The 69,682-nt window shown below is 33.0% G+C and overlaps 9 protein-coding genes and 2 non-coding genes across 15 annotated transcripts in view; 6 read left to right on the top strand and 5 right to left on the bottom strand.

The window, feature by feature from the left end:
• LOC103503872 (gibberellin-regulated protein 11-like) overlaps positions 1-731 on the bottom strand; it is a 1,017-nt gene extending 286 nt beyond the window's left edge. Inside the window, exons 1-3 of the mRNA XM_008468256.3 lie at positions 428-731; positions 291-333; positions 1-174 (exon numbers count right to left, since the gene is read on the bottom strand). The exon at positions 1-174 is cut by the window's left edge and continues 286 nt beyond it. Of these exons, the coding sequence (XP_008466478.2) occupies positions 1-174; positions 291-333; positions 428-709 (499 nt within the window). The 5' untranslated portion in view covers positions 710-731. The remainder of the gene's footprint in view (positions 175-290; positions 334-427) is intronic.
• Positions 732-3,760: 3,029 nt separating this feature from the next.
• Positions 3,761-6,970, bottom strand: LOC103503873 (uncharacterized). The gene is made up of 6 exons (XM_008468258.3): positions 6,589-6,970; positions 6,002-6,201; positions 4,803-4,943; positions 4,544-4,624; positions 4,322-4,446; positions 3,761-4,235 (listed from the first exon to the last, which is right to left on the bottom strand). The coding sequence occupies exons 1-6, from the start codon at positions 6,809-6,811 to the stop codon at positions 4,187-4,189; spliced, it is 819 nt and encodes a 272-aa protein (XP_008466480.1). The 5' UTR covers positions 6,812-6,970; the 3' UTR covers positions 3,761-4,186.
• A 2,903-nt stretch (positions 6,971-9,873) lies between these two features.
• On the top strand, positions 9,874-12,253 carry LOC103503874 (uncharacterized). The gene is made up of 5 exons (XM_008468260.3): positions 9,874-10,253; positions 10,375-10,486; positions 11,064-11,140; positions 11,217-11,810; positions 12,001-12,253. The coding sequence occupies exons 1-5, from the start codon at positions 10,050-10,052 to the stop codon at positions 12,106-12,108; spliced, it is 1,095 nt and encodes a 364-aa protein (XP_008466482.2). The 5' UTR covers positions 9,874-10,049; the 3' UTR covers positions 12,109-12,253.
• A 2,891-nt stretch (positions 12,254-15,144) lies between these two features.
• LOC103503875 (uncharacterized) lies at positions 15,145-17,849 on the top strand. Its single transcript, XM_008468261.3, has 4 exons — positions 15,145-15,676; positions 15,984-16,118; positions 16,219-16,289; positions 17,412-17,849. The coding sequence occupies exons 1-4, from the start codon at positions 15,368-15,370 to the stop codon at positions 17,725-17,727; spliced, it is 831 nt and encodes a 276-aa protein (XP_008466483.1). The 5' UTR covers positions 15,145-15,367; the 3' UTR covers positions 17,728-17,849.
• A 3,812-nt stretch (positions 17,850-21,661) lies between these two features.
• Positions 21,662-26,731, bottom strand: LOC103503876 (uncharacterized). Its single transcript, XM_008468262.3, has 13 exons — positions 26,486-26,731; positions 26,102-26,192; positions 25,792-25,984; positions 25,609-25,699; positions 25,188-25,223; positions 24,964-25,062; positions 24,752-24,882; positions 24,606-24,654; positions 24,407-24,496; positions 24,224-24,277; positions 22,769-22,834; positions 22,243-22,340; positions 21,662-22,154 (listed from the first exon to the last, which is right to left on the bottom strand). Exons 1-13 carry the CDS (start codon positions 26,561-26,563, stop codon positions 22,091-22,093), a joined length of 1,140 nt encoding a protein of 379 aa, XP_008466484.1. The 5' UTR covers positions 26,564-26,731; the 3' UTR covers positions 21,662-22,090.
• Positions 26,732-27,141: 410 nt separating this feature from the next.
• On the top strand, positions 27,142-27,238 carry LOC127149145 (small nucleolar RNA Z161/Z228). Its single transcript, XR_007820550.1, has one exon. It is a non-coding gene; the product is annotated as a small nucleolar RNA Z161/Z228 (small nucleolar RNA).
• An 87-nt stretch (positions 27,239-27,325) lies between these two features.
• Positions 27,326-27,395, top strand: LOC127149137 (small nucleolar RNA Z105). The gene has a single exon (XR_007820542.1). It is a non-coding gene; the product is annotated as a small nucleolar RNA Z105 (small nucleolar RNA).
• A 746-nt stretch (positions 27,396-28,141) lies between these two features.
• On the bottom strand, positions 28,142-36,024 carry LOC103503871 (putative E3 ubiquitin-protein ligase LIN-1). Of its 5 annotated transcripts, XM_008468255.3 has the most exons (17): positions 35,476-36,019; positions 33,912-34,957; positions 33,737-33,797; positions 33,226-33,600; positions 33,007-33,086; positions 31,656-32,921; positions 31,018-31,162; positions 30,679-30,936; positions 30,288-30,594; positions 30,089-30,213; positions 29,879-29,998; positions 29,653-29,784; positions 29,340-29,462; positions 29,140-29,250; positions 28,850-28,993; positions 28,489-28,749; positions 28,142-28,398 (listed from the first exon to the last, which is right to left on the bottom strand). In XM_008468255.3, the coding sequence occupies exons 2-17, from the start codon at positions 34,850-34,852 to the stop codon at positions 28,381-28,383; spliced, it is 4,467 nt and encodes a 1,488-aa protein (XP_008466477.2). In that variant the 5' UTR covers positions 34,853-34,957; positions 35,476-36,019; the 3' UTR covers positions 28,142-28,380. The 5 variants fall into 5 exon arrangements, 4 of the variants coding, with proteins under 4 accessions (XP_008466477.2, XP_050939642.1, XP_050939644.1 ...); XM_051083685.1 differs by lacking the exon at positions 28,142-28,398 and having other exon boundaries at positions 28,416-28,749; positions 35,476-36,020; XM_051083687.1 differs by lacking the exon at positions 28,142-28,398 and having other exon boundaries at positions 28,416-28,749; positions 33,033-33,082; positions 35,476-36,020.
• An 8,121-nt stretch (positions 36,025-44,145) lies between these two features.
• LOC103503870 (uncharacterized) lies at positions 44,146-47,877 on the top strand. The gene is made up of 7 exons (XM_051083684.1): positions 44,146-44,530; positions 44,674-44,722; positions 44,827-44,878; positions 45,673-45,833; positions 46,098-46,202; positions 46,728-46,888; positions 47,610-47,877. Coding segments are annotated over exons 1-7 (891 nt in total). The 5' UTR covers positions 44,146-44,168; the 3' UTR covers positions 47,611-47,877.
• Positions 47,878-56,356: 8,479 nt separating this feature from the next.
• On the top strand, positions 56,357-58,498 carry LOC103503868 (pathogenesis-related thaumatin-like protein 3.5). Its single transcript, XM_008468253.3, has 3 exons — positions 56,357-56,653; positions 56,752-57,445; positions 57,885-58,498. The coding sequence occupies exons 1-3, from the start codon at positions 56,596-56,598 to the stop codon at positions 58,060-58,062; spliced, it is 930 nt and encodes a 309-aa protein (XP_008466475.1). The 5' UTR covers positions 56,357-56,595; the 3' UTR covers positions 58,063-58,498.
• Positions 58,499-59,344: 846 nt separating this feature from the next.
• LOC103503867 (uncharacterized) lies at positions 59,345-64,852 on the bottom strand. The gene is made up of 2 exons (XM_017048059.2): positions 64,609-64,852; positions 59,345-63,050 (listed from the first exon to the last, which is right to left on the bottom strand). Exon 2 carries the CDS (start codon positions 62,962-62,964, stop codon positions 59,866-59,868), a length of 3,099 nt encoding a protein of 1,032 aa, XP_016903548.2. The 5' UTR covers positions 62,965-63,050; positions 64,609-64,852; the 3' UTR covers positions 59,345-59,865.
• Between the last annotated feature and the right edge of the window lie 4,830 nt (positions 64,853-69,682).

The following is a 69,682-nucleotide window of genomic DNA, read 5'->3' as shown; positions in this document are numbered from 1 at the left end:
ACTTTCGCCGGCCGCCGTGAGTGGTCAGTTTCGCGTAGCAAGGGCAAGCCCCATAGTTTCCGGAAGTGCCCGGCGGCACGCAGCTGCAACGTGCACAGCACGTGCCACATGCCCTCTTGCACAAGTTCGGCCTTGAAGATAGTTTGCACCTCGATGCACAAGCTCCTCCACAATCTAACATATATGTATATATATATATAATTAATAATCTTCAACAAATTTCACGATCTTTGTATATTATCAAAACACTTCAAATAACAAATAAATAAACCCAAATAACATTAACTTACTAATATTTTGAGTCAAAGTGGGACTAGCTGCAACACCAACAACCTGAAACCCAAATCGGATACGAGAATGATTTCTGTAGCAGGTGGATTAAAAACAGGTTTAAACGAGAATAATATATGAAGCTAAAAAAGTTTACCATGTCATCAGCTTCAACAAAACAAAGAACGAGAAGAGACATCGCAACAAGACAAGGGATGATTTTAGGAATTGCCATGGTATGAAGATGAAGAGAGAAAGGGTTAGAAAATGAATGTAAATGAGAAAGGAAGTGTTGATATTTATAGTAAATATAAAAGGCGGGGAGGGGAGGGGAGGGGAGGGGAGGGGAGGGGAGGGGAGGTGTTAGGTGAGTGACAAAGTAGGGGACTTTTTCTTTTTTAATTTTTGAAAAATTTCGTGGCGGAAGGGAATAATCCATTTTTTGGTGGGGGAAAATATAAAGAAATAAAAATGAAATGAGTCAGTTCCTTTTCGTCTCTTTCTTTTCAATTAATTGCAAAGTGGGGTCTATACTTTCATAGATTTCCACTTCGGATAATACCCTATAATTTTGAGACATCTTTTCAAGAATGCTGTTTAATACTCTAATTAATTTCATTTCTTTTGTTACTGCATAACTAATTAAGGAATCAAACTATTTAGCTACCTGTGATGTCATCTTAATTATCCATCCATTATCATCAAACTAAGTTTAGTTCTAATTCTACATATCCACATTTTTTGTATTTTCTTTTCAAAAACTGTTCATGAGTTAAAGTTAACTCGAACTATAAAGCATAATTTAATCCATATTTGAGAGTAAATCATCACGTTGAAAATCACTCTTAGATATATTTTTAGTAATTCAAAATTATTTCGATGTGTAATTTTTCATATTATCAAAATTATTTTGAATAATTAAGAACATACTTTAAAGTAATTTTTTTATAAAAAGATTTTTTTTTCATATATATAACGAGATAAACAAAAATATTTACAAATACATCGAAATATATATATATATATATATATATCAATATTTTTATTAGTTTCGTAGTTAGAAAATAATAAAAATGATTTTTAACTCTTCAAAGTCATTTTCAACCATATTCTTCATTTATCAACTTCCTTACTTTTGAAGCTACTAACTACTCGAATCTTTATGTTTGGTAAGCTATTTTTAAAATCTCAACCTTGTGTGTTAACCTTTTAACCTATTCAAAAATTAGATATATAATTTAATTTTATGTCCAATAAATGTATCATTTTTTTATTTAGACACAAAAAGTGTAACAAATCATTTTCATAGGACTAATGTAGTAAGTTATTGGATAAAATTGAATAAAAAGTTAATGTGTATTAAAATATAATCCAGAAGAGAAGCATGGATGGCAGAAGAGTTACAAACCTAGAGGGAAGAAATATTATGCCAATAATGGTCAATAAACTTTGTATTATATTTTCTTTTTAGTCATTAAACTTTTAAAAGCGTTTATTTTAGTCCTCAAACTAGAAAAAGAAAAAAAGAAAAAAGAATTTACTTTGATCTCTGGTATTAAGATTTCGTTAACATTTTAACTAAATGATGATATTACTTCTATATTCGGACCTTGAAACTCTAGATTCATCATACTATTAAGTTTGACAAATAACCAAGAAATCTTACTAATTTATTCTATAAATATTTTATGCCAACACAAAAACATAATCAACCCATTTATCAAATAAACCCAAAAACTAATTTGGTTCTTTTTTCTCCATCAAATCTCTCACAACCCCTCTCGTCCCCCATCTTTTACTTTTTTTTCTTTAATTGAAATTCTTAAGCAAATCAGAATTACATTGAGTAGAATAGAACATAATTAACATATTGATGATAAAATTCATAGTAAGGTAAAATAAACGACTAAATAAATAAAAATAAGTACATCTCAAGTATAAAATAGACCTAAAATTATTTCAAACTTAAGGTACTAAAAAATTTACATGTGGACGAAATTGTATCTAGCATGAACTGAGAAAGTAAAGATTAAAAATGTCGATGTGTTAAAACGGTAACGATCAAAATCTTGATGATAAAATATAACTTGTAATTAAAAATTAAAACCATGAATGATTATGATATTTGAAGGAGCAAGATATAATTAAACCTTAAATGATATTAATAATTAATAAATACAAAAGAACTTTAGTTGAGCTGGAAATTAAGTAGAAAGCAAACCACAATTGCTGTACAGCTGTACACTCGGTTTAGGGAAAAGCAAATGTGTTTAAACTAAGATTGATTAAAGTGTATCCATAATATCTATATATTTTGCCAACTCTATCAATTATGACTGCCACCCTTCATTAGGATAACCTTATATAATTTTTATATACACACATTATATAGATATAATCTTATTATATAATTACATAATGTCGTTTTTTTCTTTCCTATTTTTAGAAAAGCTTGGATTATAATTTATAATTATGAGATTATAATTATAGCAAGTTGTTTTGGTTGATATACAACCTTTAATGTGAACTTGTAAAGGTGGCGAAGATTAAAAAGATTATTTTCGCATTTTGTTTTGGTAATGATCAAACAAAACGAAGAATATATATGAATTGATTTAAAAGAAAAACTGTTTTAAAAATTATTCTAATTTATTTTAAATGACTTAATTTTTAAATTAAACACTTAGAAATTTTATTTCACAGAAACAATCATTATTTAAAATATTGTTATATTATTTTGGTTTTTATCAGCTAATTTAACTTTTTTTTTCAGATTTACTTACAACAATCAAAACTGTGAATAATGTTTAGAATTTTAAGTTGTTATTGTTCCTTTAGAAATCAAACACCATAATTCAAATCCTGATCTGACTTTGTTTACTTAATATAAATTAATGCTATCTCAAAATATACATGCCTTAATATAATTTCTAAGAAAAAATGTCTTCTTAATCTCTAAATTTTTGATATAGTTTCTACTGGTTTCTATTTGATCAGTTTAGTTTATGTTTCATGACGTTCTTCTAAGATTTTGAGTATTGCTTGAATTCAATCTTTTAGTTTCAAAATTCACACTTGTGAATTTTCACTAAACACTCGAGTTTCACCTTTAGTGTTAATCTCTACCAACCAACTTAAATGGAGTATAGTTAATTAAGTTTCTATCATTTTTCATTACTGTTAAACTTAAAATTTCAAGTAAACAGACAATCACACAAACAGCTGAGACCAGATTAGATACAAGCCTTTCTTTGGTCACAACTATGATTTAGTTTAAACTCGATAACAAAGGAAATATGAAGAAAAATGGATAAATCCAGGCTTTTATTCTTTCTTCTGCTTTAAACGTTTTACGGATTTGATAATCTATTGTATTTTCTTTGATGCAAAACTAAACACCCTTTTACTCGCTTCAGCTTATCTATTCCAATGAGATGTTTTTATTAATTACAATAAATAAAGACTGAGGGAAGACGTTAGAGTTTGGGTATGATACCTAGAGAAAGATTCTTCCATTGGATATAAATATTTCCACTACAGCTTTCTTAAATGCAAAAATGGACAAGACAGGCCATATGCACTGCACGTTAGGCTTAACTATGGTTTCATCTTCAACAGGAAGCAACAAAACCCCGTGATACATATTATTTTCCATCTTAAAACCATACCTTTTTGAGAGAATATGGTGGTGAAAATCTAGAGTAATAAGACCATGTTATAAGAAAAAAAAAACAAGAAAACAAAAAACTGCTACAGACCATATCCTATGTCTTGAAAACTTGTGCATCCTTCACATTTCATGTATAAGTATTAATCCAACAACTGAGACCATATCCTACCTTCACAATTAGAGCCTAAGATGAGCAAGACGGTCTCTCTCATTTCCTGTCATGTGGCATACATCGTTTTGTTGAAGTTACACCACTCCAGAAGGAAGGCGTAGAACGAGCTGTCCACCAACAAGACTGCAACCAGAATGGCATGTTATGTTAAGCTCATCTAGGAGTTGTCTAGAAATATTAAGATTCCGATATCAATCTATACTACCCACCTCTTGACATAATAATAACAGAAATCAGCAAGAATGAAAGTCTGAACGATCTCTGATAGGAGAACCATGGATGGCCATAATCCATAACCCAATGCTGTTAACAAACGTCCACGAGTATCCAAGACCTGTAGTAATTAAGGAAACATACGAGTGTGAGGTATTGAAGTAAAATGTCTATACGAATCAAAGTAGAATATGAGTCTCAGGGTTTTATTAACTTACCTGTAGGACCCAATGCGCACAACTCAAGAACCTTGCAACTCCTAAGGCAAACACATAATGTGCAGTAAACGGTTCAACGATCTAGGAGAGAGAATAACAGTGAAAACAAGTTATTGAAAGCTTATGAAAAGTATTAGGGAGGAAAACAACAGAATAAACTTGAAATACCAAAGATGCCAATATTACTTGAGCAAGGCAACCTGCCAAATCCAGTCTACAATCTTTAGATCCGGTGAAACACAGGAAACATTTCCCATACCTTTGTATTTTGCATGACGCGCAGCTGAGGTAATACTGAAACAGCTTCAAGATAAACACAAAATGCCCATGCTATTCTATTAATTATGTTATGCACAGTTGTTGGATGGATCACAAAAGATAGCAGAGCACAGGGTACCGCCTAAATCAAGAAATAAGAGAGGGAAAAAAAAAAGGTCAGAAACAGCAACTTCAAAATCCAAACTTCATATCTCAAAGTTTTACCAAATCATTATATTTTTCCATGTTCACCGGGATTAAAATATACAACTTTAATTTATTCTACAATATATGCTTCAAAGAGATAACAGATTAATGACTTATACTAACACTACAATACAGTTCTAATCACTTTATGTAGTGTCATGGTTGAGATACACTTATCAGTTAATGATTTTGAATCAATGGCAGAATGAGAAAGTACTGCTACCTATCCAAATATCCAAACATATGGCTATGTAATTTAAAAACCAGATTGAACATAACAGTCCCACTTCCAGCTCCAATCTGCTAGCAGGAAATCTGAGCAATTGGAGCAAATAAACATTGAATTGTTGACTAGGCCAAGAGGAATCTACTTGTGGCTCAGCTAATTTAGACAGAGCCCACTCTTGTTCAAGTGAAATAATAGGCTTCTAACTTGACTCGGAAGTGACCTTGATTTGATTTATTCAACATTGCAGTAAAAGGTCAAAATGTAAACAGTGTACCTTTCTTCTCTTCCTTTTTTTTTTTTTTTTCTTTTTTCCTTTGTTTGGGTGAGAATAGATGTGACGATGAACATTCATAAAAAAATCCAATTTCCCAATCAAATCGCACCCAATGTATTTCACATTGCAATAAAATCAAAGTGCGTGCTATAATGTTTTTAAGGACCTTACGGTTCAGCTTTAAGTTGATCATCCAATTGTTTAATTGTAGAACACAGAGTTTCAGGTTTACCTTTAAAAAAATCCAAACAAGCAGCAAGGTTATCAGATGTCATTATTTGGTTACTCAATAGCTGAAAAGATCTCCCACAACATCCACTTTCAAAAATGATCAAACAATATTAAGCAGAAGATCAATATCGATCCAACTGTCAGTTCTTTTGAACTCGACTCCCATAAAGCAAATTCCATATTTTTGAGTTTGTGTTTAAGAAAATGCAAAACAAATGGTTGAGGAATTAAAACTAAGAAACTTTTGCAGTGAACTCACCACATAGTAAATGGGGAAATTATCTTTGTCCTCCATATAGCTGGATCTAAGCTTAAACCGAATCATATAAATAACCCAAAGAGTCGTTACCAGAGTTGCTGTATCCAGTAGTGTATGTATATCATATTCCATAACAAAACTACAATAGAGTCTAACAGCTAGAAAAAGTGCCGTTAGTTCCTGAGATTTCAGTGAAAGTCCTGCAACCAAAAATGAGTACGACAAGAATCATTACAAACAAAAACAATCACAAACGCGGCAAGATCCAACAAAACAATAAATCAGAACTGAATTTGTTTATTATGCAGAGGAAACAAAAAAAAATCTAAAAATCCTATTTCACAATTGTCTATCAAAATTTGCAGATTCAATGAGCAAGAAAGAGGAATTGTTAATGGAAAAAATAATATTTATATAATCAGAAAATAACAAAACAACAATGGAGATTGCATAATACCACAATAAACAACAACAAATTAAAACCCTAAAAGGAATTCCGCATTTGAACACGATGAACAAAAGAGTCAAACAACAATGATTAAACAAAAAAAACAATAATAGAAGAATACAAAAGGCCACGGCCAGACCTGCACAAGTCCTCTCTTTCATGAGTTTGTAAATGAGGACGGAGATTCCGATGGCGTGAACAGCCTCGGCAGCGACGAAAAGATTGTCGTGGTCATGAACCACAAAGCGCAAGAAAACAAGAGCAGCCATTCCAGAGACGACGGCCAGAAAGGCCTTGATCTTGGGGGGTTGACGGCGAACCCATGTGGCTACGGCCTGAATTGGCCTCTTGGTTGCCTTCATTACGTGATTGAGACTCTCTGTGTCTCGGCGAGAAGAGGGATGAGGAAGAGTCGGGTGAGAATGGTTCGGTTTCTACGGCTGTGGGTTTGATGGACTTTGTTTGCCTTTTTGTGAAGGAACGTTATAGATCCGGACCCATGGGTCGGATCCATTGCCATGCCCCCAGGATCCCGATGGTAATTCTTCCCATTCATTTATTGTGACACGTGTGATGTTGGTGAGCGGGATTTAGTTGCGCTTGCCCCTTTATTAAGTTAGGTTACTTGTTTTGGTGTTTTTTCTTTTCTATTCAATTGTAATTTTAATTCCTCTACTTTTTTTTTTTTGTTTAATATTATGTGTTTCTTAAGCATCTAAATTTAGCTTTCTGTACTTGCTAATAAATTGTAAAATTAGTTTATACTATTTTTCTTTTTAAAAAACAAAATTAGTCCTATCAACTTTTTACCATACAAATTTTTAAAATACGTTCACGGTAAAGATAGGAATTTTACCCGGTTGAAACTTCAAAGTCCACAAACTTAAATAAAACTTGGAAGAGGTGTAGAGGTCGGAGTCTAGGTTGATTATTTGAGTGAATAAATATATGTCAATCGAAAAATAATCAAGTTGTGTTTCATCTTACATACAACATCTTCTAGTACTGAAAATAACACTAACATCGCTAAAGTTACACCATCGTAGGCGATTGTTAGAAGAAATGCATTGTAAATAGACATGCTTTGACAATCTGAAGAGTGAATAATTTTTAAAGGAGAGGTTTAACATTATCTCTCGTTGTTTTAGCTGAACTAACTTAGACATCAAAGTGTGGTAGACTCGACACTACACTAATATAAAAATTTCTTATGTAAGTGATCTCGATAATCAAGATCTAACCAAGAGAAGTGGGTTAGAGATTAGACCCACAAAGACATGTGATATTCGAGCACCAACAGAGTTCATATTATTTGAAAAATTAAAAAGTTTTAGATAATTGGTTATGATACGAAACCTTTTAAAGGGATTTCACTTGTTTTGAAATATATGTGCAATATCAATAGTATAAAGTAGGGGTGACCCTCTCAACTTATTGTTTTTGCATTTTTATTTTAAATGGTAAGTACTTTCTAAAATATATACTTACTGTTTTTGTATTTTTAATTTAAATAGTAAGTACTTTCTAAAAATATATTGATGTTAAAGTACTGGTCGTGGTTCAATTTCTTCTTATTCTTATTCTTCTTTTTCTTACTTTTTTTAAATTAAATTTATTTTAAAGTCGAATTCTTAAAAGAAAAAGGATAATAATTAAAAATTTGAGGTTTATCTTTTTAGAAAGAAAAAATGACTTAATTTCTCTAGTCGTCTAAGTTAATAAAAAATTAAAAGAAGAAAAGCCCCTTAGCAATTTCTGTTTTATTTTACCAATTTTTATTGCTTATAATTTCAAATACACGCCTTTGACTTATGAATCAGAAAAACTAAATCATAATAGACAGCTTGCAAGAATAGTAAAATAAAATTTATGGTAATAAAGTTCATGTCACTGTATTTTTTAAAATGCAAAAATAACAAATTAAAAGCGAGTAACCTTTTGATAGTCTCTCGATAGCCCTATGATATTATTAATTATTTGTTATTTTTATTATATTCGCAATATGCAAAAAAAAGTACTATGAATCGTTTTTGTCTAAATTTTTTACCATTTGATACAAATTTTCCATTATAATTTTATTTTTTATTCATGTTTATATTTAAATATATATATATATATATATATATATATTTATTTATTTATTTATTTTACTTGTACTAAATTAAGTAACTATTTTGATTATTTGTTTTTACTTTTGGAAAATTAAGGTAAGGGGTTTAAGAATAACCCGATAATTCGGACTAATAAATATGAGTTAGGTTGATTGAAATTTTTTATCTTTTTCGGGTTGGGTTAGTTTAAAATATGAGTTTGGTTGAATTTTTTTTTTTTTTGTTTGGATTGGGTCTCGGGTTGGAGGGTTAATAAATTCGGGTCAACCCAATCCAACCCGAATTAATATATATATATATTTATTTATTTATTTAGAGAAACTTTCCTAAATATAACAAACCAACAAAGCTTAAATTTAACACTTTTTTAAATATTTCAAATTTTTCCTTCCATCATTTTCTCGATTTTTATACTTTTCTTCTTTTTTTTACATTTGGCTAACCAAATCTATTTCTATTTCGTTCTTTTTTTTTCATTCACTATGTGCATTTGTATCGTGTACAAACAATCTTAAAAAAATTGGTTTAACATTTAAATTAAATTAGAGTAACCAAATTAAAAGATGGTCTATATACTGAAAAAAAAATCGTTTATACCAAATTAAATCTAAACGATTGCATACCCACCAAATCAGTTACCAAATATATTAAGTGCATTATTGACGGATAATTTTTTGTACTTTACACGATGGGTCTTTGAACTTTTTCCATTTTCGGAATTGTTCTATAATGTAAATACTTTGTCGCTTTTTTTTATATTTTTTAAAAGATCCATTTACTTATTTATTTATATTATATATATATATATAATATATATATATATATATATATATATATATTTGAAAATTTGAATTAATGGATCTTTTAGATGTTGAAGAACAATTTTAAACTTTATAAATGAGAATTTAGAAAGAAAAAAAAAACTACAATCCAATCCAACCCAATCAGAAAAATATAGGGATTTAAAATATCTTTCGAATTCAACCCATTTTCACTTATAAGTTATTTTACTTGGTTATTTATTACACGATTAATGTAAAATTGCATTTAATTAAATTACTACAAGTTTAATCCTTGTTTCAATTGTAAGATTAGTACTTTAGTAAGTTTATTTAGAATTTCTATTAAATAACTTGTTTTTGGTTTGAATGGTGAGTAAGAAAATAGGAACCGTACATAAAGAAAACAAAATCACAATTTTCTTGGGGGAAAAAGAATCAAAATCCAACAGAAACTGAAAGAAACAAAATTATATTTTTGTGAAGAACCACTTTTTCTTTTAATAAGATTCTAAAAAATCTATTAGTTTGGCCATTTATTCGGCAAATATAAAATGGCAATTTTAAACATTCTTCAACCATAGGGCGAAAAATCGACCGTTGCAAATCGTAGTCGTGGGAAAGCAATTTCTCCCGTTCATTCAACGGTCACTTTACTCATCGTCCAACGCTGTCTCTCGTTCTCTTGTTTCCTGTTCTGTGGGTCGTAAATGGGAAAAACCGATAGATCTAAAGCTTCGATTGAACGGCAAAATTGGGGCAAAATCTTCAATGGCCTCACGCAAATGCTACGGACGCAACAAAATCAGCTCGAAACACTCGTCACTGAGCGAAAACTTCTCGAAGACCGCGTTAAAATGCAGCACGAACGATGGGTCGCTGATATTCGTCTTTACGAGGACCATATCTCTCAGGTACCTTTTTATATCTCTTCAATTTTGTGGAATTCTTCATCTAATTATGGAATTGGAACTTCGACCTTTCCTCTGAAAATTAGGGTTTCTGATGATTTTTTGGAAATTGCTTCTTGTGCAGTTGAGGGATGAGTTGTTATTACTAGATATGGAACGCTCACTTCAAGCCTCGAAATCAGATCTGCTCTCTGGAATGAAGCAGACGGAGCTCTATGTCTGCCGATTGAAAATAGGTTTTTGTTTATTTTTCCCCTTTTGATCTTTTGAAGTTATGAATTGTCAAAGCATTGAAAGGATAAAATTCATGATGTTTTATAGGCGCAATCTCGCTTAACTTGGTATTTTAGTCAATTTTGAGGAATGCAAATCGAAATGCGACACTAGGAAGCAAGTTCAAGGACGCTTGTATACACATTAGATTAGCTACAAAGTCAGTGTGAGAATGAATTTCATTCATCTTCATGATGCAACTTCCCTTGAGAAAAGAAAACTCTAATTGGAATGCTTTAGGAACATGAGTAGTATAGGGTGTCTTTGTTCCACATTAGTTAGAATGGAATGACCAATGTTATACTTAAGTGGCCTGGCTCTTCCACACCAATAACTGGATTTTGGAGTGTGATTCTCTAAAGTACTTTAAGTACCTAATAAAATATGCTTCAAAATACCTCGAGGAACTCTCGTTTGTATTTTCTGTATTGTAATTTGTGTTATTACAATAGGAAGAGTTGTACAAACATCGATATCTTTGGCAATGTTGGGATTCTCAGATCTGACAATGCTATACTGGCTTGTGTTTTCCTAATGCAGAACAATCAGAAGCTGAGTTTGAGGATTTCAAATCTGTCTTTGACGATTTCATCGCTCATAAGAACTCCAATCTACAAGTATGGTTCATGGACTTCTTTATAGTTCCAGTTAAGAGTAGCGGGACAAGATCTAATCTTCTGTCTCTGGTTGCAGGAATCATTTTTAAGAAGTGCATCAGAACCAGCTGAGGCAAATGGTGGAAGGGAAGGTGTTGTGTCCACATTTGGAAATACAGATGAAGTGAGACGTTCTAAGGCATTGGAAAAAGAAGTAAGGAGGTTGAGGAGTGAGTACGAAAAGCTCGCCTCAGAAAAGAGTTCGGAAGTGTCTGCGCTGGTGACCGAGAAAAAGTTTGTATGGCATCAATATAATGTTATAGAAGCTGATTACTCTAGTAAATTGAAGAATAAGCAGTCAGAGCTTGAACATGCACGTCTAAAGGTAGAGGAACTTCTAGCCACATTGGAACAATTACAAAACTCAAACGATGAGAAGGATGATGTTATTGCAACTTTACAAAACCAAGTCGGGAAGATGGAAACTGACTCATGTAAATTAAAAGACGAAATTTCGAGACTCTCAAACGACTTAGAAGTGCAAAGGAAGTCTGTGAATCCAACTGCCACACCTGTTTTGAAACCATGCAAGGCTACTAGGTCATCTGGTTTGGGAGTCAAAAATGTCTCGAAGAGCCGAAGTAATGTCACTGTCAACAAAGATGTATCTTCTGCACAACCTTCTCATTCGGTAAGTAGACTTTGATAATATGTAAATTATTTATGCAGATAATGGTCTTGATTCTGAACATTTTTACTTTTTGTGGTCCACTTTGTGTGTTCATATGGAAAGTTGAATACCTTGGGTAATTGTCAATTTAGGCTGGTACTGGTAGTTTATTTAAGATTCTGACTCAAATTCTACTTTTCACTGTGGATAGGGAAACCAAAAGAAGAGAGGCGCTGATGATATTTCAGATCCAGGGACTCCTAGGTTGTTTACCTCTAGTTTCAAGGTCCCTAAACTGAAGAACGAAATCAATTTGTAGATTTGCTAAGCGTGTGTATGATATCAAATTATCAATTACCATTGGCTTTTGATTATATTTTGTTTACTTGTAGCTGTGTGATCAATAGTAATGTATTATTGCTGTTGCTGAAAAATAAAATAGTTGCCGGTCATTATTTATCTAACGTATGATGAATTCTTCATTATTTATCTAATGTATATTGAATTATTCATTATTTATCTAATGTAACTTATCTAAATTATCAATCAGAATGTCTGTTTTACGAAACTTTTCAACGTAGAATAGTAGTATTGTGGGCATATTGATAATATGTCGTCAGCCTCTATAGAGTAGACAACTTCCGCAAAACTTTTTATATCTAACAAAAAACTGCAACTACATTTTACATCATACTTGCGAATCTTTTCAAAGTATTCCTCCTATATCCTATTTGTTATGCAGCCATTAAGTAGGTTTCACATCGGTGCTGGACAGTTAGGACGGAGGTGACCACTTGGACCTAAAGTAAGGACGATTCCACAGCAATATCAGCAGCAGAAATAGCAACACCGCGGCGCCCCAAGGTGAGGTCCTCTCGGCCTCCTGAGCCGACCTGCTCTTAGTTCTCATGGCAGCAGAACCAACTGTACCAGACACAGCTACAGAATTTGCAAAAAAGATAATCAAAAATGGCAAAGCCAAAAGTAATAGCTTGAAATCCAACACCATCTGCTGAGACTGCAAAGAAAGCAAAAGAACGACGACGCCGAGGAATGCGAGCAGCGGCATAGGCGGGAGAGACATGGAAGCCATTTTTCTCTCAGTCCATCCATACTTCCACTCGGGACCTCTTTCCTCCACCACCCAACTCATGGTCTTTTCAGGTTAGAAGCTTTTCTTTTACTTCTTGGTGTAACAATATGCAAAATAGACACAGAATCTGATACGCAAATGGTGAAATATTGAAGAGGGAGACTTGGCTTTTTTATAAGTAAACTCCCAACCGACCTTCCTCGAAGCACAGGGATGTTCTTGGGAGATTTGATCTCAATCTTTCCAGACAGCAATAGATAAATATGAGAATGCGGCTGTTTGGTTTTGTTTTTGGTTTGTTGTTTTGCATTTAAAAATGAACACTTGGAGGCCATGCAATGGACTTGACAAAGGCCTGTCATTTTTATATACATATAAAAAAAATAATTACCTTTGGTTTACACCACTATATCATCAATAGATATTGTATTTGTGATTCTTTAATCATGTCAGCCTTAATTTGATTTTTTTTAGAGTTAATAAACTAATCTAAGTTTTTTTTCTGATGATATTGTATCTTTGGATGTTTTTTCTACTAATGAATGATACTTTTGGTCAAATGTAGAGGGTTTTTTGGGTTGTTGATTATGTGTTATCTTTGCCCTACATACAACAATTATATTTGTAGAGTGTAATCTCTCGGTTGTTCTTGTTCTTGAAGTTGATGCTCCCTTTACCAATATTTAGAAGTAATCCGGTTTTTTCATATACTTCATAACTTTTTAATTAATGAATAATAACATTTTGTAAACCTTTTTAAACAAATAGCATGTTTGGATTGACTTAGAAAAAAAAACAGTTTTTCATTTAAACTCGATAAAAGTTGTTTAAATGAACTCAAAATTCTATTTTTAGTGGTTGTTAAATACCCTAACTTTTTTGCAAATGATTTTTTAAAAAATTAAACACTTAAGAATGTATTTTTAAGGCACAATAAATCTTTGGGTAATTAGAATGGATAGTAATTGTTAGAATAATTATTAATTATATAGCAACATTTTAAAAAAATTACAAATATAGCAAAATTTATCGGTGATAGACTTCTATCGGTGATAGACTTCTATCGTTGATAGACTCATATCGTTTACCAGTGATAGTCTATCGATGATAGACTCCTATCATTGATAGATTTTGACAAATTTTGCTATATTTGCAATTTTTTAAAAATGTTGCTATATACTTAATTATTTTGAATATAATTGCTACATTTGCAACCATCCCTTTTTTTTTAAATGCTTACCTTTTTTTTTTATCACTTTTTGGTCAAAGATAGTTTTTACCTTATAAATCAGAACATGATAAGTGAAAAGACAACATGCAAGTTAAGTAATATATGAAACCGAGTTTTTGGAGAAGAAGTTTTACCTTTTGGCAATGGAGGGAAAACTTTGAAATAGTGCTTGAAGATAGTAGAAAATTCGTTATTCAAACTGTGTTTTTCAATTGTATAGTTTGAAAGCTTGTTTTGTTCTTCAAAATTGCAGAAATAAAAAAGAAAGGGAAGTTGGAGTTTTGGTCAAGTGAATATCTATGTGTTTCCAATTCATAGAAAACCCCAAATCTATTTTGGAGAGGTGTGTTTATTTTCTTTTTAAATTATATTGTATAATTGTTTGGTCGTTATTCTAAAAAAAAAATATTACCCAAACTATCTAAATTTTAGTAATAGTTATTAAGAGAAAGTTTCGAGTGCAATGCATAACTAAATATACCAATATATCACGAGTGTCACGTTTCACTCATTCATTAGAAGATGTATGAAAAATTTACATACAACATTAACAATAGAAAATTTTGATATTTATCGTTATTCAAATTTACATTTCGAATACAATAAGTTTTTTGAGCTTCTTGACCTCTACTTACACCATTCAAAATACCAACAAATCAAGCATGTTTCTTCTTCGTTTTCTCCATACAAGATGAACATATAACAAAGCTGGAGAAATCGAATATATGTAGCTTTCTCGATACTTGATCAATGAGCTTCGATTCTCATGTGATGTTTATCTTTGTCTCCTTCTCTCTAAAATACACAATAAAATTTGTGAAAATAAGATTGGTAGGAGATCCAAACAAAACTTCCAATTAATTGGAGGAAAAAATTTGATGGGGTATATAAAACAAAATATATTAATGTGAGAATTAATATAAATTCCATTATCATAACCTAAGAATTAAAAAGTAATAGCAATAATTTTGGGACTAAGTTTAAGAAAAAAAACGTAGAAAATTTATAATTGGTTGAAACAAAAACAAAGCAATATAGGAAGCAGTAGGGCACTCTAATTCCCCAAAAATCAAAGCCTCTGGCGGGTTTCTTAGTTTTCATCCCAAATTTTTTCAAAACGCATTTTTCTCCTCTCCTTTCCTTTCCTAATTCCCATTGTTCTTCCTTCCAACTCCTAAACTCCACAACACTCAAACACTTCACCACCATAGATTTCTTCTAACGAACCCTTTGATTTGTGTTTCTGTTCCTAGAATGTCTTCTCAAGATCAAAAGCCGCTGAAGAAAGCCAAACCGGAGCTAGACGATTCGGATGACGGAATGAGCCTCGGTGCCCTTTTACAAGAAAAGAGGAAGAAACTCTTAAATGTGGGTTCTAAACTTCTCTCAAAGCCGAAGAAGGAAGAACTTCTGGGAGTTGATGGGTTGGGAAAATCTCCCAAAATAGATTCTGGGTCTGCTCCAAAGGGCTCCAAGGTTAAGAAAGAAGAGCGTTTCAACTCTGTTAATGATGATTTTGACGAAAAGCCTGCTAAAAAGAGCTCTGCTGCCAAACGTGATACGGTTCATATATCTTTCTATTTAGTTTTTCTTTCGCATTTTGCTTCTGTTATTGTTTGGATTAGTGAGTGTTTGAAAGTAGAGATATTGATGTAGAAGACAATAATAGGGAGTTTTATTAGTATGGTTCTGGAGACTTTTAGCAATGTGTATCTCTAGCATGTGGAATTTGAACGATTGTTAAAAACCCCCCATTTTTTTTCTTCTAAGTGTCTAGTGCAGAATTTTGGGTTCATGTTGTTATATTTTCCTTTTTATGTACAATGAAAGTTACTAACTTGTATGCGTTTCGAATGGGCTGGGGGAACAGGAATTGAAGAAAAAGAAGAAAGTGAAGGAGGAGGAGAAGAGCAAGAGCTCAAAGGAGTTGGAGAGCCTGAAAAAAGAGAGAAAGCAAAAGAAGGTATATGATTTGCCTGGTCAGAAGCGAGATCCTCCAGAAGAGGTATTATACATTGTTTATATTCCATTCTAGTTTTGGTGGCATCAATATTCTGTTCGAGAATTCTTTAGCTGATGCTCTTCATGTGCTCTTGGTTATTCAGAGAGACCCGCTGAGAATTTTCTATGAATCACTCCACAAGCAACTTCCCCACAGTGAAATGGCACAGTTTTGGTAAGAAAATTGCCTCTAATTGTTTTTTCTATGATATAATCAACTATGTGATTGTGTTGGGTTGCATTAGTAAGTTGGCAAGAGTAGTTTTGATTCCTCGATAATGTTCTGTTTTGATTGAAATTATGGATTGCTTATTGAGTTATAAGAACAAAGATGTTTGTTTATGGGCTAAGGTTTCTAAGAACACTCTAGTAGACTATTTGTACTGATGAGTTTCTTACTTCCCAATAGAGTTTATCCCGTCATGTATATGTTTCCAAGTTTTCATGGATGGAACTAATTTGATGGCTACATCATGAAAGATGCATAATTAGTTGTCTTCATGTTACTTCATACCTAGTACCTAGTTACAATGGAGCAACTCATATTTATTTGGATGGTCGGATGGTTTCTGTTACCCAACATAAATTTTTTAGCATTCTGTATACTGCAAAGTAGACATTGATTTAATTAATGCACATTGTCTTTATCAACCAGAAACTAGCAGTGCCAAATTTGGATGATCTATACTATGTACATAACCATCTCATATATCAAACACGGGGAGTTGCACACGACACAACACATTGAGTTTTTTCTTATCCCATCAACTTCTGTTTTACGTGTGAAGTGTTGTTTTTGTCATATAGCTTTAAATTTTAATTATATAGATAAAAAGGAAGAATGGATGAAGATCCTGAAATGTACACATTTGTTAACTAAAACTGAGGAGTTGTATCTTTATATTTTCTGTAGTTGCCAATGTTGGCCTCAGCTCGACACAACATAATGAGCAGTTTACTCTTATCTTCCACCTTGGAAGTTTTCTTTTGGTATTCTGCATGAACTAAGAACTAAAAAGGGGAAATTACCCTATTGACTCACTATCTCATCTGTTACATCTTTAGTGAGTCTCTGCAGATATTGTCAATCCTAAGCTTTCAATACACTAAAGTCTAAACAAATACTTTGCAGTGTCTGATCATATTGAATCTGTTTTTCTTCTTCAAACAAAATGGTAATGAAATGGGATTCAGTTTGTAATGGTTGTACATGAGATTACAGTTTGTCTGATCCATAAATTCAGTTTGTTCATTAATGCTTATCACTGTGGTCTTATGTGGATGGATGAGTTTACAGGATGATGGAGTCTGGTTTGTTATCCAAAGAAGAAGCAAAGGAAGTTTTTGAAAAGAAGCAGAAAAAGGCACCATTGCAAAAACTGAGTTCCCCAATGAAGACTGTGAGTGCTGTAAAGAGCGTTACCAAGACCGCCGTTGTCAAGAAAACTGTCCAATCTTCTCCGCTCTCTTCAAATAGAACGACGAAAGTGGACTCTAAAGTCGTTATGAAATCGTCGAAGAAGCGCAAGTCCAAAGATGACAGTTCTGAAGATGATTCAGACGACGACTTTTTTATCAGTCAAAGTATAAAAAAGAAGGCAAGAGCAGCCTAATTCAAGTGTAAATGGACAATCCCTTCTATTCAGAAGCTTATTTTTAATTTCTGATTAGTTCCAAAACATTGCATCAACGTTTTAATGATATTGACACTCATCTGGTCATTTTTCTCCCCCAATGTATGTGTGTACATATAACTTCATAACTATTTACTTTCTTGTGCCTACTAGACCTCACTTGCTAGTCGAGCAATTAGAAATAGAAGATTTTTATTAGGTTGAAATTGTAACAACCCAATTTTTCAAATGTAAGCTAAGGTCATTATTTTAATATTTTTAAAATTTAAAACAAAACAAAGATCATGATTATGTAAAAGAAACTACTAAGAAAAACTAATTCGAATCTTATCTAGTTTTAAAGAAAATATAAAGTAGAGTGTTCATCAAATTTTTTTCTAAAGTATCTAGATGAAAATAATGGAAGGAAGAACATAGAGTCTCCAAATGGGAGAGCTACAGGTCCTTTTTGTTGCTCGCCAACTTGCCTTTAAATGTATTTGGAAACCCATTATTGATTTTGCTAGGTGAACATATCATTCTTGTGATCCTATAAGAAAGGTGGGGATCCCAATGTAGAGTACACTAGCCTCGTGATCTCAAGGGACACTATTCATGCAAAGTACACTAGGCGGTAAGTAGCGATTGAGAAGGCAATGACGGCATAAACAGAAGAGATCGGTTGGACGTCGTCGAAGGTTGCGGGCGGCAACTAGAATAACTTGAAGAAGATGAGTAGTTTCTCAAATTTCTTCTTTATCCTTTTTTTTTAAATTCACAGATTCCCATAAGCCTTAACCATTTATAAACAATAACAATAATAATATCATTTTATTATTATTATCCATTTTTTATGTTATGTTATATATATATATTCCATCTCCTTTCTCTTCATTAAATTTTCTTTATTTCTCCCCACCAATCAAGATCAACTCTCCACTTTTAACCCGTAATATCTTAACAATTATAATTATATTTAAACATATAATTAGGAAAATTTTCATAAATGTAACAAAACACAAAATTATTTATGGCAAAGTCCACGAAGATAGCCACTTTTAAAATATTTTAGATTTGTCATTTCATTTTTTTCTCCTCGTTGCAATTTCTTTCGTTGTCTTTCCTCTTTTTTTCGTTGCGATTTCTTTCCATGTCTTTCTTATTTTCTTCTTCTTTTTTTACATTGTTTAGATTTGGTTAAATCTAAATGATCGTGTAGAAAAAATAGCAAAATCTAAAGGATGGTGTATAACGAATCTTGAAAAAAGCCAAACGATCGTGTAAAAAAAAACTCGTGTAGACAAATTTAACAAACAAATTTTAAAAATCGTTTAGGTAAATATAAACGATTGTGTACCAAATATTGAAAAAAAAAATTGTAGCCAAATCTAAATGAGTACCAAACAATGTCTAAATCTAACCGATCATGATATTTTTGTTATATTTTTTAAGAGACCTTCATATAATTATCTTTATTTTATACAAAAATTATAGGGAAACTTACATAAATGTAACTCTAAACTATTTACGGCCCGTGTAACAAAGAATATAAGGTTGGACATTTTTTAAATATTCCAGATTTGCCATTACATCTTATCCAACATCCTCATAAAAGATAATATATCATCCATTTAGTCTAATATAAACAACCTAATAATTAATTCAAATATATTTCATAAATTTTGTGACTTTTAGAATACTTGAATCTCAATATCAACATTGATATTCGAGTCCTTGCTTAACATTGAGATTAATCACCATGAAAATAACAAAAGGAGAGAAAGGATAGAGAAAGGATTGAATAGTAGTGGAGCTGATTGCAAGAAATAATGAGTATGAGATTCACTGAGAATGTAGAGTATGAATGCTGAAATGGACAATATCATTTTCACAAAAATGGTTGGATTTTTGAGTTGGGCTTGGGCTTGGGCTTTCACTGGGCCGGTCCATGGCGTGAAAACCTAGAACCTTCTTTTCACTCTTATATAATGAGTTTACGGCTTCTCGAAAGGATCAGCTAATTACTCCATTTTCTTCTTTCTGTGTTTTTTGTATTATTACTATTAAACTGCAAGTGGGCAAAAAAGCGGCGAACAGATGATGGATTAATCATCGAAAGAGAAGCTTGCGATTAATTAATTCAATTTGTTTTTTGTTTTAATTCTGCAAGCAATGCTCATTCTCGTACTTCCATGACTCTGATGTTCCAAAGCTTTTAATTGCCTCTTTCCCTTTTTCTTTCTTTCTTTTTGATTCCTCCTTCTCTCATCATTGATTTCGTACCCTCATCTTTTTTCTTTTTCCTTTACCTGATCATAGTTTTTGTGAATCGCGAACTTTGATCGTACTATGCATGTTCTTTTTTATTCTTTCCATGCGAAATTATTTTTCGATCATTTCCTCGTAGATCATAGTTGTGGAGATCTGTTTTGTTATTCAAACCCAATTAATTCCATGAATTTGTATTGGCTTTTTGCTATGCATAGATCGTATGGAGGGAAATTTAAGAAAGATGCGATACCGTTGTGTAAAGCAGGGGTGGAGCGTTGCCGTTGAAAGTAAGCCAATTGATCTGCCACAAATAGTGATGCATTTGGGTGAGTTTAAAATTAGTTTAAATTGACTTTAGAACCAATCGATAACAATATTGATAATACTAAATATTATGTTCAAAATCCATATTATTTGATTATTTTGCCTGAGAAAATCATAATGTGCAATTTCTTTTTCTTATCTGAAACATAATATTGAATAGATTCTAAATGTATATTAGCAAATACAATTGTCAGAAAGAAAGAGGAAGGAGTGTAGTTTTGAGTCTGAATGTATCAAAAGGTTAAACGATTATTAATGGGTATGGAATATACAAAGATGTTACTAGAAATCGACCCTCTTTCATGGGTAATGGTTAGAAAGAAACAGCTTTCATGGGTAATAGTCTTGTCTTTTAAAAAAAAATCGCACCTCTCTTTTAAAATCGTTCATTATTCACCTTGGGACTATCGAAAATTTGAAAAAAAAAAGTTATTATGAGTTTTTCATTCCGATCAAAATTGAAACGTAGTTTTAAATTTTCCAAATCAACTAAATCTTCTACTCAAGATTTTTATTATAATCATCAAAATCATTTTTTTATATAAAATTATAAATAGAATTTATATTGTAATCTTGTAAAGAATTAGAATAAAAGATTCTGAAAATTGTACAACTCAGAGAAAATGAGTCAAGATTCAAATTTGAAAAATTGGGCATAAATCTCGGTTTTCAAATTTTATGAGATAAAAAATTAGTTGAACTTTTGGAAAGATTTGAAAAATTGTTAGCAATCTCATTAGTTGTGAAGTTTGGAAAGATTTGAAAAATTGTTAGCAATATTAATATACTGAAATTTAATTTATTTATGATAAAATATCATTTTATTTAGAAGATAAAACATCAAGGTTTTGCTATAAATTTACGAGATCACTATTTTACTAATAAGTACAAAGAAATAAATGGTTACAACATAGAGGCAAATACTACGTGCATACTATAATTTCTATAATATTCAATATATTTATATTTTAATAATTGATGTTAAAAAGTGGAATAAGAATAAAAGGTAAAAAGGTAAAAAAAGAGAAACGATGGAATAAGATTTTAGAAAAGAAAAGGTGATTGCCAAGCAAAGCACATGTTAGGAGGAGCTTCCTTGAGGCGCTTGGAAACTTCTTTGGATTAAAAACTCCATTAGTGTAATCTTTTTACCCAAAGAAGTTTACTTTGATTGTCATCACGGATTATCTACTTTGGGTTTTTCATCCTGAATTTTCTTTAAGACCCAAATAGCGGGATAGTCGAAGGGAGCAGGATATAAAAAAAGAAACTATACCAGTAGTTCAAAAGTAAATGAAAAAGCTAGGGGATCATTTGGTTCTGGTAAACAAACATGACCTAATCAAAACTCAGTCTCAATCAAGCAGCAATGAATTGGAGAGGTCATTTTCCTCTGTTCAACAATTTGATCATTTGTTACTGGGCTCTATGAAATATGACTAAAACAAAATGCCAAATCACGGTCGTTCAAGATCAATGCCCATGCCCAGTCCCGTTGAGGATCGTCCAATGTTTCTGGAATCGAATCCTTTACCAAATACAATGATCCTTAAAATTGAAAACTCACATCAGTTCTCGATCCAAATACAACGTAATCTTTATCAAGGAAGCACTAGGCAGACAAACCCCCAAGGGGATGGCAAAATCAATCTAAAAACCAAAAATTAGGAACACCACTACTCTACTCAAACAGCTACTATACATAAACTGTACTGACGTATGGTGGGAATATTGACTCACGTTGACCAGAGTTTTCATAGAACCATCATCATTGAAGTTGAGCCTCATTGCAGTACCTCTTGAAACTCAAAGCCTCGTCAGCAAGAAACTCGCTGTTAATGTTGAATTGAATCCGTGATTGATTCGTGAATGTATATGCAAACGAAAAAAACGAGAGGGAGAGAGGGAAAGATGACTTACAAAATCCGCTCAGCCATTTGCAATGGCTCCCATCTAGGACTCCAAGGATAGTCGGTAATAAGCTGCGACTTGATGGGTGCACCTTGAGAGTTGAAATGCTAAATAATATAGAAAGAGTGGATATTTATAATAAACAAGTTGGCCCATCAAATATTAATAAGCAAGAGACAATCTCAACAACAACATTCGTACTCAGAACGAACAGAAAAATCCTTGGAAACTAAAGTTGCACATATTGCAGCACCTATCATGTAATTTGATCTCTAGACGCAACCTTATAAAATTTAGTTTACCAAAGATTCTTTGTAAAATAGAATATTTATGATATTTAATCATAATGTACAGAGATGTTGAGAAAAATGTAAATGAGAACAAAGTTTGTGTGAATTCCGCCAAAACTATGAAGTGGAGTTTGGACGACCAAAGGAGAGAAATGTACAAGCATGTTTATGGCATTAGTCATATCTAACAACAAACAAAAGCCGATATACACGAGTTTTCAAGATTCAAGGCAAAATTACATTACCTGAGAACTTTGCAGCACCAGAGAAGGCTGTTTCTTTGGAAATTGGGTTGAAATGAGGATGTGGACCTACCATTAACAAGAAATTCCCACAAACATAAGGAAAGGAAAATGCAGAAAAGAAACCTTTCCATATATACATCATTTAAAAGACTGCAAAAGATTTAAAAGAAATTGGTGATAATTGCTAGCTAACACGTTCTACCAAGTCCACATTCAACCACGTTGATCAAAGAACACGAACAGCATTTCTTCACCTATCTTATCGGATACACTACCTTAGTCAAAGTTAAACCCTAAAGGATTTTTACGGAACAAATGGCATTTACCACTAATTGAGAATGCTTTGTGCATTTGTGCGTGTGTGATAAACCATTCGCCAACAAGAGATTTGCGTCCAGCATATGTTCTGTTTCCTGTAAACTATTGTGCACGTGTGATAACAAAGGAAAGATTTGTGTGAAATCATGTCAAGAAAATGTCGTGAAGAAACTTGACAGAAAAGAGAAACCATTTGAGAGGATAAATAGATGTAAAATGTCTTGGCTATCACCCAATTCAACGAGAGAACCCATTTCTTCATCTCAAAAAAAAAAAAAAATAAAAAAATAAAATAAAATAAAATAAAATAAAATTGGAGTCTTCAGTCAACATAATCAAATTTGACGTCATGGACTTGTCAGAGGTTCACCTATGGTTCAGGGTCTAGGTAGTGTATCTTACACAGAAGGGCATTGGAAGAATTAAATAATGATTCATGAAGATGCCACTTTGTGGGGAAGATTTAGGGAGAAATCTCAGTGATTAGTGAATAACCCAAGTACAGGATGTTGGGATGGATATGTCAGAACTTGAAAGCTTCTCTAGCAGACTGCAGACAGTGTTCATTATTAATGGCATCATCAGATTAGTGAGAGATAGCAAACTGCAAACAATTGAACCTTCAAGAATGTAGAAAGGTCTCAAGAGGGGAAGTTTAGAGCGAGTGTTGCTCTCTTCAATGCCTCTCTTTAGATGCTCTATAAAACTCTAAACCACTGTATTGTTTTTGTTGTGGAGGGATATTTGGTTTCAGAAATCTCTGTTTTTTTTCCTTTGCTTTTTGGATAAGAAAGAATGAACTCTTTAGAAAAGGAAAAATTGAGGCCTGATGGCTATCTTTGGCATCAATGGATCTGGAGATTGTACGAACCAGATGCAAGGTGGTGATCATCTCCAAAGTTAATATTATTACATCGGATTCTCTACAGACCGAGGTATAAATTCCAAATAGGGAAGATTTTGATAAGAATTCAAGAAGGAGAAATAATGGTGGAGTGTTAAAGAAACCTATCAAAAGCACTCACCAGAGTTAACCAATCAATCTTTTTCATAGTAAATAATTGGAAAAATTCCATATAACATGATTTGTGATAGTGATGGAATGCCATATTAAGGATAGAGAAAGTCACTTAATACCAGGAATGTGAACACCCCAGACGCAGTGATAACTGTAGCTGTTCGACAAAACACCTAGAAAACAAAGAAATTTATGGCATCAGTTTACTACCCCTCTCCCCACCCATTCACACTTAAGCTAAGATTTAAGTAATGACTTTAAAAAGATCAATAAGATGGACAAAAAATTTGTAAGAATCCTACCGGGTCAGCTTCTAAAGGCCTTCCAAAGAAATTGTCCAATGCCTCTATAAAGCCTCTCCTAACATCAATCAAAGAAACAGCCTCCAGAACCTTCATCAGAATGATAAAAGTACAAATGTTTTACTTTAGGCAACTTCCAAAATTAAAATCATAGTTAACCAACCCAAAATAGCCATCGGACAAAAAAAATGTAACCAACCTGTTTCTCAAGACTCTCTTCTAGATGGGGAAGATATTCAGCCATGCACCTTGAAGCCAGTTAAAAAAATGAAATCACTTTTAGCATCCAACACTGAGAGCCACAGAAATAGAAAGGACATATGAGAGAGAGAGAGAGAGTAATACATTCCATCTATCCAGGAAGGAAGTTTGATGTCCTCGATGGATAACAGAGCCTTCAGCTCAGAGGTAGAAACCAACTTCAGACGTGGCGCAGAAGGAGTAGTTGCATATTTTCTCACCACCGGATATAAAACCTATGAAAACATGATATGAGAATGGGAAAAATAAAGGAGAGGGAAGACCAGAAGTTCGAAGACAGAAAAGTAAAAGGCAACCTGCAAGAATATCTTCTGTGGATGCCTCCACGGGCATCCGGGTATCATCTTATTAATATTAATGTCTACCAGCGGCACTGCAAATTTGACCTCCTCTGGCTATGCTAAAGTTCAAAGGCATAGAAGCCACATGTATGAGAATAAAGAGAAAGAGTAGAGTCCTTAGTATTCAACTATTTTACCAATATTCAAGGAAAGTATATCCATATACTTTAAACTATTACCTTCTCAACACCTGAACTCAAATGCATTTCAATTCCCTGCAGAAAGGTATAATGAATTACTTTTGGTTTTAGTTAACCATTGAAAATCAAAAAATTCTTAAGGCACGACAACAGATAACTGTATAAAGGGCAGCCTGGCTAACCACACATATACATAGTTATAAACGAAAAAAAACATAGTGAAGATGGTTAACCTTACTATTATTTTTCATGTGTGGAAGATCCAGCAACAATTGTCTCATTCAAGTTCTAATTTCCAAGGATGAAAATATATAGTTTTACACGTCTTGATAGACAACCAGCAAGAACATATTATCAAGAAACTGAGCCCAAAACATCGCCCCTCAAATTCATAAACTCATGTGATTGATCCCCAATACATAGTTAGCAGTCTATCAAATGTTATAATGAAGAACATTACCTCCCTTGATAACATAGTACAAAGTTCAAACTTCAATCTTTCATCATCAACACCTTCAACACGTTTCCTTTGGTATGACACATATCGATCCCTTGAAGAAAGTAAATTTGCCCTTAATTTCAAGTTGAGTTATACTAAAGGCATTAGAAAAGAAAGCATTATCAAAGGAAAGCCTTGAAAAACCTCAGTTCTTGAAGGAGGCTAGTGAGCCGAGATGGATCTTTGCTGTTCCAGTCACGTAAACTGTTCTGTAATGAATTATGATCTCCTTCTCCTTCATCAACCTTGCTACTGAATGGATGGAAATTTTCATCTTCTGGTCCAAACATAATATCAGGAGCAGAAAACGGTGATTCAGCATTGTACATGATGTCCCCTAGAACATGTAGCAGCAACCAAACAGCTAGCTATGGTAAATCTATCAACCATTCGGTACAGGGAACGGAAAAAGAATTGAAAGCACAGCATGATAACAACGGAAAACAGGTCTTACATTTGACGAATTCAAGGCAGTAAGGCATGACTAAGGTGAACCTATCCATAATTCCAGGGTAGTGTCTACTGCCAGACCACATGTGCTCAATCTGAATACCGAAAAAGTAAGAATAAGTGATCCGTTCAACACAATAATCCGTTCGCTTTCAATTGCCATATGAAAATGACATTAACTACTATCCTCTTGGTGGAGAAAAGCACAAAAAATAAAGAAAGAAAAAACTTCCAATACCATCCATTTCCGATGAATTCAGTGAACTGATCTAATTCCAAATCACTATAAACAGTTACCATGAATTTCAAAAGCTAAAAAATCTAGAAACCGAAATGAACTTTGTTATCGCTAAATTCTCGAGGAAGAGATAGGAATTCGAAATGTTACCTTAACAGGGAGGGGAAAGTGGTTGAGCAGGTAATTAATATGGGCAGCAATGAGAGGAGGAACAGTGTCAGCGGACATGGCCGTAGCAGCTGAACAATGGAGCTATAAGGTTTATCGCCGTGAATCGATCTGGAGAACCACCGTCAAGTTCAACTGAAACAACAATGAACTCCTGATTCGTCTCAAGAAATTCACACCACTACCTTCTTTGCTGCAGAGACACCTCGATTTTCGATCAAAGAACACCTCGATTTTCGATCAAAGAACACCTCGACAAACTAGAAAACGCTGCCTTTATCCACGACTTTACTGAACCGCAATTCTAAACTGCGATTTCGGTATAGTCCAACCGCCAAATGGGCTTCATTTAACTTTGGGCCTTGTACAAACGCAACATATCAATGGGCCTGGAAAAAATTTCTGGCCCAACAAGTAAGGGTAAAATCGTCAATGGTCAACGGAGATGAAACCCTAAAATGACGTGCCGAATCTCCTTTAAATAGTACACAGCATATTGATTCGTTAATTCATTTTATTCATCGTTTTCGTTCTTTAGGGCCTTCTTCCACGGCGAAAGCTTCGTGTTCGTATCTCTTTCTCGTGGCTTCTTCTTCTTCATGTACTGTGTTTCTTTTGTTTTAGTTTGTGCTGATTATGAACCATATGACGAATCTGGATTCAAATTCTCACGACGGTCGTCTGAGACGCATTACGTGTCGCAACTGATGCAATGATCCATTTTTTCTGATGGTCTACGACGATGTCTTCTGTTTTTGGAATTTTTCTTCTCTTACAAACTTATTACAATTTCGATTTTCTTACGGTTTGTGATTGTTGCAAGCATAGTGATGATGATTTAAACATGTCCGATCAATTTATGACTGGAATATCAACCTCCTACTCATACTGAATGCTTGCTTTGTTTTTCTTAAACCATTTCTTCATAGTTCTTTTTTCGCCTTTCAAAATTTTGGTTTTTCTTTTGGCTATTTAGATTGATCTCTGGTTTCGCTTGCGATGGCACCATGAGGGAACACTCGTATTTTGCATCAGATGAAATTGAAATATATGAATTGTACAGCATCTCTCTGAGAGTCAAAATGTAAGTTTAGGGTCGTCCAACATGCTGAGGAATAATTTATTTGGTTTAATTTTATAAGAAACATTGATTTTATGTTTAGTCGTTTGATGTGGCCAAGTAAAGTTTTGAAAATCGATTTGAGGGTTTTCTTAGAACTTGAATGATGAGAGGTTTGAATGTACAGTGAATGTTTATAAATTGTAACCCCTTTTTACGCAGAGAAAGTAAAAAAATGCATTTAAAAGAAATCGATAATTGTTAGTCTTTTATAGTTTTTATCATGCACGATCATTGGGAGAGTATTTTTATTATTTATACGATCATTTTTTCCATCATTTAAACTCTTTGGTTTCTTGTATGTGAAAACATGGCTAAATAAATCAGAGAAGAAATATAAAGCTAATATTCCGAAGTATTCGAACTATTTTGAAAAACCTGGAGTGATTTATAGCATAGTACAAGCATAACTCGGTGCCATTATGGGTTCAGCCTTACCACACTGTATGGAAATACATTGATGAATGTTTCCGAGTTATAGTAGGCTTCGTTGGACTTCACATCATATGAAATGGAAATTGAAGATATGAAAAGAAGTCCTGTATTCCATTTCTTAAAATACAATTTAATCTGACTAGGATTTAATTAAATTTAACTAAGTCTAGTACAATCTTTATTAGTGAGGTTTTGGTATTTTATTTATTAATGTTGAATGAAATTTACAAATTACCATACAATGACAATGCACCAATTGGAGGTATAATCGTATCTGTATTGTAAAAGTTGAAGAATGGAGTGATGTTCCACGTGGTCATGGTCAATCAAGAGCCCAAACCTGAATTCATAAAGAAAATGATAAGTTCAGCTATGTGAACAAAATTTGCTTTTGTGGGGTAAAATTAAGGAAGAGAAGTTTAGAAGAAACCTGTATCTTTCCATCGGAAGTACCAACAAGGAGCAGTCCTCCGTCGTCCGTAGTTAGGGAAGTTATCTTTGTGTGGCTACCACTAGCACTGCTACCTAATTTAACAGAACCAATTTTTGTGTGTTTTTCTTTCGTCCAAATCTCTATTAACATCCCCAATCTGGAGGCTGTAAACAAGAAATCGGTGCTTGCGACCATGTGATGGACGTCAACTCCAGTTGAAAAGGATCCTACTGTTGTCTTGTTCGACAGCGAAAACGTCTTTTGCATTGGAAAATACATTTAGGAAACAAGTTACTTCAACGAATGATTATCATCACAAGTCTATTTGATTCGATTATTTGGTTGATTTGGTATTTACCTTCCCTGCTGTTCCATCCACAGCCGAACCGGCAGCAGATAGTAGGTCACCGTGGAGGTGTAAGGAGTAGATGTTTTGTTTCCAAAGCAACTTTCTTACGCCGGCGTAGAATGTGCTTATGGTATTTTTGGACAAATCCACCTCCTGCCAATTCAAAGTTTGTCCTTATCATTTTGGTGCATATAAAGATGTTGCATTGAATTGGAAATTATTATTAATGCCCTCTATTCTACTAAAATCGTTACCACTAATCAAGCAAAAGAAAGTAGATCTTCAAGACTTGGGCGTACCATTATGCTGTCACCAGAGCAACCGCAATAGAGTTTATCTTCTGACAGTGCCAGGCACTTGACGTATTTGTTGAAATTTACATGCTTGGGAACCCCAGAGAAGTTGAACACCTGTAATATCCAATCTAGTACACATTAGCAAGGGTATTGATTTCAATGGATGTTGGCTTTTCAAATCTTGTAGCTTAAACCACGGTTACCTTAACTCCAGTTCCTTGAGAAATAAAGCATGCGAATTTGCCATTGACTTTCAAGTCATAGACTGGCTCCTTCACTTCGTGGACTTGAACGCACTGTATTTCTTCAGATTTGATGCTCCATACCTGTAAAAGTGGTGTAGTGAGAAAGGGAAGGCCAATTTGCTAACATCCTCTTAGAGCATAAAAATGCAGTAGAACCAGATTGAATCTTGTCCTTTTGAATGCTAATAATTGGTCTGACTATTGTTAGAAGAATCCAGTAAATAGTTTCTCTTTTATAGAAAACTCGCATAACATGATTAAAGAAGTTTACCCGAATTGTTTTGTCCAAGGAACCACTGTATACTGTGTCGTACGAAGAGGAAACACAAAGGCATGTTACAGCTTTTGAGTGCTTGCGAGCTTCTTGGATCAACCTTAGTACTTTATTTCCAGCACCCCAAACCTAAAAGCAAGATATTGAGAGTATAGGTTGTAAGAGAACATAGTACACGTGATGTTAACAGAGGCCAGGATTTGATCTTTTTTGTTTAGATTACCTTGATGGTTCCATCTGAGTGACCACTTAAAACCCGCCCTTCCAAATGAAGCAGAGACAAAACCTCTCCATTTGAGCTGGAATCTATTGCACCAACTTCAGTGTAACTCCAGAGCTCTGTCTAATGGACAAAAGATAGAACAGTAATAAAACCATGAATCCATTTTTAGTACGAACTAAGAATTGAACCATGTCCCCCAACCGGACTTACTGTGTCAACAGATGGCAAGTTCATCAAGGCTTTCATTATAGCATTGACCACCGATGAGCTTCTCCTAAGCTTTCTCAACGTTTTGTTGATGGATCTTGCATAAAGCCCTAGTTCCTCAAGTGCAGCTTCATAATTGGTAATCAAGTTAGTCCGATTTCAACAAAATGTACATACTGTCAGCATTGCAAACAAATCTCACCAGGATCGCTAATGAAGGTTTTTAAAGCAAGACATGCCAAAATCTTGTCCTCCTGGCTATTAGAAGATTGTAGAACGTTTACAAGTTCATCAAGCAAGAATCTGCGAGCAGTCTCTTGTACCCCAGTATCTGGGAGCATCGAAGCCATGTGGCACAGCCAGGAAACGATGACAAGACAGAACCTTGCCATCTCTAAGGATTTACTCTTCAGGCATTCTTTCATAACTTTAAAAATGTACCCCTTTTCATGGTTACAAATAACCAGAGCTACCCTTTTTTCCCATACACTGATTGCCTTCTCTTCCTCCTGTAGCATATATTTAGATTTAGAAACGAAGGATGTATAATGAAATAAGTTCCACAGAAATTATGAAGTCTTATAGATGCAAACCTCTCTCTCTGACAATTCGCTGTCAGGCTTCCTCAGTCCCTCGTCCTTCATCAAAGCATTGTAAGGTTGATCAAATCCTGCAAGTTTGAGCAACCACGATTTTGCATAGCACTTTCCTGAGGATGTCAATCGCCCAGATAGATGTAATAAAGCATCTGCAGCTGCAGTTTGAACGTTATAGTTGTCCTTTCTACAAAATGCTTCAAACAGTGCATCTATAGATTCTTCTCGGTAAATGCTCATTTTTCGTGGTTCAACCTGACACGAAGCAGAATTGCCTATTAGTTTACACGAGGAAAATGATTTTCGCATGCCAGCTATCATGGGATCTAGTCTAACCAGGAGATCCAGCTGGAGAAGAAGGGAAGCAATGCTCGGTTGTTGCTCAATTGTAGCCTTTTGAAGATGTGTAAGAAGTGTATGCATCGTACTGAATGCTCCTTCATTTTTAATTTTCTGCAAAATTTGATTGCATTGTGTCCTTCTGTAATTTATCAACAATGACAAGGAATTGAACTTGAGTTATGATGCAGAATTAACCAGATGCAGATATTAAATAAACACAGGAATGTATAAATGTCACATACCGTACAGGCCATACCAGTAATTTCTAGAAAACTGGTTAATAATGCTTTGTTGCTATTTTAATTTAAGAAAACCGGTTGAAATGTAGTGTGTGGTGACCGACATTACTCATACAACAAAAGTTTAATTTTGACCCATTACCATAATACATTCAGGAGAAAATAAATTTTTTCAAAAAAAAAAAAAAAAAAGGAAAAGCAATTTCAAGATCAGTTGATTTTCAGCCTTCAAACCTTTACCCACACTGTAATGATTATGAATAACAAAACCTTCATTTTCTATTATTTGTTTATGAAATAGAAGTCCACCATACAGGGAACTTAACAAGAGAAGTAATTTTTAAAACTGATTGCACACGAGAACTTTTGTTTTCAAGCGATGTATTATTGTACCTGTTCATTTGAACCAGCTCTGACAGAAAAGCCACACAAAGGCCTCTGTCGTCCTCATTTCCAGTATAAAGTAACTCAAGAACCGGAGCAAGCTCAATCTTCTCTACGATCGAGTCCTTGCAACCTTTGTTGACTCGCATACAACATAAAAGCATAGAAAGTATTGGCCTCCTCACTTCTGCCCCATCCAAAAACTTGACTAATGCAGGGCATCCTTCTGCGGATATAAGACTCTCAACATTCCGGGATTGGCTATCTTCATCCGCTCCCATCAAAATCTGTTCAAGCATTGCGATAGCAGCATCTTTTGGCTCTATTACAAATGGCAGATCATCGAAATCTTCATTTTTCTTCTGGAGCAGCTGGACAAGGGAAGGTATAAGGTCATGAGCTGACAACTGAGTAAATGTGGGCCTTAGCAGGCACATAAGAACAGAAGCCTCTGACAACCCACTCGTCAGCAAAGAAGCTAGGCAATCAAAATCTGAATCTAGACTATTAAGGGACTCTCCAACACTTCCATCTGCACAAATAAGCTCAGAAAGAACGTAAATTGAGGTTCTGAGGACTTCTCTTTCCCGGGAATTTAACAGTATTTCCATAAAGCCGTTCACTACAGCCAATTCGGATAAGTAGGAATGGACTGCTGGATCACCTTTTGAGTCCTTCCAGAACCCTGCTATAGTGATTACAGCAGTCTCGCATTGTTTCAAGTTCTCAAAATTACAAAGACAAGAGACAAAAGGTTTTAAACTGTTGATGATTTTCTCGACAGTGGCTTGAGATATTACACTGGTGGGTGATAAGGACACTGCTTCTTGCATTAATTTTTTTCCTTTTTGGTTAAGAGACTCGTAAGTCCTGTTAAGAGAACCATGAAATGGTTGGCAAGGAGTAGTTGCCAGAGAGCTCCTCCTTTTGAAGGTAGAACCGACAGTACTTACCGATGTACCAGTCCACGAATAATCCTGAGCAAGATCAGGATGCTGTTCCTGCCAAGACGTTGTCAGTCTTTTCAAGACATAATTCGTTTTAGGCATTACAGTTGAAGACAATGGCTGCCGCGTAATGGGGCAAGTTGTATTTCCTCTTTTCAACCATTCCTGAATAGCTCTTCTTTCATAAGTCTGCCCAGTTTCGAGAGTAACAGGATCACTGAAAATCTGACCTGTTATGGGGCATACGAAATCTTTAGGGGGTCGTACCATATGTGTTACATTCTCAGACGAGCGGCTTCTACTTTCCTCCTCAAGTTTATCTATTGAACTGTTAAAAGTTTAAGAAGTTTCAAGGTACTTTTACTATATGAAAACAACAGATCATGTTAGTGGAACTGAAATATTGTAATTACCAATTCTCGAAGTCTTGGCTACTCACGTTGTCATAGGTTGTATTGTGCGTCGGCTTACATATTCTTCTGTGGCCATCTTTCTTCAAGTAAAAAATTAAAGAGCAGTTGCAATTAAAATACGCTTTTCCAAGTGCAGTTGTGCAAAGGAAAAAAAATGGAACAAAAAACCATCGAAAAGAAGGATTAAGAAAGCAAGATTAACACAAGACAAACACTTACTTCACCATCAGACTCTACCGAACTGAAGCTGTAATCACTTCTTGTAGCTGGTGATCCAAGGGCGGAGGTAGCAACACGTTGTTCGCCACGACTGGATAACAGTCGCAATGTACGCGATTCACTTTTCCTCTCATTCACGGTTGGAGATAGCACTCTCGGTGAAGGGACTGAAGGAGATGCAATTGGAGAAAAAATGGTGGGAGAATGTTTTCGACTCCCCATTTTCGACACCTCCTCATTAGGTCCTATTTGCTCATCCTCCGACGTCCTTGTGCTACTCGGCGATAGTAATTTATAAGTCGCGGTATCGCTGAGATCGTAAGAATCGTAAGGTTCCTGATCAGGATCATCCTCATTCTCCTCTAGCAAATCGCTCTAGAAAGATAAATCAAAACAGAGCTTATATTATTACTGAATTACAACTCAAACCAGCAGAGTTCCTTCTGGCGTATATATGTAGACCTTTCTAGCAATTGAAATGACGAGAATGAAATTTGAACTCGAGAAAAACCTGACAATATCGCCCTACAAATTTCTCTGTGTTGTTGGTGGGACTGGAAGCCCCCTTTGGCCTGTTAGGAAACCAAATATTTGGTTAGAAAAAGGGAGGTATAGTAAGAAATTGGAAGTAATTCCAGCAGTTGCTCGTTTTTAGAGGAGGCGTCCTCAGAATTTTAGAATCTTACCTACTTGCTTCTGTCGTACCATCTTTAGATTTTGGTTTGATGGACGAAAACCCGGCACTTTTGGGTAAAATAGGTCCAAATTTTATGTAATCGGGAATTGAGCGGCTCACTTCATGAAGAGGAGTCATAGGTGGCTCTGCGATTGGCAACATTGGGGCAACCTTCTTGGTGGAGCTTGAATCAGAATTCATACAATCTTTGAAGTATTTAGCAAAGAGCCTCGTATTCTCATCCAAAGATGCTCCATAAAGCTGCTCCAACTTCTGCAATTTCTCAGCATGATCAGGCCTCAGCGAAAATATCAAAGATTCGTTGAAGAATTGATCTAAATCAGCTGTGAAGGATAAATCGGAAGAATCAGGAATCACTTCGATCACAAGTCTATGCCTCTCCTCTGAATACCACCCAACAATTGAGCTCATGTGTGGAAGAAAGAGTTCTTTCCAGAGTTCAGGAGCAAAATCATTGCGTGAAAAGAAGGGATCCACAATAAACATCTCAAGAATATGGAGGACTGAGTTGTGAGCATTTCCTCGCAATTTCCAGAGATATGAAAGATTTAGGTGAGCCCAAGCAGCAAGGTAGAAATTGGGAACTCCAGCAGTTTTCTCATTAGAGTTCAACAAGGCACACACTTGAAGCATCTTCTCTGCATGGTCAAGTCGTGCCAGCTTAGTCTCCATATTGGATGTGTTTAAAGCCTCCTCAAGGGCTTCAATACCCCAATCCAAATTAGCCAGCACTGCTTGATCCGAGTACCTAACCTCTGTATCTTTGTCATTACTTCCACCTTCTGCTGCCAATCTCTCAGCACACTGCTCTTTGTGAAGGTTTCTCTGCTCTTTATTGATCAAACGACCTCGGATGAAATCATCAATGGTGGCCACCAAAATCCTCACGATGTCCTTTTGGTCCATTGAGAACCTATATTCACCAGCCATCCTTCCGCACAGTTCTCCTCTCCACTTCTCTCTTCCCTTGTGTTATAACCTAAGACGTAAAATCATTGCTTCTGATAGCCTTTTCTTCAGTTGCTGCAAAACTATCTGGAAGGAGAAGAAACTGAATAAACTAAAATTGTTTGTGCGTTCATGTATTCACAAACCAAACGGGCCTAGTTTCTTTATCAAAAGTACGAACACGTCAATTTCACTGGCATTTCTTCATATACCAACAATTAAATCAACTGATCAAAATCGTGTCACGAAACAAACAACACAGTCTATAATGGATTGTAAGGACAGAATTCTACTAAAACAATGACAGAACAGATGGATAACTGCTAGAGATTACACAAAGTGAAAATATCAACGAAGATTAATTTCAGAAACAATTATGGACAAGAAGCAATTAACAGACTTCCAATAGAAGTTCATCCTGGACTTTTCTTCACCGAATCAACTTCATTCTGTCGTATGAATCACTGACCAAACTACAGAGAGAGGGCGAGTGACTACGAGGGATTAGGACATGGTTCGACTAAAAACAATGACAGAACTATATCTGCAAACGGTTACACGTAGAGCAAAAGCATGAACAAAATTCAGTTTCAGAGTGAACTGACCTACCAATCGAAGTCGAAGTTGATCCAGAACTCCTCTTCATCGAAGCAACTTCATTGTCGTGAAAACCAATCAGCAAGGTCTTCTTGCACGCAGAGAGATAGAAAATGACTGACGGCCGGCCGCTGAATAGTGGAAGATTTAGCTGCCGGCTTCCGTTCCGAGAGAAATAATCAAACCGAAGACTTGCCATCATTTCTTAATTAATAACAATCGCTTTCAGCATTAGAATTAAAAAATTAATTAGGAATTGGAAGTCGTCGTTTAGCGACTTAGAAAATTAGTAGAAAACCTAGAAATCTTCATTAACTTTGTTATCTCTAAATTTTCGAGGAAGAGAAGAATTCTAAATTTTACTTTAACGGGGAGGGAAAAGTGGTTGAGCAGGTAATTGAGAGGAGGTACAGTGTCAGAGGACATGGTTGTAGCAGCTGAATAACGGAGCTATTAGGTTTATCGCCGGCGATCGCTCTGAAGAACCACCGTCAAGTTCAACTGAAACAACAATTCTACCGAAACGATTAAATTAGCGACCGTGAAAAACTGTAGGCCATCGTCGCCGTTTTATTAATTATCTTCAAATTTCCGAATGACCAAAACGCCCAGCTTTTGGCGGGAGATTAACCTTCCCCCTAAAAACTAATTGTGATGTTTCGTTTTGATCGATGGTTATTTTGGAATTTCGTATTTTAAATCGTACGTACCACTATTATTTATTGGAATTTATAAAAATACAAAGATATTGATAAATATTAAGATGTTACTATGCACTAAATGAAATATTATTTTAATTATAATTCCTAGGCTTATCGAATCTTTCTTTCAGGACAAGCAATAAAAGAATATTGTATTTTTTACCCTCCATCATAAAGATGATTATCGTTTTGGTGTAATATTTTGCTTATTAGTATATTAAAGTGTTTATTTCTAGTAAAAAATCTAAATAAAACAGTCACGGCTAAAAAGTATTCACTCCAAAAAGAATATATATATAAATAAATAAATATATATATATATATATATATATATATATATATATTTATATTTATAATATTGTCTTACCCCATATTGTTAAATTGGTATCGAAAGTTAAATATTCCAAAATGAAAAAAAGAGAAAGGGAAATTGTCAAAACTTATAAATTTAACGTAATATTTATAACATATAGCAAAATTTTATATTCTATCGATGATATACATTGGTATACACTGATGTACTTCTATCAATCATATTGATAAATATTAATAACAATTCCATCATTGATAGAATCTTGATGCCAAAAAACTATAGCAAAATTCTAACCTATAGAAAATTTTTATTATATGTTGTAAATATTTTATTTTATTTTACCGCATTTAAAAATGTCCCAAAGAAAAAACTAAGTTACAAGATGTAAAATTATTCTAGGTTGATTTATACGTTTTTATTTATCTATTTTAGGCTAAGGATGAGAATTAAAATATTTTACTTTCAAAATAAATGTGGTTGATGCCAGAAAAATTGATAAACCGTAAAATTTTGTTTTATGGGAGAGACTTGTCTGAGTGACTGCAAGACAAATGAGGGCAAGTATGCATGGGGTTTTATGTCCTAAAACTCGTAGATAGTAAATATAATTCATTGACCGTTATTAGTAAAGTGTTATTACTATAATTTCAATTATTTTAAACAGAATGTAGAGACATACAAAGATCAGTATTCGAGATCAGCTTAAAGGGTTTATAGTATAAGGATAAGGTTGGGTACCTTATCTTGGTAACACTATGCATACGACTCATTTTGTATTTTATATAAATGCAATAATCCAACGAGTTCGTGTAGGTGACATGCGAGTGAGGGTATCCTATGCAATGAGTTTGCATAAGACCGGATTGCAAAATAGTAACCACTAAATGTAACTCCATTAACTAGTTAGGTTTCAATTTCATTAAGATAACATAAGTAACTTAGTCTTAATCCTGAGTGTATTATGAAATCCTATTTGCGAGAGATTGTCTTTTGATTTGTACAAGTGAGAATAGCCAGATTGTCGACTCAATATACTTATCATTTTGAGGACAAGACTGTAACGCCCCAAAAATTAAGATAATTTATTGGGCGTTATTTTGAATCCATTTAATGAGAATTATTTGTTTTAGGTGGGAATCGAAATTAATTAAATATTTCTTGGATGAATATTTAATTAATTAGAGGTTTTGGCACGTGGTGTTTGTTAAGTTTTTGTTTAAATGGTAGGTTAAGAGAATTAAGTAAAGTTGTGGATTTTTAGTGTTGTTGAAGTTGAATTTAATTAAATAATTATGGATGTTATTTAATTAAATTGTGGGATGGAAAGTTTGTTGGAGATTGAATAATTATATGTATATGTGGAAATATATATATAATTATTATGTTAAAGGAAACGATAATTATATTTGTTGAAATATAATTATTTAAGGAAAAAATAGTTGTGTTTTGGAGAAAGGATATTTATTAAAGGAGAAAAAGTAAAATAATTATATTTTGGGAAAATATAATTATTTGTAAAAGGATAATTAATTACTTTGGAGAAAGATAAACAATAATTAATTATTTGTAAAAGGATAATTACTTTGGAGAAAGATAAACAATAATTAATTATTTGTAAAAGGATAATTACTTTGGAGAAAGATAAACAATAATTAATTATTGTGGAAGATAATTAATTATTTTGGAGAAAATAAATAATAATTAATTTTTTTTTTGTGGAAGATAATTAATTATTTTGGAGAAAGATAAATAATAATTAATTATTGTAGAAGATAATTAATTATTTTGGAAGAAAGGTAAATAATAATTAATTATTGTGGATGATAATTAATTATTCTGCAGAAAGATAAATCTTGATTATGGAGTGAAGTTGTTATGGTTGGTTTAAGACAATTCATGTTGTGGAAGTTATAAGTGATTTATTGGAAAAGATTTGATTGATTAAATTAATTGAGGACTTAAGTTAATTTGAGATTTTGGAGGGAAAAGTTAGTTTTTGTGGAATTGTAATTAATTGAGTATATATATATGGATATATATATTTAATTAATAATATGGAAAAGTGAAGTTAATTATATGATGGAATATAATTATATTTGTTTGGAAAAGAAGATAATCCATAAGGAGAGAGATGGTTGATTTGATTGGACAAAAAAGATATATATTTATTTGCAAGAGAGAATAATGGTTTAAATAAATATATATTTATTGTAGATTTTGGTGAGAGAAAAATAATAATAATAAAGAAGTATTATTATTATTACTAATAGTTATAAATGCCTAAGATTAAGGCATTGATTTAGGAAAGATAATGGGAATAAAGATATATGTATATTTTTTGGTATTATATATATATCCTAAAAGGAAAAGGAAAAGAAAATAATAATAATAAATATTATTGTTATTATATATATCCTAAAAGGAAAAGGAAAAGGAAATAATTATTATTATTATTATTGTTATTATTTGGGTCTATAAATAGATTGGAATGCTTAAGTTGGAAAATAAAGGAAAAAGAAAAAGGTTCTTCATCTTCTTCTCTAAGATAACCCTCTGCTGTCGCCGCCTCAGTTGAAGTTAAGATTGGTCTCTTTGGAAGCTTGAGGATTTAAAGTGATGAATTTTTCATAAGGATAAGAGGATTTTTCAACCTCCATTTGAGTAACCTTGGTAAGCAAATAAAATTAAATTAATATTTTATTAATTTAATTTTGGATCTATTTGAGGTTTCTTTAAAGGTTCAATTGGCTAAACTTTTTAAGATTTAAATCTTGGATTTTTCCCAATCAAGGTTGAATTGGTTTCAACCCCTTTTTTTTAGAAAGTTAATTAATTTGGGAGAATTTTTGGATGTTAGCCAATTGCTAATTTCATTAATTAAGATACTAAGTTTTCCTTTTATGATTAGGATCAAGTTAATTGGAGAATTTTTACTGTCAACTAGAAACTACCTTTGTTTGGCTAAAATCTCCAGGTAAGAGATTCTCCTACTAGACCTTCGAACTGAATTCAAGAGACCGCATGTAATTATGATTATGCATTGATGGTAGCTAAAATGCATAATTTGATGATAATGATTATACCGAGATTATGATGATAGTTGATGTTGATGATGATGACTGAGATTATTATGTTGATGATTGATGATGATGACTGATGTTATGTTAATGACCGGTAGTATGTTGTTGATGACTGTTGATAATGCATGATATATTAATCACATGATTAAGGACGTTAAGATTAATACTCATGCCATGTTATGATGTTATGTTATGCTACATGCTATGGATAGGGTGTTCTGTTAACTTTGTCTATTAGAGTCGTACCTGCATGGGTGTCCTTCGGGATCACCACCTATTTAGGACTGTGTGGTCCGACGGGACGCCAGTCTAGCATGGATATAGATATGATTCGAGTGATTCGACGGGGTCCTCGCATCCCGATTGTCTTAGTGTTACCCCCGGGTTCACTACAGACCAGCATGTCCTAGGTGCTCTCTCGGGACACCGAAGACCAGATTTTCGTTCCTACGGGAGCGCATGTTGCACGTGTTCGGGAACGTGCCAGAGATTGGGTACCATTTTCAGGACTCTAATGGGAAGTTAACAGACACCTAGCGGGACTAGTAGTAGGTCCCTTACTGAGTATATGTATACTCACTCTTTCTATGTTTAACATTTCAGGCGAAGGTAAAGGTAGAGGAAAGCTGGCGAGCGACAGAGAAGGATCCGTGACATGCCATATGGGGACTCAGTTTTGCTTCCGCGTTTATGTTTCAGTGTTTTAATATTCCATTTTTAATGAAAATTTATTCTTCCCTCGTTTCAAAAAAAAGTGTCTCTTGTCATTGTTCCGTTTTAGTAACGACCTCAGCTTAGTATAAAAAGTTGGGTCGTTACAAAGACCGAGTGGGGAGTTGGAAATATAATCACATAAGATGGAATTTACTCATTCCCGACTTTAGGATAAGTAGATAAGTGTTCCCTTAAATTGTGTCATGAGACTTGAACAAATGGTCCTACCTTCTTTATGACACGAGAGAGATTTTTGTTTAGTGATTGGACCATAAACAAGTTGTTCATTAAAGGAGCATTGGTATTTAAGGGCTAGAAGTAATCCAGGGTAAAACGATAATTTGACCTAACTGGTGTTACGAACACTTGTGAATAACTAACTTATTTATATTGGTCTATATCCGTGAACATAGAAATATATCTATAGTGAGAATAGTTCAGCTGTGAGTAGTTAGTGGAGTGTACATAGTTAACAAATATTGATTAATGTGGTCAATGAGTTTAGCTAATTAATCTCATGTTGTTGTAGCTTATGATCTATAGGTCTATTAGTAGTTCGTAAAGGATAATGAGATTTAATTGTATTGGTTGTAATTTGAAATGTTCAAATTTACTTTGAGAATTAATATAATGTATGATAATACATTATAATATAAAGTTTATATTTTAATTAAACTTTATGACATAAATGTAATTTAGGATATGATCCAAAATTAATTTATGAGACAATAAAATATTTGAATGAGTTCAAATATTAATTTAATGTGAATTAGATTCATGTTAAAACTATATGTAAAAATTTAATGTGTATATGATATGATTAAATTAAATATATGATATTTAACTTAGCAATTAATTAATTAGAGAAGTAATTAATAGTTTAGTTTAATTTTATTTAATTAAATTTGATTTAATTAAATTAAACCTATAGGTTATGTGAGAGATATTCATTTAAATATGATTTAAATGAAATATTAATTAAATATGATTTAAATGAAATATTAATTAAATATGATTTAATTAATTAATATTAATATTAATATTAATTTAATTTGTTAAATTAATAGAGAACGTGACCCACGTTCCCCGTTTTTCTCTCCAACTTCCCTTTGGAGGTACTGGTACGATACGTGAGAATAGAACAGTTATGTGATGCGTAGTGGAATTGTCTCAGAATAGTCTCTCCAAACAAAATTTCTCTCATTTCAATTTGATTCCCACGAACCAAATCTCAACCTAAAGAATAGGAAGGTTTATGAGTGGTGGTGTCCCAAATTTGGTGGTTTGTAGATCCAAAGTCGTCCACAATAGTAAGTTTCCTGTTTTTCATTCTTTGTAATTTATTTCTTGATAGCATGCTAAACCATAATAGAAATTTGTTTATGTACATTTTTACCAATATATTGGTATTTTAAGGTTTCAATTAAAATTGGGAATAACTCTATAAACTTCCGTTGTGTGAGGGCTTTCATCCCTTCAGTATGGGTACGACGTAGCCATACACACTCTAACACTCAAGTTAGTTTTGTATTTATGAGTATCTAGAAAATAGTAGAGTATTCAAGCATATTTAAGCATACTTTCAACCAATGGCCTTAACTTTTGATATATAGTATGGTGATTTGTAATTAACGCATGAGCTCATAATCACCCTAAATTTCTAGAACTTGATAATGTATCGGCAGTTACACTATCGTTATAACATGTCCATGAATGCTCTCAACGATTCCTTCATGGCACTCATTCGTTTAAAATTTGAACAACTTCACATATAATCACTAAGAAGTCTTCCTCTGTGGGTCCTCTAAGCTCTCTTTGGCACTGACCAAAATGTACTCTCTCTTGTGGATCATCTACCTCTTGCGAGCTCTTTTAGAAGGCTAGGCTTGACCTTGTGGGTCATTCTTCTTCTGTGAGCTTCTCTTAGAAGGTTAGACTCTCATGTATGGGTCATCCTCCTATTGCCTCTTAAGAGACTTTGTTTTATATTGCAATGAGCTTTCTTCTAAGCTTTGTTGAGCTTTCTCCTAGGTTACATATGAGTTTACTCATTTTGAGCATACCTCATCAGTCCCATTGAGCTTTTTAAGCTCTCTCTATAGGTGCTCCTCTTGTGTTCTCTTATAAACTTATTTAAGCTCCTACCAAGCCTATCTCATGGACCCTACCAAGCTTACCCACTAAGCTACCTAAGCTCTCCCCATGGGCGTTCTTAAGCTGTCTCCTACGCTCCTCTTGAGTTTACCTTATTGGTCCTCTGAAGCTGTGTAAGTTCTCCCTCATGGATGCTCTTAAGCTTTCTCCTAGGTCTCTCTTAGGGTCTTATGAGATCATTTCTCTTGAGCTTATCTCATGGGTCTCACTGAACTCTTAAAGCTCTCCTCCATAAGTGTTCATCTTAACCTCTCTCCTAGGCTCTTTTTAGATCCTTTTTAGCCTATATCGTAAGTTCCATCGAGTTATCTAAGCTCTCCTTCGTGAGTACTCTTAAGCTCTCTCTTTGGCTCCTCTTGAGCTTACCTTATGAGTCCCAATGAGCTCATTAAGTTCTTTCCCATAGGCTCTCCTCTTAAGCTCTCACCTAGGCTCATTTGAGCTCTTCTTAATCCTACCTCATAAGCTCCACTAAGCTACTTTTGGGTCTACCTCATAAACTCCACTGAGCGACCTAAGTTCTCCCCATGAGTGCTTTTAAGCTATCTTATAGGCTCCTAAACTCATCTCTCAGGCTCCATTAAATTTCTCTTAAGCTCTCTCCTAGTTTATGAGCTCCTCTTTTAAATTCATATGAGCTCCTCTATTAGACTCTTGTATAAGCTCCTACTAAGCTTAGCCCAAGGATCCATCAAAACTTTCTCTAAACTTGTTTAGACTATCTCATGAATTTTTGTAAGCAAGTAATTCACTTATACCAAATATATAATACAACTAACTTTAGTTTAGTTTAGCTATGATATGGTTATAAGATTCCAACAAAAGAAAAAAAAAATTGAATAGTATATATATTATTCTCAAATAAAAAAGGGGATATATGTGAACATAATTTCACCTTAAATACTTTAGGTTTTGTTTGACTTATTCAACTCCATCTTCAAGAAAATATGAACCCTCTTATAATAGTTTTCAACCTTTTTTCTCCCTCTCATGAAAATATAAATAAAATTCCAAAGCACACTAATATAATGCAAATTGTTTATTTAAAAAAAAAAAAAAAAGCATTTTGTTTGGTTCCTATTGACGGTCTTTTTTTTAGTACAATTATTGAATTTTATAATGAATGAAGCTAGGAAATTGTTTAGTGCATTTCTATAATGTCAAATATATGGGGATCCACTTATTATGAGATGCATACAAGTTTTTGTTTTTTTTTTTTAATATCTTTTTAATAAATGGGAGGTTGTTAACTGTGATATTAATAACAAAATGACACTAAATGTAAAATATATATCAACTAGAAAGAAACAATTTTGGATAATTCATTTTCCAAGGTCCTTACGAGAAAATATCTTTTTATAGGAAAACAAGTTTGTTGGTCTTTTGTTTGTATGCATCACATTATGAAACTATTGTAATAAAATCTTGTAGGTGCAAAACACACGTGGGACTCTCGATATTTGATTCTCGTCTTCAAGCTCTTGCTTTCGCTCTGATTACTTTTTCATTTAGTTCCTAGAAAACTTAAAAGATAAAAGAAAAAAAAAAAACAAGAAAAAAAGAATGAAACTTTACATATCTGATATTCATATTTGATATATACGAAGTGAGAATTATGACAAGTAAAGAGAGTGAGTTGAAGCAAGTGTGTTGATGGGCCGAACCGATGGATCTGGGCCGAACCGGACTTCGTCAATTTATGGTGCCGGTACTCCGACGTGAACCGATGGAAATCAACCATGAGTCATATGGTTCGAGCTCTCCGGCAATGGCCGCCGATGTTGCAAAAACATTGTTGCGGTTGCGCCGTACATCATTTTCTCTCCTTGTCTCCACCGTGGGTGGCAAAAAGAATATACTCTCGTCGACTATCTTTAGCTACCGTCCATTCTGCTCGACGCGAAGTCCAATATGAATCAAAAGGACTCAGATTATCCAAAGCTCCAGCACTAGCCAAATCCCAAGAAGATGAGAGCATTAATGATGATGATTCGGATGTTAGAAAGAGCCGCAACCAGCTTAAACGGGAAGCTCGACGAGCTGTCCAATGGGGCATGGATCTCGCGACCTTCTCCACTTCTCAAATTAAACGCATCCTTAGGTATTTTATATATTCTCACAACATTATCCGACCCTGCCTAATTCTTGTGTAATGTTTATCACTGATACTCTTCGGGAAAGGGTTTAAGGAGTTTGAGTTTCCAGCACTAACGTGAGATTTCTATTACTTGTTTGGGGTGATAGTGTGACGTCCCTCGAGAAAGATGTCTTCGACGCAATAATGCTTGTGAAGGTGCTCCTTACTAGTGATTTAATTTTGTAGTTTTTCGTATCCTTTTGTAATTTGGCAATGCGTGAATTGTTTATGTAGCTAAGGTGTTTGATTTTTTGCCGCAGAGGCTTGGGAATGATGTAAGGGAAGGAAGGCGAAGGCAGTTCAATTACATTGGTAAGCTGATATTTGATGTTTCATTCTGTTGTGAAATTTGTATTTGGGCAGTTGGTGTTAGTAGTTAGAGCCCCAATTGATATTTCATCATACAAAAATGAAACCTGAAGAACCTCGACATGATGCTTTATCAAGATCAATCGATGAAAAAATATGAAAATTTTCGGTTTTTTTGGGTCCTTGAACGTTTGTCAGCGCGTGATCCTGTAATATGTGAGGCAAGAGATCTTAAAAATACTCTTTATAAATCTAAGATGGAAGATTTCAATCTGTCAAACAGAGAATAGAATGGCTTAAATGGTCTGGGCCTCGAATTGATCATAACTAGTTAGAGTATTGAGATCAGCTTTGTTTCTAGGTTTGCCACATATCCCACTAAACTGCATTTCGGTGACTACTCAACTAGTTGATGATATTAATTCTAGGAATCTACAGGCTCAATCTAGTTGATTGCTTTTATTAAGCTCACTTAATGAAAAATGATAATAGGATTTGCCGTTGTAAAGGCCTCAGCAGCAGATGATCTTTTGTTGGCTAATCACAGACGAACTGGGCAAAACGCTAAAATGCAACAATTTGAACTGAGTTTACCATTGAATTTTCACTGGTTTCAGATTACACCTTAGGTTCCTGATTGTATGAGTGTTCTAATTCCTGAAGCGATTTACACATAACCTTGGTCATAAAAGATCCAACCAAAATAGAAAATCATCTGTTTTGCTATGGAAGTGGAAACTTTATTTTTCTAAATATTTGTATTGTGTGGCGCTGACAAGTCGATTTAATTTGCATAGGAAAACTGCTGAGGGATGCTCAACCTGACACTGAATTACTCGACATTTTAATACAGGCCACAAAAGCCGGTGACCATAAGATACTACAGAGATTATGTGCTTCAGTAGATGATGAAGTTTCAAAATCTGTACATGAGGAGGAGGAGGAGGAGGAGGAGGAGGTATTTTGTTTTCTTTTAATATTACCCCTCCGTATGCTGACCAATTGTGAAAATTATACTGTAGCGTGGAACAAATAAAATGAAAAACCTCAATTAGAAAATGAGGGCCAGAGAGTATAACAACTGTTGCTTTGTTAAATTCAAATTTGATTTGATATAGTGGAACATGAATTGAAGGGGTTCATAAATGCCATTTTATACCGTGTTGTTTCTTTTAGTTTTATAAATTCATTTTGTTTTTTCTTTTCTCCCTATCTTAACTAGGGTCCGCATGTAGACATTGCTACAAGGTGGTTTGACGGGTTAATCAGTAAGGACAATATCATTACGAAGGAAATTTATTCGCAAACTGTTGAATTTGACCGTCAGGTACTTCACTTGCGGCATCATTCTTTTTCACTACCCATTTTTCTTGTACCCCTTCCTGCCACATTAAGAAGTTATTAACTCATTTGGTTCATGCCACTTAAATTCTTATTATTTTCTTTATAAGAAACATTTCATTCATGTGATGAAACGACAAATAAAGGTGAAAGTTGAAACCACCTTTCCCAAGGAAAGTACCAAAAGAATACTTCCATTGGGCTATAAGTGTAGATAAGCTATATCTATGAAATATAACGAAAATCGACGCCAAGTGATTGCCAAAACAAAAAAAAAAAAAAAAAACATGTTAAAAAATAACATAGAAGTGGAATCAAAAAGTTATTTTAGATCATTGCACCTCTAGGCTTCTAGCTGAAAATGTTCTAATTAGGCTTGCTTTGTTTACTATCAACAAGCCAAGAAAACATAGGATAAGGGTCTTAGGAATGGTTACGACTTTAAAGATTTTATTAGCTAGTTTAGTGTTCTATTCCCATGCAATTCTGACTTAATGACAATCATCAATAGGAGCTGCGAAGACTAGTTCGAAAAGTACATATGGTTGAAGAACGCAAGGCAGCAATTGAAGAAAATGGGGATGAAGTCAATGCAGCAATAACAAATGCCAGAAAGCCCCTTGCTCGTTTTCTTTATAGAATGGCGAAACAGTTGCCCTCCGATGAACTCTAGTACGAATTTATTTGTGCACTGTATTGATTTCTCACATTCTTTCCTATAAGCACTTACATTTTATTTACAACTTAGCAGACTGTTTATTCTCACTTTCAACACCTACTTTTTCCTTGTCTTTCACACCTATTAGATGAGGTGCTAACCGGGATCATAGAGATTGTTTATCAGTTTCTGGTTGTAATATGCTTTTCAAGGACTTTCTTGCTTCTTTCTTGCTTCTTTTCTAGTAATGCCTTTTAATAGTGGGTGAATTTACTAGACCCGAAATCTGAAAGGGAGAGGTTGAAAAGATGGACACTGGTGGAGAGTTTTGGCCTATTGATGATGCAACTGGTTGCATAATTGAAAGAAATTATTAGGAACCTAACAAAAGCTTGCTTACATTTAGGGATGGTCATGATATTGTTTAAAATTCTGGTCTTGGCCTTTTCTGCATCAACTTATGCGCAGTTGAAGGTTTGCATAAACCAACAAAACTTTTTGCTTTATAATTGCGACTTCTTCTCTATGATGGAAGATTAGTATCTAATGACGCCATTTCTTTTAGTGGTATTTACGCGCTGATTAAACAATGATTGGAGGTGACGCAGGCACCCACATCAATCCCTTAAAACCAAGAGCCAAGACCTCTCTTTGAAATTTTCATGCCATTAACTTCAATATTTTCAGCCAATTCTTAAATATATTTGCTGAAATTTAACCCCTTGACATTGACAGGGCAATGGCCAACCTGCTGTTAAACTCAAACAGGACAAAAGGGTATGCGAAATTTGAATAGAATTACTCTTGGACATCGTGTGAATTGTGGGAAGAAAATAAAACCCACCAAAATGATGGTCCAGTCCACCGAAGAAGACATCTTCCCGTTGAATAGGGATTTGTGCTTGTGTTTGTCCTGTAAGTTAATTTGTTAGTTTTTGTGATATTAATTTATTATTACACAATTAATTGAATGGACACAATTAATTAAACTTAAATTTTGTCACTTGGGGAAAAAATATCAATGTTTTCACAGAAGGCGCCATATTACCATTTATAAATATTTCAAAACTATTCTTGAACTAGAATTCTCTTAGGATATAGGATAAATAATAGATTTGGATGTGGAATGATATAGATGGTTAGGACACTTGTCTCAATTAAATCTTTAAAGGAAATTCTAACAAATTTTCATACTCTAAAAACTATATATTTTGAAACATTTATATAAAGTGAAAGATAAAATTGTAACTTTCGATAACCTAATCATACACTATATTGAAGATTTATATATCCCTAAAAGTTAAGAGTTTACGTACCACAACTTCCAAATATCTTGAAAGCATTTGACATGTCAAGACATCTCTTTCAACGTTAAATTGTGAGTACAAACATAGCTATTATGATAATAATAAAAATTTCAACTTCTAGATATTTTCATCACATGCCGTTCAAATCGTAGTCAAACCCGACCTACAAAACTTACAAACCCTATCTTTCTTTCTTTTGAGTTCTAACATCTTCGATCAACAACATGACGGTTACAATTATGTTGGCAGCTATTTCATCAATGTGAAGGCAAGTGTATTTAGCTACAAAATACAGTCGTGTATTTGCAAGTTGAAACAAATTTAGAAATAAGAAAAAAAAATGTTTTAAATGACATTAAGGATTTTTATTTTAGTTTGGTCGACAGGTCGTTGATATATAAAAATATCAAAAGTGTGTATTCAAATTATGTCTCTTTCCCTTTTAATTGAATACAACCAGCTGTTTAAATGCCATATTATGATAATGATATTATCATAGGTGCTTTGACAATTATATATATTTTAGTGGTCCTCAGTATTGAAAATTAAAAGAGCCTTATGAATTTGGTCATCACCTTTCTTTTCAAGAGATAATCTTCAAATTTTTCTTTGAATAATTTTCTCTGTTTCTAATGGAATATGTCAAAAACATTACTTTATGAAATAATAATAATAAACACAAAAGAATAGTAAGTTTTATCGCAGTCAAAAGATATTTAAAACACTTTTTTTTTTTTTTTTTTTGCAGTTTCGTGCCATAAACAAACTCCAAAAGGTTAATATTCGATTCAGAAGATGAGATTGTTACTATGTATTTCTCAACCATTATTCCAATTCAAAATTTTACTTTTTGTTCATTCATCAAATCAAATTTTGATTCTATATATACATATACATATATATATAAACTCAACTCTTTTAAGGTACTTTAATCGCGGTGATATAATTCCAATTTCTTGTGTGATTCATTGTTTTTGTTATGACATGTAACAATATTTTTAACTTTATAATTGAAGAACATTGATTAGAAAAAAAAAGGGTTTTTGACCCTATGCTAAGATTCAAAGTCGAGAGACTAAGGCTCCTAAACAATCGATCGAGTTGACAACCAAGAGGTGGGGATGAAGCTAGAAGCAATCATTCCTCTTAAGATAACGTATCAAAAATGTATCAAGACTCAAGTGGTTTACCAAAGTGCAAGTAACAATCTAGTTTCTAAACTTTAATAAATAATGATTTGATTCAATTTGTAATAGTTTGATCTCTATCATGAAATAAATCATCAAAATTAAGTGCCACTATTCACTAATTATTTATAGTATATAAATAAAATTCAATCCCCAATTATTTTTTCAATATAAACACATAAGAAATTTTTTTAAATTATATTAATATTTTTTACGATAAAAACCAAATAAAATATAATCATTATCAATAATTGGCAATAAAGTAGATATACTAAATGGTTACTTAATTATAAAGTTCAAAACTAAAACCTCATTCGATAACCATTTTATTTTTTAATAATACTTCCACTTTCAACTTTCTTCCTTCGTTATCTATATTCCATCAATACTTTAAAAAACCAAGTCAAAACTTGAAAACTAAAAAGAATGACTTACAAATTTTGTTTTTACTTTTGAATTTGACTAAAAATTCAACTAAAAAAGACAGTAAAATATGAGCTTAATTTTTCAAAAACCAAAATCATAAAACAAAACTATTAGTAAACTGAGTTCAAAATTATAAATAGATGTGTTACCAACAAAAAAAAAAAAAAGTGTTGTTTTGCGCACTATTTGATGAATGGCTGCGGCGTTTTTGCATATAGAGAGTAAAAAAAAGATGGTGGTTTGTTTGAAATGAAAAGGGAGAGTTAGTGGGAGATATTGAAAAAGTATAAGGATAAGGTCAAAAATTCTAACTTCCATCCACACATATATATATATTATTAATTTGTCTCTATTTCCTTTAACCTTCCCTTTTGCCGCCACAACTGATTCAGCTTCTACGTTGCATCTACTTGGCTCCACATTTACAACACACACAAAACACGTACTAAAGTTGATCATAATATAGATGTATGACTTAATATTAGCCAACCCCTAATGGTACCCAATTCCCTGTTTATGTATAGCTTTTAACTCCCCCATCCCCATTATCATTTGTCGCTCTCCAAAGCTAAAAAAAAAAAAAAAAAAAGTCTCCTTTACAGCCAATTGTGAGTGAGAGACATTCAAGTAATCTCTTAAATCACTCTAACATTATCATCATCTCATTTTGTCTTTCTAAATATCTCTATTTCTAAGAAAAGATGTGAAGTGTGAGGAAATGTAGTTGAGAACGTGTGGTGAAGACCTAGCACGAAGGCCATTGTAGATCCTCGTGTGTTGAAATTGTTGTTGGAGTTCATGTGTGCATGACATGGAACAACCACATACCAAAATGAAATTTCATGTGAAAAGTTATTACAATAAGACAAAATTCTCTCGACCATCCTAACTACGTATTTAGAACATATTTTAACATTTTCGATTTGAGATAATCAATCGCATAATATTTTTACCAAAATCCTACAAGTTTAAATTCGAATAATAATTTAAATAATGCTTTTAAGTAAAATAAGAATAAACTAGAGTTTTGTGTTACTTGTTCTTGAATATTTTGTAATAAGATTAGGAAAAAGAAAAAAAAAGAAAGCAACAAGATTATTGTTATGAACAAAATGTTAAGGTTGAGGTTTGGTTTGAAAATGAAGAGAAGAGGGGTTGAAAATTGGAATGTTCTTCGTTAGTTGTTGTAGGTTTAGACTATACAATACTAATTATTTAATTTGATATATGGGAAGATGCATCCAACCTGGAAATATTATTTGTCAACTTTGGTAAACAAACTGAAGAACAAAATTTGCAATTTGTTGACTAAGCACATAGTTGGCAGCCTACATGGATCCAAATACCAATTTAATTTCATTTCTTTATTTATATATATTTTCATCCTATTCTACTTAAAGTTTGACTAGTTTTACATATATATATATATATATATATATATATATATATATATATATATATATATATTGGCAATATAAACGTGTCCCATCAAAATGTTGACTTTTTCTTTTGTCTTGTTTTTTATACGTTAAGTTACAAATTTAATCCTAACGGTAAAAGTTTTTAAAAACGAAAATGTTTTGGAAAATATTTAAACTAGAAGATGAACATTTTATGGTTTCTAAATAAGTTAATTATTTTTTAAAATTTGCTATTTAATCGTTATATAAATAAAAAGATTTCTCTAAATCATAGGAATTAAAAAGTGGAATTTCAGAGAAAAGAAGGTTGCTGGCTTTCTGACTATGTGTTACTTTTCCCTTCATGGGTAAAGTTATCTTTTGTGTTTGGCCACTCCTTTTTATTCATTTGGATAAGTTATAAAAATCACTTTTTTCTTTTTTTCGCGACGTTGATTCACTTACTCAAATCTTAGTTATCTATTTAAACTTTAGGTTATAGAAAAAAGAAAGGTCTATAAAGATTTATAATAAAAGAAAAGTATGATTTAATTTTAGTTTTTAGATAACGACACTATAATTCGCATTTTAAATAAATCTTAAATTTTAGTTAGGAAAGTTATATTTATGGAAAATAAATAAACAATAAAAAGATATAAAAGATATTATTTAAAATATGAACTGTTTGCTGTGAAATCTAAATTTAAGATTTAGGAAAGAATGTGGATTGATTAATTAAAATGTAAACAAATTTGAAGGTAGTAAAATAGTATTTTAATTTAATTAATTTGGTCATTAGATAAATACTAAAAAAGAGGGAAAGAAGAATTAAATAATAGGTACGAAAAAGATGTAGAATTAAAAAAAAGGAATTTAGGAAGGTGGGGTAAAGTAAAATACGATCGGCGCCAAAGTTTCGTAGTAATCGAACGCTTTTCTTATCCAAATTCAGCACACAAGTTAGCGTGCGAATTTTCATTCTTAATGACCTCCACCGACCTTAGTAAAAATTTAAGCTTACCTTTTTGTTTTGTTGCCATAATTTTGGTCTCATTAATTATACCTAAGTTAGGTTTTAAATTTAGTTCTACTAACTTATAAATTTTAAAATCTTAAGAGTACCACCAGTCTTTCAATTTCATTTTGACTTAAACTTAGTTTGTAATTTTTAAAAGAATTTTTTTCACGAACTAGTAAAATATTCACAATTCTATAGAATAACTTTGAAGAAGGAAAAAGTTCACGAGCCCACAAAATGAATAACAAAAATACTTTGCGATTAATCGACCATATACGTACGAGAAAAATTTCTAATTTAAACGATTGTATAATCTAAAAGATTGTTTAAAATATTGGTACATGATCATTTAGATCTTGGTAAATAATTATTTGAATATATCACTTATCTATATGAGATAGACAATGATAGTGGTCTATCTAAGATATACGACTAATCATTTAGATATTGATACATGAGTGCGCAATCGTGTACTAAAATTTAAATGATCTATTTAAACGATCTAGGTATACATGATCTTGTACTTTACAAAATTTAAACGATATTGGTACACGATCTTATATCAAAACTAAATGACTTTGTTACACAATCTCGTTTAGATATTGTTACACAATCTTGTACCAAGATCGTTTAGATATTGTTACATCGTTTAGATCTCAATTTTTTAGATTTTGGTACATGATCGTGAAGTGAAAAAAGAAGGAAAATGGAAAAAATAAATGAGAGATGATAAAAAATGAATAAATTATGGAAGAGGAAATGAACAAATAACAAACAAGAATAAGTGAAAATATGAAGAAGAATAAGTAATAATACAAAGAAGATGTGCGAAATAATGAAATAATCGTCTAGGAAATTTCAAAACCAACGAGAACACATCTAAAATTTATAGAAAGAAAAAAAAACAACAGTGGTTTCCTGAGTCTTTTTTTTTTTTTTTTTTTTTTTGTTATACGAGTCGTAATAAATATTTTCATATGTTGTTATATATATGTAAATTAACCTTTATCAAAATATTATAATTCTATTATTAAAATTAAAAATTCTCTTTTAATTTGATCTTAGGTTTTAAATTTAGCATACAACGTTTAGTTTGAATTTTGATGTTAGTACATATTAAACAGTTTAAAATAAGAATTTTTTTTTCAAAAATAGAAAAGATTTATAAACTATTTACACTCCAAAAGACAAAATTTATTATACATAAATTTTTTATGAAATATAAATAATATTTTGTTAAATGTTTTTTTTTTTACAATTTTTCTTAAAGAAAATTATGGAGTGAACTTTTATTATTAATTTAGAAGTTACAATGAAACTCAATTTATTATAATTCTAATAGACATTTACAATAAAAATTGAAATTTGATATTTACTATTTAGTTAAAAATTTATTGCAAAATTTTAAAATTTATGAAATTAAAATAATAAAAAAAAATTATAACAGTTTGAAACTTACTCAACATTTAAAAACTAAATATATAATATAAACTAGACATGAAATTAAAAATATATTTACGAAGGTAAATTTCTAAAATAAAAAAATTATATTAGAATGATAGGAGAGATGAAACCTAACCTACCACTTTTAATGATAAAAGAAATATATCCATTATTGTTTTAGAGTTATATTCCTAAATATCTAAAATGAATTATATTAATTAGGTAATAAGATTTTGAAGATATTTGGTGGAAATGAAAGATATTAATTTGTTAGAAGTTATCTGAATTTTGATGCAATGGACACCGAAATTAATGTCGGACCTAATTATTATATCATCTTTTCATAATCCACACCCTAAATTTGTGGAGAATAAATTCAAACAAAAATATCTTCATCTTATTTATGAACTAACTCTATTTTTGGTCAATTTTTCAATGATATTATAAATATCTTCCTATGATACCTTCCGTGTTGGTAATCTTATTTTATTTTCTATTAGTTTTTTCTTTTCTTTTGTCTTTACTTCAATTAAGTTCACATTAATTATGGAAAAAAAAAAAAAAGATTATATGTTGAGGATTGAACAAAAATTTTAGAGTTCAAGATTGTTTATTTAATTTCAAACATAAGTTTTTTAGATTATATTATAACGTATTCTAATTTAAAGGTATTAAATATTAAATAATGCTAATTTGGATGAAAATAGAGGGTTGCCTTTCTCAATTCTTTATGTTATAATGTTTGAATTTTGAATTTACAGCCTGAATAGTTTGACTATATATTTATATTTATTTGATTAGAAAGACAAATTTGGGATTAAGAATGTATTGACCCCTTTGGTGCTGGGCTGCTTTAATTAAGTAGTCAAACTTTCCTATGTGACTTCTCTCCATGAGGAATTGACCATAGGTTAATTATAATATAGAATTGTACTCCCTATTCCTATTTGTTGGGTGCATTTTTTCAACCTTGTTTTTGTTGTTCAAAAATATATTCTTGTCTGTTAAATTGGATAACAACACATTTAGAGCATGTTTGAAATGATTCGAGAATAAAATATTTCTTTTAATTAAAAAGATCTTTTCTCTTATTTAAATTCTTATGATAAAATCGATTTACATTAATCTTTGAAAGTATTTCAAAACTATTTAAGTATTGCCAACGACTTATTATTAAAATCAAGTTATTGAAAATTTAAAATAAACACATGTTCATATGACAAGAGACTTAGTTTAGTAGACATCTAAAGAAACTTATTAATAAAAATGATCATCACGTGAATATTAGAGAAGTACGTGAAACCAGGTAATTGTAGGGAGAAAAAAGACATCCCAAGAAGCATAAGGGAGTTGGGCCTCAACCTTGAAGGTCGAGGTTGAGGCGACCTCCATCGATCCTTGAGGTCTCACTTTCCATTGGTCGTAATCTTTGTCCCTATGGCCAGCTTCAATCGACTTTTCCTAGTCCTCCTTACCTTCCTCATTCTCTTTAGGTGTGAAATTCAACTTCACCACTCTCTAATAATGGGGGCATAAACACACCTAGAGGTAAAGTTCTTTTCTCCCCCGTCTCTAGTTTGCTTTGATCATTTAATTTATTGACTAAGGTTGTTCGAGGGTACATAAAAATGTTAAGATACATAAAGACAAATTCTAACATTTAAAAATATTAAATATTAAATTGTATATTTAACTACTCATCTAACTCTATGATACATTAAACATTTTAGTACTTATATTCTAGTTTGATTGGACCATAAGTTCTAGGAAGAAGCAAGATAGTGACAATTACATGTAATTCAGCCGTTATATTACATTGTATAACTACGATTCGAACTGGTTGTCTTATCGAAATAATTCTAATCTTATTTTATGAATATTTAATGTAGCCAATCAATTGCTAAATCATGCAAACTTTTCTTGGATTTATTAAATGAATGTCATGTTATAATTTCATATATATAAAACTATTAACTATAAATATATAAATTAGAGAAATTTATTTAAAAGTAGAAATGCAATCCATATAAATAATGAATGAAGAAATTTGGAATTTAGTCAACTTGAGGGCTAGAAAATTGTTTAAATACATCGCATATATATACATGTTTTCTAAATAACAAATAATACCTATCTTCTTGCCAATCTTAATTAATTCAACTATAAAAGATTTTAAATTTACACATAGTCAATAAAATGACAAATACCCATTTGATTTTTTTGCAATGGACATGAACAAAACTTCCTCTGGTGGATTTGTTTGTTTCCTTCCCTATATTTTTAAGGTTATTTTCAAAACCAAATCCAATTTTAAAAACTTAATAAAAAAAATTATTATTTTTTCAGAATTTAACTTGATTCTTAAGAAAAGAATTTAGGCTATAAGAAAATGAACTATAATTAAAAATTATAAAAATTAAGCATAATTTTTAGGTTGTCTAAAAAAACAAACTATTTAGAAAAATAACACAAAAATATATTATACATTAATTTTTTTTGTAGGAATAGTAAATATATATATATATATATATATATATATATATATATATATTATTTTATGAATTTTGTTATTTTTGACAAATTTTGAAAGAAAAATTCAAATGGTAATTTACCAAAATAACCCATGATAAAAGTGAGTACTCTATAAATAAACAAACTCAGTAGTGAATATTGAATTTCATAAATAATTCCAAAATCTTAAAAAGGCACAAATCATTTGGTGTTTCTTTTCATAAAATAAAAGAAATCAGGATGGGCCCGGGTCCAGGCCCACTAAGCATGAAGCTAGAAAGCTCCGTCTTCTTTCCTCTGCTTCTATAAATACTCCATCTTCATCCCTCCATTCCAAACCTCACTTCAATTCCCTCTCTTTCTCTCTTCCCCAACAATACAAACTTAAAACCTTCACCATTCTTCATCTCTTCTTCAACTTTGCATTCAATGTCTACACAAATTTCGTTTCTATTATATCTTCTACCAATCCTAACTTCACTCTCAGGTAATTAAATCCCCATCTCTGTTTCATTACATTTTTTCACTTTCAATCAATGTTTTCTGTTTAATATTCTTAATTTTCTTCTAACTATGGAATTACAGGAGTATTCTCCACCACTTTCAGCATAGTAAACCAATGTGATTACACAGTTTGGCCCGGAATTCTCTCCAACGCCGGAGTTTCACCACTTCCCACCACCGGCTTCGTCCTCGCCGCCGGTGAGTCCAAAACCATCTCCGCTCCCGCCTCTTGGGGTGGCCGATTCTGGGGCCGAACCCACTGTTCACAAGACTCCACCGGTAAATTCTCTTGCCTCACTGGAGATTGCGGCTCCGACAAAATCGAATGTACCGGAAACGGCGCGAAACCACCGGCAACTCTGGCGGAATTCACTCTCGACGGCGCCGGCGGGCTTGATTTCTTCGACGTAAGTTTGGTGGACGGTTACAATATCCCTATGTTGGTTGTCCCACAAGGCGGCAGCGGCGAGAAATGCATGAGCACGGGATGCGTTGTGGATTTAAACGACGCTTGTCCTCAGGAGCTGAAGGTTATGAGCGTCGACGGCGGTGATAACGTGGCGTGTAAAAGCGCTTGTGAAGCATTTAACCAACCGCAGTATTGTTGTAGTGGCGAGTACGGGACTCCAGATACTTGTAAACCTTCCGCGTACTCGCAGGTGTTCAAAAACGCTTGCCCACGCGCTTACAGCTACGCCTACGACGACAAAACAAGCACGTTTACATGTGCCGACGCTGATTATATTATTACGTTCTGCCCTTCACCCACCACTAGGTAAATTTACATAATTCTCCCCTTTGACTTTCATTACAAGATAGATGGAACATAAGGAATCCTTTTGCATTAATGTTCATTCCACGTAGGATTTAGAGGGGATAGTTTGGTCATTTCCCAATCCTTCATCGACCGACTCTTTAGCCAACATGTATCCCGGTGGATCGTGGGGCGGCCGGCCACTCCGTTAAAGTCGGCGATTGAGTTTTAATTAATCGTCTTGGGGGAATAAGAGAATTTTCACGTGGTTTTTCCTTTTTTAAGTTCGACGGCATTAAATCGCGTGAAACGAGGAGTTGTAATTCGGCACGATTTTCTAGTTTTTGTATGATTACGCAACGGTCAAAAACACTGCATGAAGGTCCACTGATATCATGACACGTTCTCACTTAATTATGTGTCAGTAAAACTGAATGTCTTTGTTTCTTTGTGGGTGCAGTCAGAAATCAACGGATAATCACAACACAAACACACCGGCGTTCAACGGCGGCAACGGCACAATGGTATACGAAGGGGCTGAGTATGATTTAAGCGGCGCGTCGAGAACCAGTCTCCGTCATATTCTAGGGGTAGTCGTTGCCACGGTGGCAATTCTTCAAATTCGGCAACTCTTTTGATTGACCGTAGTTTGCAAGAGGGGAGTTTCTGCCCAATTTTTCCTGGAGGAGGGTGGAGCCCATAGGGATTGAGTTTGATTGGTTGAAATGGATGATGGGCCAAGTGGGTGGGCCGGGCCCATTAATTAGGGCCCAGATGATGTGGATGTGAGTCATGATTGAAAAGGCTGAACCGCACACGTTAATAGAGGGGAAGCCAACCAATCCACCACTTTCTTCTAAGCGAAAAGCTGACAGAGAAGACGGAATTTTTTTAAAAAAATATTTTAGGGATTCTTTTAAAGGATTTTTAATTATTATTATTATTATGTTACGTTTATTCTTTATAGATTAGTTGTAAGAAGAAACAAAATAATGATATTGGGATTCATTTGTTGGTACTGGGGGACAGAATTCAATATTGTTAAATTAAAAGTTATTCTTCTTATGATTAAAATTCTTAGTTATGTTTTATGTCACATTCTAATAGTGCTGTAAAAATACACAAAAACAAATTTGATGATTTCAATCGTCGTAACACAGCTAATGTGTCACGTCTCATGGAAAAGACCCCAAAATTTGTGCTAAAATTAATTATATTCATACATAGAAGTAACGTCTTAATTCAAATAGAAATAAAGTAAGATGGCCGTACGTATTGTTTATATCAATCTTTTGCTTGTCCATTTCATATTCTATGGATTTCGGAAGGATATAAAAAGATCGTAAATTGGCCAACTTGACAGGAAAAATGGAAACGTGTATCCAGCCCAAGCAACTTGTAATTGCATTAGTAGGCAAGCAAGGCAATTTGGCCAATGAGTTGGGCGCTTCCTCATTAAATCTTTATGTGCAAGAATTAAAAAATTGGTAATTGTAACCTAATTTAGAAGATTAATAAAAAGTATTGTCCTTTTCCATTAATAAGATAAAAAGTATTATCCTTTTGCATTAATTAAACTAATAATACTAATAAAAGTACATAGTCAAAATGAAACTCAATTCATATAAGACTAATATTTTCTATCTTGAAATAAAAGTTTGGCTCCCCCGTTCTTATATATGGTCAAGCACAAAGTCTAGAGGCATTGACATTTGAAATATAGCAACATAGTACCTATTTGAAATGCTAAAGCATTAAGAAAAATATTCCAAGCTGATAATGATGTTAACCTTTGTAGATCAAAGGAAAAGAAAATAACAAGTAGAAGAAACAGATGGTGAATGTAATTTATATTCTTAGTAATGTGAAGAATAATTGAAAGGATAATTTCAAGTAGCTATGTCAAAGTTGTAAAAAGTATAATATCAATACGTCGGTTCTTATATGAATTGCAATAGGCACCATTTGGAATTAACTCAACGCTAACTCTATGCCATTCATACACTTTTAGTTAAAATGTAAAGACCCTAATGCTAAAATTCTGTGATGTATGGAATAGAATACACAGCTATATGTACCAAAGCCGCCTTCTTTCCTTTTCTTTTTTTTTCTTTTTGCAATGGCCTTTCTATGAAAACACCATAAGATAAAAAAGGAACAAAAAGAAAATAAAATATATGAGAACCCCAAGAAGAAGAAAAAAGAGAAAGGAAAAAAAAAAAAAAAGATGCCCCTAAATTTTCCCTCAACAAATTAACTCGTGAATCATATAACAGCACAATTTACCCAGCTTTATTTAGTCATAAATGAAACCCTTCCCCCACCACTATGGCTATTGGGTTCAGCCTCCTTGTATGAATCAGTTTCTGCCAGTGATCATCAGTATACTTCTGTGGATTAACGAAATGCGTGAAGCGAGAACATGATTGTGAAAGGAAGGATTACTGTTTCCATGGAGGCTGCTGATGTTTATAGCTTAGGAAATAACTTTCCCACCCACCGTCAGGGCCATCAGGTTCTTTCCTTTTTGTACCAACTCCAGAACTTGAGGGTTGTCTCAACTGCTCTTCCACGGATCGGAGATGGCCGGGGAATAGAAGCTGCTTTAAACCCCCAGAATCACTCAATCCAGAATTCAAATCAAATTTTGGACGCGAGTGAGCAATGCCATTTGGAGTTAGCTGTGCCTCTGTCATGCCCATGATAAATGGTGGGTGCGAGTAAGAGGAAGGCGGAACAGCTGACATAGGGCCCATGAATTGAGGCATAACGGCAGCTCCTCTTGAATCAACCATGTAAGGCATTGAACCACCAGGTTCATACATGGTTGAGAATGAAATGGTTGGCCCTGGTGTCAATCCATTGTAACCAATAAAAGGAGTCTGGTGGTAAGAAACTGCAGAACTCATCCCTAGTATATCTCCTGTCCTTGCCAAAGTAGCACCCATTCCAGTGGGCTCAACAGTTCTGCCATTAGGCAACGATGAAGCATGAAAAGGAAAATCTTTTCTACTCACTTCCACCTTTGTACCCATAATGGATATAACAGAAGCATCAGAATTTGGCCATCCATAAGCACTTGCATTTTGACCATACTTACCAGGAACTTGATCTGGGGCATCACCTTGAACATGTGGCCTATCATTCAAATCAATATTCCTTACCAAAGGTTGCATCGATGATGACGAGCAGGCAGGAGAAGCACTATAGCTATTCTGGTTGTTGAAGAGTCCATCCATTCTCAAATCCGATGCTGGAGCCTCAACATCGTCACCGACGCAGTTAAGATCCAGCTTCAATCCCCCAGATCTTCTTGGTCCACTTTCAACTAAAAACTCTCCAGGTTGTGGGAATGATGACCCAAGGTTTTGCTTCCTGGTTTCTTCTCCAGTCTCAGCCACATTCAAATCAATGTCAAGAAAATCTTGCCTCTGCTTTGAACTATCAGAATTTCCCCCACTTGAAAAAGTTCTATCGCTATCAGGAACTTTACGTGGGGAAGCAGGCCGGAAAGCACTAGTGGCTGCAGAGCCTCTCCATCCAAGCGCCCCTTCAAACTGTAAAGGTGTTAGAGGCAACCCAGAAGAAGCAGCTGGTCTGGAAACAGAGATAACAGATACAGGTATAGACACTGGAGTTGCTATCTGCTCTGCATCATCATTAAATACATCTTGATTTAGATCAATTTCACAAAATCCTTTTTCTGTACTTGCATCTGCCCCTCGAGCTGCTTCTGTGACCATGGAGGATTCCATTTCATTCATATTTTCTGGTTGGGTATCTAAATTATCTGGATGAGTTAAGCATGTCTCTGCATCAGAATATGATTCAGCAACGTGACTTTTTGCAGATTGGACCTCCCTTTCTTGTAGATCAGCTGGCAGATCCTGTTTTTCAGTCATGGTATCTGGTTTACCCAGCTGCCTGATTCCACCATCAGAAACTTTGTCAGACGAAGAGCTGCAGGATGGCTCTCTATATTCCACCACTTCTCTTTCTACTTCTTGAGCAACTTGCCGAGCAACCTCCAGAGCATCAACTATCCCATAATCAAGTTCCATGTCTGACCTATTATCAATTATACTTGAAGTTTTAGGATTTAGTTTCGGTTTGGAAAAAACAGAATTATTCATTCCACCGTCATCTTCCTTTCTCCGACGTTGTCTGTCTCTCTTTATTCCACCAAAGTCTTCCATCCTGGAAAAAGAAGGTCCACGCTCCTCATGTTTTCCTATTAGACTCCCATTCATAGAAAAATCCCGAAGAGTACTTCGATAGCGGTCAGCATCTATGCCTGTAGGTTTGAACACAGGCATGCTACCATAATTTGTCTTTTTATTAGACATCCCACTTGCTGATTCTAATGTGGGAACTTTCTCGCTATCTAGACTAGAACTACGCTGACAGGCACCAGCGTCGTCAAGACCATCATTATCTTGTTGAGCTGGAGCTTCTTTAGCAGACTCTTCGCCAATTGCAGCATCAAAACCTTCCAAAACAGTCCCAGGATCCTGCATGGGAGAATGTGAAGAGTTATCTGATTTCTCTGTCACGCATGACCTACCAGAAGAGCCATCAATCTTATTCGCTTGGTTTTCAAGCTCTGGTGACTCATTACACTTTTTCAAACCAGCTAACTGTTCATTATCGCTGCCTTCCCTCGCAGCTGGAAAGCTACAACCCACACTAACTGGGGCTCCTCCTCCAACAGAACATAGAGACGTTTCATCCTTCTTCAAAACATCCTCACTTGGTGCCAACATAACAGCAGAGTTCGTTGTTAAATCTGGAGATCTATCTTTCACAACTGAATTTCCGGAAATTGAATGAGAGCTGAGCTCGTTTCTGGGAGATTGAACCTTTGAATCCTCTATCTTATCTGGGTGAAGTGCATCAGGGCTTCCAGAGGATAATATCTTGTCCCCAATAGGTTCTGCTGTTTGTCTTCCATCACTGGATAGTTCTCTTGAAACAGATGCACCTGAAGGAGATGACCTTCCTGCGCCACCAACAAGATTTAACTTCTCTTCATCAAAATGTACAGTGTTTTCTGCATCACGAAGCAAATCTTTATCATTAATCTCCTGCATCCACCTATCAAGAAGGACACTCAATTCTTTCCCAAACCTAGATTTTCCATGGTCAGTACTCTCATGAAGACCCTTAACAGTAAACAAAATTCCAGAAGAAATAGATTTCTCAGCAGTTATATGTAACTTTTCAAGTGCTTGTAACAAAACAATGATAGACTCTTCCACGGTGCTATCATTTGTATCATTACTAAACTTTTGAGCATCCTTCAGCCATCGTTGAATGAAGCTAAGCCCATCTAATTGGATAAAAAGATCAAGACAATCTTTATTCTCCGTAGCAGCAATAGCACCTGCAACAGCAGCCCAATGCCGAGTTGCATCGCTAACATTCTTCACAAAACAATCCTTCTCCTTTTGCATAACATTGATTAATTCCTCAACTCTACATGGGGCCGTAAGCCCATTTTTTATTTCAGTCAAGGTGAAGAAGTCTTCAAGTGTCATCATGCTTCATATACCATCCTTGAGAGCATGAGATGAGAGAACCTTTTCATCCATCTAGCAGATAACCAGGTCAAAATTATGAAGCAACGCTGCAAACAAACGCAAACTATGTGTCAATCAAGAGAGATTCCTAAAACTAGGGAAAATATGCATGCAAAATTTAACCGATTAAACTTTGGTCATCACATGATTTATGAGGTGACAGTTACAAACTTTCCACTAAGTATAAGAAGCAGCAAAAGCACAGTTATACACACGGAAAAACAGTTACGAGTTACAGGGGCCATCAACCATATATAGGAATGTTCAATCAAGAATAACGGATAAATCTACTGTTGTTCTACACAACAAAAAGACAGCAACCCAATTACAAAAGGCCTGAAATGAAACACTGATAATGACATGAGCATCCAGCTCGATAAATTAAAACATCTTATGAATACACCGGAGATAAAGTACACTGCACACTAGGAAAAGTATGCTAAGTCAATAAGCTAAAAAGATCAAATCAAAATAAAGCAAGTAATAATAATAATAATAAATCGCATCTCAATCTTATAGCTATGCAAGTAAGTCAAAATTCAAAAATTACCAATGAATAGACATCTAAATCGATTGTAATAATTAAAACATTGCAATGTCTAAATCGATTGTAATAAAGCAAACTGCCTTGATGTTAGAACTTCAAAAGTATTCAGCAAACAAGTAAACCAAAAGAAAGACTTTCTCAGTCTAGTATTCCAATAACTATAAGCAACTTTCTTAATGATTACAGACCCAGAGAGATTTACCTAGAAACAACAATAAAAGGACAGTATTTCATCCAAATCACTCTTCTTCTTCTCCTTTTTTCTTAAAATAAGAGACATCAAGAACTTCATTAAAAAAGACAAGAGCAACCCAAGGGCCGGATAGAGAGAACCCCCTCCCAGCAACTTAGCTAGTGGATTTAGATTAGAGTAACAGTTAAAAAAACCCATTTGATTATTGTAGGAATTTTCAACATATTATCCAAAAAAACGGACGCTAACGAGCAAGCACTTATCCCTGTCAAACTATGTGAAATGCAAAATTAAACACGATGTGCCAATGAATCGTGATTTGGAAAACATACCACCACTGTTATAGATTCCAACTATCGATTACCAACAAAATCCAAAGCAGTGCCCCTTACTACAATCAAGGGCAGAAGCCACTTTAAAAAAACCCACTAGGAAGAGAAAACGATAGTTGCTATTCACCAAATCATAGTTTTCGCTACAGAAATTGCAAAATCATCCAATATAAGTAGATGGTAAAGACGACAATAATTCCAAATAACAACCAGAGTAAGGTAAGCAGTTCGTCCGTATTCCCAGAAAAAGCCAAACGAGATTTAGAAACTACCCATGGTCGTATCTCAGTATAAGATGATAGGTTAGAAGAAAGAAGAAATGGAAATTATAATCAAAAGAAGCCACCCTGGTTTACAGCCTTTAAACTAAGAACCGGCGTGAATGAAAATGAAATGCAAAATTTCAATAGGTGATTGTGTAAATTAATGCGTAGATACCGATTACAATATAGAATGAAGAAGGAATTAAGAATGAGTAAATATATAAAAGTAAAAATAAAATGCAAAAGACGCAAGAGTATTAAGTTTCTTGCCTTAACAAAAAGAACTCGAAACCCTAGGTTTAAGCTCCTGATGAATATGAGCTCCAAAAACTTTCTCTTCCACCTCCGAATTTCTCTCTCCTATGGTTGATGAATGAGGATTTTTCTCTCTCTAGAACTTGAGCTTTTCTTTCTTTCTCTCTTTTCCGTTTTCACAAAACCCTCGTTTTGTCGTCTGTGAAACCTTCCCCCACATCGAGCGAGAGAAAGAGAGAAATAACGAAAATGGCTGATTCTTTTTTTTTTTTTCTTTTTTTTTTTTTAAGATGAGACGATGGCACGTGGGACACGTGCAGAGTCTTGCGACATGTAGTTTTGGTTCAGGTTGGGGTTAAGTTTTAATGAACCGGGATGGTTCGAACCGGACAGAACAAATCCAAGAACTGTCACCTTCTGCCATACGGAATGCCTTTTTGTAGGCTCTTTTTAGTTATTAATTCTTCTTTCTTTTTTTTGGAGGAAATAATTGCAATGTAAAGGAATGACCAATTTGTCTAAAACTTTTACTGATTTTTTGCATTTAAAAAATATGTTATATTTTGCCTAAAAGTTATATTGTTTTTTTTTTTCTTATAAAAAATGAATTATGTTGGGAGACAACGACTTTTTAGACCAATTATAAAAATAAGTTAACTTAGTTTTAAGTTATTTTTAGTTGGATTTATATTGATTTTTTGTGTTGTGGGTCACTTTAATTTGTGACATTCAACCATGACCTTATTTAAATACTTTCGCAAAGTATTTGATAAAAAATGGTTAAACTATTTACTTTTACAACAAAATGATGTGAAGTGTATTTTTGTTATTAGTAATTTTCTTGTCTAAAATATAACTAGTTTTTCATTTCTTTATTATTACTAGTTGGTAATACGTGGTATGTACGTTAATTTTTCATTTTATTTGACTAAATAAAAAAAAAAGTAATTAATTACATAGATAATATGAAACTATATTTATTTACTCATGATTTTTGGAAATACATTTTTCAGATTCATTCCTTGAGAGATCTCTTACACGAGACTTGTTGTATGTGTATAAATCAAATGAGCTAAAAAGATATAAAGAATTTGATAATATGATTGTGAAATAATCTATTCAATCAAATTTTAGATCGATGAGTGGGTTTTTTCTTCTTTTTGTATGTATCAATTACATATCGAACGTTTAAATAGAATGGAATTTTTGACATCAACCTTGACTTGATTATTATTTAGACAGTTGTACTAATTAATTCTACATATTTATGTATTTTTACCATATTCAAGAATTATAATTAGCTATTGTTGTAAAATGAAAATTTTAAATAAAAATAAATTATTCAAATAAGATAATTTTTTTCCTTCCATCCCTCAATTATAAGATTCATAATATATTATTGTGGTAAATATATTCTACATATTTACATCAAAAGCATACTTAATTGAAAAACCTAGTTATTCGGCATTTCATGTCATTTTGTTATTTTTTTGGAAATGATGCTTTTGACGATTCTCTTTTTAGTCTCCCTCTTTTATATTCTTCATCCTTGAATCCTCGTCAATTTCTCTACATCTTTTTTACTTTTTATTGGGTCGATTACTTGCTCTTAGGTATCGCAAAAATCTAATGAAGGGTCGTGGGATTTTGTAGCCTTGGTTCACAAATCTTCATTTAAACTTGTTGGAAAACTAATTTCTTCACACTCACACCTTTAACTTTTTGTTGTAACTTGTGAGCATGAATAGAAAAGAAAATTAATAATATATATATATACCCAAAGATTTAAAAAGTGAAAAAAAATCTAAAAGGTTGAAATAGATACAAAAGAGCTAATACAAGAGAATGAAATGTGAATAGGTGGAATATAGAGGAATGTGAATGGTTTTAGACAAATTTTAATGATATAATTAATTGGAGTGAAAAAGTTAAAATTATTATATCTAGTATTTGTTAATAATTAATTTCAAATTTAAAAATAAATAAAAGATAAATTACAATAAAACCAAAGTAGGAAACAAATAAATCTACTGAGAAGAAGGGCAAAATTAGAGACAAAAAAGTCTCTCCCCATTCATACTTTTTATATTATATATAGATTCTTAATCATAAAAATGTAATTTTATATTTGAAGAGTAGATGTTAGTCTTAATCGTAAAAAATGTAATTTTGTATTTGAAGGGTAAATAGTAGTCTTAGTACATACAATAATTATTAGAAGAGTTGTGTTTAAGGATATTTTCTTTAAAAAAGAAATATTAGTATTTTGTGTATAAATCTTGCTTGCTAAGATATTTGCTTTTATGCCAGATGATTCTGAATGGAAAAACATAATCAAACATCACATAAAAACAAAAATAAGAATCGTCTGGGAAGCAAAATCTCTTTCAATGGGTAATCTCCAAAGTTTTCTGATGGACAAATCAAATAAATACTGAAAGATTGGAATAACCTAAATTGGTTTGAGGCTCGAATTAACACTTTTGGCCTTAGACAAGCTTACCAAAATGTGCCACAAGTATTTATCAAGCATTTATCTGCTTATTTAAGAGATCCAACACTTTATTTTAGATCACTTTGGTCATCCTCTCTCCCTGTATATTTTGTAGGTTAAGGTTGTTCTCACTCACAAGCCGTTAACTCGTAATGCTTATCGAACCTCCAACTTAAAACATCTATCAATAAATATTGATCTTCCTATTTTGCAAATCAAGTTTTTTTCTTCACTAACGATGATATCATTAGAATTTAGAACATAACGCTCTTTTCTTCATTAACGGTGATATCATTAGAATTTAGAACATAACACTCTTTTCTCTACTCAAATTTGGGAATTCGATTGTCACTAATTTCTTTAATATTTTATAAGTTTATACATATAACTAGTTCTCATTTTTAATTAGTTTTTTCACACAAATATTTATAATTCGAAGTTCATATTTTCTAAAAAAAATGTATTCTCGCTTCAAGTTGTCGTGACCTATCCGACTTCAATTTTTTCTTTTTAATTGAGCTAACTTACTAATAGATGTTTGTTTATAATCATTTCAAAACATGAAAAATAGCTAAATTGTAATTGTTATCGCAAGTAAAGATGAATAACAAACATAAGTTTCAATAGAAACCCTAGTTCACAGAGAAAAACAACCTTGCAAATCTTTCTTATTGTTTTCTTATATCATCGATGATACAGTGGAGCATTAATTTATAGGCAACAACAAAAGCCTAATTAAAATAACAAAAGATAATTAGGACAACACATAAAAACACACTAAAAAAACCGTTAGAACTTTCAACCGACAAGATATAACAAATACTATTTACTACCCTACATTTTTAATAATTAGCTTAAAATTCATATTAAATTATATTTTCTTTTACATTTTAATTATTTTACAATCACACCATTGGGGTAAGAAATTTGAATCTTTATTCTTAATTAAACATATATAGCTTAATCAATCAATGGTTTAAAAAAAAAATACATTTTCTTTTAAATATTTTTTCTAAAAACTCGTTAAAATAAAAACATCGGTTGGATAACATATTTTCAAATATGTTTTTAGGTAAAAAAATTGTTTGATTTGTTTTATACACAAAAATGTTTTTATTGATTTTAAATTACAATAAAAAATGTTGGTGATAATTGAAGTTGGCAAACGATCATCAGGGATATTAGTTGGAGGTGGTCAACAAAGGTTACAACGAAAATAGTTGTTGGAAATTAGTTGTTGATGGACACATAAAACAATCACAACAATTAATTTTTTTCCTAATTTAATCACTTAAAAATGCAACCCAAATACACCTTAAATTATTTTTGGATTTCGAATTCTTTGAAAGATGACTAAAAGACAATCTTGACCACCGTAAAAGTTTGTGAAGATCGAGCCATTTTCATTTGGTGATGTTAAATTGAGTATTCTTTTACCAAAGTAATAATGAATACATGACATTTTTTAACTATCTTTTTACTTTTTAAATAAACAACAATTGTCTCATTGCATATATTCCTCGTTAAGTGGAGACTTTTTTTTTTTATTCAAATTATCGAGGGAAGAAATAGGTTTGTTATAGCAAATATGAATTATAACACTCATTGGGTTTCAATTTTCAAATGTTTAATTAAAATCAAAATTATGTTTATGTTTTAGTTTAAAATTCAATAAATAAGTATTTGATAGACGAATTCTGTTTTTTAAAATCGTCTTTAAATTTTGTAACACAAACAAGAAAAACTCTAAAAACGAACATTTTTCTTTTAATCGTATATCCCTTTTAAATTTTAAACTTTAAATTATATAATTATAAATTAAAGGAAGTTACGATGGATAGTAATTTTATGAATAATAATTAAGTATATAACAATTTTAAAAAAATTACAAATATAGTAAAATCTAGGTTTAAATCCTGTTTTGATATTAAATTTTCTATCCTGTACTATTTTTGTTCATGAGCTTTTAAAAATATATTTTCGAGTGCCTGAACTTTTAAAATGAATCTATTTTAGTATTTGTCGTTAAGATTCTGTTAACTATAAGGTGACTTCTATGTTTGGATGACTATGTTACCAAATAAGATAATTACTATTAATAATCTAGAGTTTTAATTTTTAATTAAAGGTAGATGTTAATTTGATGTTTTATTAAAAAAAAACTCAAAAAGTCACTTTTGACTTTAAATATTGATAGTCATCGTTATGGTGTAATGTTATTCTATTCAATTTTTCAACATACAAATTTTGTAGTGCCTCAAGTTTGGGATATTTTGTGATCCATTGAAATATTTTCTTCTCTTTCTCCCAATTCTTTTTTATTCTTCTTTTTTTTTATATTTTTTTTTTAGGTTTTGTGATGGAAATATTTATCTATAACTTTTTAGAATTTATTTTATACATGTGTTGTAATTATTATTATTATTTTTTTATATTTTACCTTAGCTAGTCATTCATGTTAACATCTATATGTTAGTTTTATTTTATTTTTCTTATTCTGCTCAATGTCGTTATTTTGATTTGTTTCAAGATTTCAATTTGAAAATAAATAAATAAAGGGTCGGAAGTCGAAGAGGTGATACAAGGGATTTTAAG

The sequence above is a fragment of the Cucumis melo genome, chromosome 4, assembly GCF_025177605.1.
Source record: "Cucumis melo cultivar AY chromosome 4, USDA_Cmelo_AY_1.0, whole genome shotgun sequence".
Classification (NCBI taxonomy): Eukaryota; Viridiplantae; Streptophyta; class Magnoliopsida; order Cucurbitales; family Cucurbitaceae; genus Cucumis; species Cucumis melo.
This window is presented reverse-complemented; position numbering and strand designations above follow the sequence as displayed.

Bases quoted from the DNA above. Each gene is read 5' to 3' on its own strand.
- LOC103503876 (XM_008468262.3), bottom strand. From the start codon at position 26,563: ATGTCCGCTGACACTGTTCCTCCTCTCATTGCTGCCCATATTAATTAC. The intron at 24,655-24,751 runs GTATTACTCTCT...ACTGGCTTCAAG, and splicing joins CCTTCCTGGATAGATGGAAT to GTGCATGGCTGAATATCTTC. The intron at 22,155-22,242 runs GTAAGTCATCTT...CAACATTAACAG, and splicing joins CAAATGGCTGAGCGGATTTT to CGAGTTTCTTGCTGACGAGG.
- LOC103503870 (XM_051083684.1), top strand. From the start codon at position 44,169: ATGAGTCATATGGTTCGAGCTCTCCGGCAATGGCCGCCGATGTTGCAA. The intron at 44,723-44,826 runs GTGCTCCTTACT...TTTTTGCCGCAG, and splicing joins ACGCAATAATGCTTGTGAAG to AGGCTTGGGAATGATGTAAG. The intron at 46,203-46,727 runs GTACTTCACTTG...AATCATCAATAG, and splicing joins CTGTTGAATTTGACCGTCAG to GAGCTGCGAAGACTAGTTCG.
- LOC103503868 (XM_008468253.3), top strand. From the start codon at position 56,596: ATGTCTACACAAATTTCGTTTCTATTATATCTTCTACCAATCCTAACT. The intron at 56,654-56,751 runs GTAATTAAATCC...ATGGAATTACAG, and splicing joins AATCCTAACTTCACTCTCAG to GAGTATTCTCCACCACTTTC. The intron at 57,446-57,884 runs GTAAATTTACAT...TTGTGGGTGCAG, and splicing joins TGCCCTTCACCCACCACTAG to TCAGAAATCAACGGATAATC.
- LOC103503873 (XM_008468258.3), bottom strand. From the start codon at position 6,811: ATGAAGGCAACCAAGAGGCCAATTCAGGCCGTAGCCACATGGGTTCGC. The intron at 4,944-6,001 runs GTGAGTTCACTG...TTCTTGATTTAG, and splicing joins ATTTCCCCATTTACTATGTG to GCGGTACCCTGTGCTCTGCT. The intron at 4,236-4,321 runs GTGGGTAGTATA...TTCTGGTTGCAG, and splicing joins TGTTATTATTATGTCAAGAG to TCTTGTTGGTGGACAGCTCG.
- LOC103503874 (XM_008468260.3), top strand. From the start codon at position 10,050: ATGGGAAAAACCGATAGATCTAAAGCTTCGATTGAACGGCAAAATTGG. The intron at 10,254-10,374 runs GTACCTTTTTAT...CTTCTTGTGCAG, and splicing joins ACGAGGACCATATCTCTCAG to TTGAGGGATGAGTTGTTATT. The intron at 10,487-11,063 runs GTTTTTGTTTAT...TTCCTAATGCAG, and splicing joins TGTCTGCCGATTGAAAATAG to AACAATCAGAAGCTGAGTTT.
- LOC103503871 (XM_051083685.1), bottom strand. From the start codon at position 34,852: ATGGCTGGTGAATATAGGTTCTCAATGGACCAAAAGGACATCGTGAGG. The intron at 33,798-33,911 runs GTAAGATTCTAA...GTTTCCTAACAG, and splicing joins GGTACGACAGAAGCAAGTAG to GCCAAAGGGGGCTTCCAGTC. The intron at 29,999-30,088 runs GTAAGTCCGGTT...TTTGTCCATTAG, and splicing joins ACTTGCCATCTGTTGACACA to ACAGAGCTCTGGAGTTACAC.
- LOC103503875 (XM_008468261.3), top strand. From the start codon at position 15,368: ATGTCTTCTCAAGATCAAAAGCCGCTGAAGAAAGCCAAACCGGAGCTA. The intron at 15,677-15,983 runs GTTCATATATCT...CTGGGGGAACAG, and splicing joins CTGCTGCCAAACGTGATACG to GAATTGAAGAAAAAGAAGAA. The intron at 16,119-16,218 runs GTATTATACATT...TTGGTTATTCAG, and splicing joins AGCGAGATCCTCCAGAAGAG to AGAGACCCGCTGAGAATTTT.
- LOC103503867 (XM_017048059.2), bottom strand. From the start codon at position 62,964: ATGATGACACTTGAAGACTTCTTCACCTTGACTGAAATAAAAAATGGG.